This window comes from Triticum dicoccoides, chromosome 6A (assembly GCF_002162155.2).
Source record: "Triticum dicoccoides isolate Atlit2015 ecotype Zavitan chromosome 6A, WEW_v2.0, whole genome shotgun sequence".
Taxonomy (NCBI): Eukaryota; Viridiplantae; Streptophyta; class Magnoliopsida; order Poales; family Poaceae; genus Triticum; species Triticum dicoccoides.
This window is the reverse complement of record NC_041390.1, coordinates 163,100,214-163,172,302: the sequence shown is the minus strand read 5'-3', so window position 1 is coordinate 163,172,302 and position 72,089 is coordinate 163,100,214.

The following is a 72,089-nucleotide window of genomic DNA, read 5'->3' as shown; positions in this document are numbered from 1 at the left end:
TATTCTACGAAGATCTTTATCGGTCAAACCGCATAATAACATATGTTGTTCCCTTTGTCATCGGTATGTTACTTGCCCGAGATTCGATCATCGGTATCATCATACCTAGTTCAATCTCATCACCGGAAAGTCTCTTTACTTGTTCCTTAATGCATCATCCCGTGACTAACTAATTAGTCACATTGCTTGCAAGGTTCATAGTGATGTGCATTACCGAGAGGGCCCAGAGATACCTCTCCGATACACGAAGTGACAAATCCTAATCTCAATCTATGCCAACTCAACAAACACCATCGGAGACCCCTGTAGAGCATCTTTATAATCACCTAGTTACATTGTGATGTTTGATAGCACACAAGGTGTTCCTCCGGTATTCGGGAGTTGCATAATCTCATAGTCTGAGGAACATGTATAAGTCATGAAGGAAGCAATAGCAGAAAAACTAAACGATCATTATGCTAAGCTAACAGATGGGTCTTGTCCATCACATCATTCTCTAATGATGTGATCCCGTTCATCAAATGACAACACATCTCTATGGTTAGGAAACTTAACCATCTTTGATTAACGAGCTAGTCAAGTAGAGGCATACTAGGGACACCCTGTTTGTTTATGTATTCGCACATGTACTAAGTTTCCGGTTAATACAATTATAGCATGAATAATAAACATTTATCATGATATAAGGAAATATAAATAACAACTTTATTATTGCCTCTAGGGCATATTTGTTTCAGTCTCCCACTTGCACTAGAGTCAATAATCTAGATTACATAGTAATGATTCTAACACCCATGGAGTCTTGGTGCTGATCATGTTTTGCTCGTGAGAGAGGCTTAGTCAATGGGTCTGCAACATTCAGATCCGTATGTATCTTGCAAATCTCTATGTTTCCCTCCTTGACTTGATCGTGGATGGAATTGAAGCGTCTCTTGATGTGTTTGGTTCTCTTATGAAATCTGGATTCCTTCGCTAAGGCAATTGCTCCAGTATTGTCACAAAAGATTTTCATTGGACCCGATGCACTAGGTATGACACCTAGATCGAATATGAACTCCTTCATCCAGACTCCTTCATTTGCTGCTTCCGAAGCAGCTATATATTCTGCTTCACACGTAGATCCCACCATGACACTCTGCTTGGAACCGCACCAACTGACAGCTCCACCATTCAGTATAAATACGTATCCGGCTTGTGACTTAGAGTCATCCGGATCAGTGTTAAAGCTTGCATCAATGTAACTGTTTACGAGGAGCTCTTTGTCACCTCCATAAACGAGAAACATATCCTTAGTCCTTTTCAGGTATTTCAGGATGTTCTTGACCGCTGTCCAGTGATCCACTCCAGGATTACTTTGGTACCTCCCTACTAAACTAATAGCAAGGCACACATCAGGTCTGGTACATAGCATTGCAAACATGATAGAACCTATGGCTGAAGCATAGGGAATGACTTTCATTTTTTTCTCTATCTTCTGCAGTGGTCGGGCACTAAGTCTGACTCAACTTCACACCTTGTAACACAGGCAAGAACCCTTTCTTTGACTGATCCATTTTGAACTTCTTCAAAACTTTATCAAGGTATGTGCTTTGTGAAAGTCCAATTAAGCGTCTTGATCTATCTCTATAGATCTTGATGCCTAATATATAAGCAGCTTCACCGAGGTCTTTCATTGAAAAATTCTTATTCAAGTATCCTTTTATGCTATTCAGAAATTCAGTATCATTTCTGATCAACAATATTTCATCCACATATAATATCAAAAATGCTACAGAGCTCCCACTCACTTTCTTGTAAATACAGGCTTCTCCAAAAGTCTGTATAAAACCATATGCTTTGATCACACTATGAAAGCGTATATTCCAACTCCGAGAGTCTTGCACCAGTCCATAAATGGATCGCTGGAGCTTGCACACTTTGTTAGCACCTTTTGGATCGACAAAACCTTCTGGTTGCATCATATACAACTCTTTTTAAGATATCCATTAAGGAATGCAGTTTTGACATCCATTTTCAAAATTTCATAATCATAAAATGCGGCGATTGCTAACATGATTCGGATAGACTTAAGCATCGCTACGTGTGAGAAGGTCTCATCATAGTCAACTCCTTGAACTTGTCAAAAACCTTTCACAACAAGTCGAGCTTTGTAGATAGTAACATTACCGTCAGCGTCAGTCTTATTCTTGAAGATCCATTTATTTTCTATTGCTTGCCGATCATCGGGCAAGTCAACCAAAGTCCACACTTTGTTCTCATACATGGATTCCATCTCAGATTTCATGGCCTCAAGCCATTTTGCGGAATCTGGGATTATCATCGCTTCCTCATAGTTCATAGGTTCATCATGGTCAAGTAACATGACCTCCAGAACAGGATTACCGTACCACTCTAGTGCGGATCTTACTTTGGTTGACCTACGAGGTTCAGTAGTAACTTGATCAGAAGTTTCATGATCGTCATCATTAGCTTCCTCACTAATTGGTGCAGGAATCACTGGAACTGATTTATGTGATGAAATACTTTCCAATAAGGGAGAAGGTACAATTACCTCATCAACTTCTACTTTCCTCCCACTCACTTCTTTCAAGAGAAACTCCTTCTCTAGAAAGGATCCATTCTTAGCAACAAATATCTTGCCTTCAGATCTGTGATAGAAGGTGTACCCAACAGTCTCCTTTGGTTATCCTATGAAGACACATTTCTTCGATTTGGGTTTGAGCTTATCAGGTTGAAGCTTTTTCACATAAGCATCGCAGCCCCAAACTTTAAGAAATGACAACTTGGGTTTCTTGCCAAACCACAGTTCATATGGTGTCGTCTCAACGGATTTAGATGGTGCCCTATTTAACGTGAATGCAACCGTCTCTAAAGCATAACCCCCAAACTATAACGGTAAATCAGTAAGAGACATCATAGATCGCACCATATCTAATAAAGTGCGGTTACGACGTTCGGACACACCATTACGCTGTGGTGTTCCAGGTGGCGTGAGTTGCGAAACTATTCCGCATTGTTTCAAATGAAGACGAAACTCATAACTCAAATATTCACCTCCATGATCCGATCGTAGAAACTTTATTTTCTTGTTACGATGATTTTCCACTTCACTCTGAAATTTTTTGAACTTTTCAAATGTTTCAGACTTATGTTTCATTAAGTAGATATACCCATATCTGCTCAAATTATCTATGAAGGTTAGAAAATAATGATACCCGCCGCGAGCCTCAACACTCATCGGACCGCATACATCAGTATGTATTATTTCCAATAAGTCAGTTGCTCGCTCCATTGTTTCGGAGAACGGAGTCTTAGTCATCTTCCCCATGAGGCATGGTTCGCAAGCATCAAGTGATTCCAAAAGCCCATCAGCATGGAGTTTCTTCATGCGCTTTACACCAATATGACCTAAATGGCAGTGCCACAAATAAGTTGCACTATCATTATTAACTTTGCATCTTTTGGCTTCAATATTATGAATATGTGTATCACTACAATCGAGATTCAAGAAAAATAGACCACTCATCAATGGTGCATGACCATAAAATATATTACTCATATAAATAAAACAACCATTATTCTCTGATTTAAATGAATAACCGTCTCGCATCAAAAAAGATCCAGATATAATGTTCATGCTCAACACTGGCACCAAATAACAATTATTTAGGTCTAAAACTAATACCGGCAGTAGATGTAGAGGTAGCGTGCCGACGACGATCACATCGACTTTGGAACCATTTCCCACACGCATCGTCACCTCATCCTTAGCCAATCTTCGTTTAATCCGTAGCCCATGTTTTCGAGTTATAAATATGAGCAACAGAACCAGTATCAAATACCCAAGCGCTACTACGAGCATTAGTAAGGTAAACATCAATAACATGTATATCAAATATAACTTTCACTTTGCCATCCTTCTTATCCGCCAAATACTTGGGGCATTTCCGCTTCCAGTGACCAGTGTAACGCCCTCGATGCGGCTATATCTCCCACGTGTCGAAGCACGACTTAGAGGCATAACCGCATTGAAAGCAATGTCGCAATGTGGCAATCTTCACACAACCCATGTAATACATAAGGGAAAGAGATACATAGTTGGCTTACAATCGCCACGTCACACAATACATGAATAAAGCATTACATCATCCAGATACAATCAAGGTCCGACTACGGAACCAAAATAAAAGAAGACTACCCCAAATGCTACACAGATCCCTGATCGACCCCAACTGGGCTGCACTACTGATCAACTAGAACGAAACAACACAAAGGACAAGATCTTCATCGAGCTCCTCCTTGAGCTTGGTTGCGTCACCTGCTCGGTAACATCGGCACCTGCAAACTGGTTTTGGAAGTATCTGTGAGCCACGGGGACTCAGCAATCTCACACCCTCGCAATCAAGACTATTTAAGCTTATAGGAAGGGTAAAAGTATGAGGTGGAGCTGCAGCAAGCGACTAGCATATATGGTGGCTAACATATACGCAAATGAGAACGAGAAGAGAAGTCAAAGCACGTTCGAGAAAGTATGATCAAGAAGTGATCCAAATCTACTTACGTCAAGCATAACTCCACACCGTGTTCACTCCCCGGACACCACCGAGAAGAGACCATCATGGCTACACACGCGGTTGATGTATTTTAATTAAGATAAGTTTCAGGTTTTCTACAACCGGACATTAACAAATTCCCATATGCCCATAACCGCAGGCACGACTTTCGAAAGTTCAAATCCATGCAGGGGTGTCCCAACTTAGCCCATCACAAGCTCTCATGGTCAACGAAGGATATTCCTTCTAGCGGGAAGACCCGATCAGATTCGGAATCCCGGTTACAAGACATCCTCGACAATGGTAAAACAAGTCCAGCAAAACCACCCGCTGTGCCGACAAATGCCGATAGGAGCTGCACATATCTCGTTCTCAGGGCACACCGGATAAGCTAAGCGTACGGGAGCCAACGTAACCCAAGTTTCCAAGGGACGGCCCCGCACGGTGCTCTGGGTTGGACCAACACGTAGAGAAGCACTGGCCTGGGGGTTTAAATAAAGATGACCCTTGGGCTGGTCTAACCCAAGGGAAAAAGAGGCTAGGTGGTGAATGGTAAAACCAATGTTGGGCCTTGCTGGAGGAGTTTTATTCAAAGCAAACTGTCAAGGGGTTCCCATTATAACCCAACCGCGTAAGGAACGCAAAATCCGGGAACATAACACCGATATGACGGAAACTAGGGCAGCAAGAGTGGAACAAAACACCAGGCATAAGGCCGAGCCTTCCACCCTTTACCAAGTATATAGATGCATTAATTAAATAAGAGATATTGTGATATCCCAACAAAATATCCATGTTCCAACAAGGAACAAACTCCAATCTTCACCTTCAACTAACAACGCTATAAGAGGGGCTGAGCAAAGCGGTAACATAGCCAAACAACGGTTTGCTAGGACAAGGTGGGTTAGAGGCTTGGTTTAACAATATGGTAGGCATGATAAGCAAGTGGTAGGTATCATAGCATAGGCATAGCAAAAGAGCGAGCAATCTAGCAAGCAAAGATAGAAGTGATTTCGAGGGTATGGTCATCTTGCCTGGAATCCCGCAAGGAAGAGGAACGAGTCCATGAAGAAGACAAACGGACGTAGTCGAACGGGTCCTAACAAACACGACGTTATCGGAACCAACCCGAAGAAGCAACACCGGAAAGAAGCACACAACATAGTAAACAACCAACACATGAACATGGCATGATATGCGGAATGCGGTATGTGATGCATATGCATGATTTGGAAAGTAATGAGTGAACCTGGCCTCAACTTGGAAAACCAAGAGTGCCACTGGAAAGGTGAGTTGATTTCGGTTGAAATCGATATAAAGATCACTGGAATCGGATGCACGGTTTGGAAATGACAAGCAAAACAAATATGGCACCGGTCTGCAATTAACAGCAAGTAGCCATCTAAATGCATCAAGATATATATGCTACATCACTCAAACATGGCAAAAAAAATACATGGCAGGGATCCACTCATGATGCTTGACAAAAGATGAACACTGAGCTACGGCTAATTCATACAATAACAGGTTCAAACAAGCATGGCAAAAGTGCAAATGATAACAGGTTTCAGACTTAGTGAAATTAACACAAGTCTGGAATTTATCATCAGGAGGCAATGTTTAGAGCATGATTACTACATGCTACAGGAACATATCATGGCAAAGCAAGGCATGGCATGAAGCTACTCAAAGCATATAACAAAAGTCCCTTAGTGACCTTGAGCCAAAAGGGATCAGAAAATACAATTGCAAGCATGTGAACATGGCAAAAACATAAACATATTCAGACTTAGTGAAAAACGTGAGCATGGCAAATCAGATAACGAGTAGGCATGTTTACGAGCTCGATGCACTCACTACAGAGCATGGCATGACAAACTTAGCATACACCCATCAAGAAGACATGGCATAGAAGCTATACATGGCAATAACAATATCATAGCATGCACAGATCAATAGCAACATCCTCGGCAAAATCGCTAAACATGTCAATAATTTGCCAGGATCATTTTATAGCAAAAGTAGACCTCGATTGACTCAAGCTAGGGTGCTCCATAATTGCAAACAAAGACATGGATGGAAAAAGCACAACAATATTAACAAAACATCCTTACTGATCATCCTCAAAAGAGGCACGGATCACTAGGAAACAACATGAACATATGACATAACAACAAAAATAGGACAAGGACTTAGTGAAATTCCAAGTCCCTGAAAGCAGCATCAACGAGTAAGCTACTTTGCATGCTTGTGCTAGTCACCACAAAGATCACAAAAATACAGGGCATACACCCCTGTAAAGATGGCATGGCATATAACAAAACACATGTAGAGCTCAGGGTCATAGCATGCACACATTAATCATGGCAAATATGACAAAAGGCCATTTGCTGAAACAGATCTACAACTTTCCTCGCATAGCCCTCTTATAACAGCATTTCGGGCATCAAGATGAGCTCAAATGAAAATGATGCAATGATATGAAATGATGTACTTGTCGAGACGAACATTTTGATATGCTACACGCACGAATCGGAGCTACAGATGCAGAGTTATGGCATGTCAAAGATTGCCCAAAAAATTAGGGTTAGGGTCGAGAAAGTCAACCGATTCCAGATCTGGATCTGGCGGGCGTGGATCCCGAGGTTCATCCTCGAGCTTGCCGGTGATGGGGATGTGGTGGCCGGACTCGAGGAAGCTCACCGGCACGAGGGGGGCTCGCCGGAGTAGAGGGACTGGCCGGAGGAGAGGTCACCGGATCCGGGGAAGAACGGGGCGGCCTCGGGCGTCTCTGGCGATGGGGCGGCGTGGTGGTGGAGGCGCGGCGAACTGGACCGGGGCGGCGCGGTGACCGGATCGGCGGGGCGACTGTCGTCGGCGATGGCCGGAGGTGGCGCCGGGCGCCGGTCGGCGGGAAGAAAGGCGGGCGAGGCCTGAGGCGGCGCGGGCTCTCGGGGGCCCGACATGGGCTGCGGCGGGCCGCGGTGGGAGGCGCTGGCAGTTGCCACGTGGCAGCCTTCGGTTGGTGGCGGCGACGAGCGGACACGTCCGCTGCCCGGATTTTTGTCCGGCGGGTGGAGTTTTTCTAGGGTTAGGGTGGAAGGAGACTCGGGATTTTCGAGGAGGGGTCTATTTATAGAGGTAGGAAGAGCTAGGAAGCTCCAAATGAGGTGCGGGTTGCGGCCACGCGATCGTGATCGAACATTCTAGATGATGGAGGGGCTTTTGGTGGGTTTTGGGCCAAATTGGAAGGGTGTTGGGCCGCAACACACACGAGGCCTTTTCGGTCCCTCGGTTAACCGTTGGAGTATCAAACGAACTCCAAATGGAACGAAACTTGACGGATGGTCTACCGGTAGTAAACCAAGGCCGCATGACAAGTCTCGGTCCAATCCAAAAACGTTTAACACCCGCACACGAAAAGAGGTAGAAAGGGACACCGGGTGACATAGGAGCGCCAGATTGCAAAACGGACAACGGGGAAAAGGCTCGGATGCATGAGACGAACATGTATGCAAATGAAATGCACATGATGACATGATATGAGATGCATGACACGCAAGCAATGACAAGGCAACACAGCGAATAACTGGAAGACAACTGGCACATCAGTCTCGGGGGGTTACAACACTCCACCACTACGAGAGGATCTCGTCCCGAGATCTAGAATGGCACCGGAGGGAAAACGGAAGAAAAAGAGGAGAGGTAAAGCTAAGTTGCTTCTTTGAAAAACGAGTGAAACCACGAGCCTGGAGAGGTTGAACAAATTGCAAGAAAGAAGGCAACAAAGAAGAACAAGGTTGAAAGCACTCCGTTAAGAAAGGGGGAAAGAAAGAACCGATTCGGGTAGCACTTCGATTGAAAAGATATGAAAGACCTGATAAAATGAAAGAGCTTGAGCAAAGGGACATAACACTCCGGTTAAATGGGTGAGCACGAAAAGAATATGATCTTTGATGAAAACGAGATGATGGTTGAAGAAAGCAAAATCATAATGCCTCCCGAATGAGAGAATAGAAGTTGGATCGTCGGAACAAAAGAACGGAGAAGAAAACAACATCTTCTACCTCCGATGAGCTTGAAAAGCATCTTTAGGAGTAGGGTCGAACGGAGTTGTTAGAAAACCAAAAACGAAAAGATAAGCTTGTAGTGGGCTTATGGGAGATATCTCAAAATTATGAGGTGAAATTCTGCCATTAACGAAACAAGATTGGATAGATATCAACAAGGATACGAGAAACTATTTCACCGGGAGGATAAGTGAAGAACTTGGATCATTTATAAGCACCATGATAGCAACAATCCTTAAGGAAGGCTTAAGGTGAAATATAGCCCAAGATAACTCCAATGAAGAGATTAATGGATTGGAAAGGATGTGTTGAGCGAAGAGAAAATGATGGATTTAGATATGTCACTCTTGAAACCCTTGTGATCCATGAAACACGAAGGGAAATTATCAACAATGACATAACACCACCTCAAAAGACATGCGTGAAAGAATTGCACTCCGGGTTGCAAGATGGAGAATGCTTGAACTCCTCTGAAAAGAATCTCAATGAAAACTTTGAGAAGGAATTAAATCCTTTATGAACCCTCATGTAGAGCCTCCATGAAGAACTCCGGTTAAAAGAATGATCACAAAGAAGTGAAGGATGAAAAGAATAAGGTTGAAGCCTTGCAATGATTGAATGAAGCTTTGCGACGAGATAAATGAGAGATCCTGAAACTCCGGGAAAAGAAAAGATAAAGCATCTCGAACTGAGAATGTGATATGATGACGCACTCCGGAAAAATAAATTGAATAAACTCGATGAAACAAGAATAAGAATTACATTATGCTTATCCTTCACCAATTTAATTGATGACGAGCAAACGGATTTGGCATACTACTTATTCTCGTAGAAAGGATTAAGCAAGATATAATGCAAACTTGAGAAGGTCTTCAATGAACCACCGGTAGGATTGGAAATAAGGAGTCAATTGACATTATAACGAAGGAAGAAGAATCTTAGAAGAGGCACCGGTAGAATTCAAAATGAACGAAGAAAATATAAAGAAACACCGGGAATAATTTGCAAATGAACAAAGATGCTTGAGAGAATTTAGATACAAGTGAAACGAATAGATCACGAACCGATTAGAGAACATTTGAATGATGCACCGGTAAGATTTGGAGAACAATAGTTGAAAGCTGAGGATGAATAAACCCAAATTGATGGACTCCGGATAATCAAACTGAGAAGACTCTTGAATTGCTTCGGATGGGTGAAAAGAATTCTGACAATCGAAAACAATTATGAGAGGATGGCCTCAAACTAGAATCACGAATCTCTGAGAGGACGAATAAGATATGGAGCTAAAACTCTTCTTCAGTCTTCAAATGTTTGAGAGAACCACCACCTTGAATCGTTTAGACACTCTGGAAGAATCAAAAGTGAAGAGGTAGAGCCAACGATGACAAAGAATTTGAAAGGTCTTGGAGAAATACATATGACTGATGATAACTCATTCTTACGTCAAACTTCGGAAAGAATTTTGAGGATAGCTCCGGGAAAATAAGAAGAGTCAGGTAAGATCCTGGGAAAAAACCTGTGGGTTAGGTCCCACTCAAAAGAAACATCGTTGAAATGATTGCTTGAAAAAAAGAGATTGCACCAGTTGAATTAAATGACTTGAATGAGATAACGACCTCACAAAAGCTTGAACGAATTGAGAATGGAAACTTGAATCTTCTGAGATATCTTCAACACTCCGGTACAATTGAATAGCGAGAGGTGAATAATTAAGAGGTGCACCGGTATGAGAATGCATTTGAAACGAGAAAAGGATATGATCGACAAATCTTGACTTGAATCCACCGGAGAAGAAAAGAATGAAGAATGATGAACGAGTAGAGCATCTTCAAGAGAACCACCGGGTAAGAACATTGACGAAAAAGAATGGAGAGACTTCTCATCAATCACATGATAATTGATTCAGAAATCCGAATCCTCGAAGAAAATGGGTGGGAGGGTGGGAAAACAAAGTCAACTTGGAACAAATGAAGCAAACACCGTTGAGAAAGTTGAGATTGAAACTTGCGGATGTTGAAATGATCGGATCCACTTGAAGAGAAAGACGCCGGTCGAGAAGGAACTTAGATGACAAACTCGATGATCAAGAAGGATTAGCATTCACGTAGGAGTATAAGAACACCGCTTAGGAAAGGTATGGAATCAACATTTGACTTCAAAGCAACTTGAATACCACAACTCAAAACAAAACAAAGGATTGGCTTGTAGAATAAGCCGGAACAAACATATGATAGATCCCATATCGTATCATGTGTCTGTTGGAAAGAATTCCTACGAGCTACTTGAATTCCCACTTATAAACTCCCGAAACTTTATGGTTATGCAACAGGTGTTGGGGATACAGGGGAAGCATAATATCTCACCCAAAACTAGCAAATCCTACATTCAGCTGTATCCATCCTTCAACACATAACCAAGAAACCTTCGGAAATCGTTTCCCTCAACCTTCGAAAAGCATCCGTTATACGAGTTATGGTAATACTCCCGAACTCCCGCCCCAGTACTGGGTGGTGTCGAGGTTATCTCACCAACAACTGCATAAAAGAGATTTTCGATGTCGGCGAAACTCAGGTATTCCAGAATCTCAACGATAAAATTGTGACGACAACACCTTGGAGCTCAACTCCCCGGTGCACTGCCACAACCCCTAAATGTCAGGAGGCACCAAGAACAATGTTCTCGTCACAAAACCATCGGAACAATTCCAAGATACCCACATGATTCTAAGAATTTTTTAGTGAAATTTGAGAAGAGAAGAGTCAAAACTCTACGTCGGGATGCCTCACCAGAGCGACGAAGGGACTAAGGAGTAAAAGGATTCCTAACTCTCTGATATATAATTCCTAATTGACTCAAAAAAAATTTCTAGACTCAACAACGCCAATGATTTGATCAAGCAGGGGGCTCCTAAGGTCGGGGAAGGCTCTTATTACCAACTTGTAACGCCCTCGATACGGCTATATCTCCCACGTGTCGAAGCATGACTTAGAGGCATAACCGCATTGAAAGCAATGTCGCAAGTGAGGTAATCTTCACACAACCCATGTAATACAAAAGGGAAAGAGATACGTATTTGGCTTACAATCGTCACGTCACACAATACATGAATAAAGCATTACATCATCCAGATACAATCAAGGTCCGACTACGGAACCAAAATAAAAGAAGACTACCCCAAATGCTACACAGATCCCCGATCGACCCCAACTAGGCTCCACTACTGATCAACTAGAACGAAACAACACAAAGGACAAGATCTTCATCAAGCTCCTCCTTGAGCTTGGTTGCGTCACCTACTCGATAACATCGGCACGTGCAAACTGGTTTTGGAAGTATCTGTGAGCCACGGGGACTCAGCAATCTCACACCCTCGCGATCAAGACTATTTAAGCTTATAGGAAGGGTAAAAGTATGAGGTGGAGCTGCAGCAAGCGACTAGCATATCTGGTGGCTAACATATACGCAAATGAGAGCGAGAAGAGAAGGCAAAGCACGTTCAAGAAAGTATGATCAAGAAGTGATCCAAATCTACTTACGTCAAGCATAACTCCAACATCGTGTTCACTTCCCGGACACCGCCGAGAAGAGACCATCACGGCTACACACATGGTTGATGTATTTTAATTAAGATAAGTTTCAAGTTTTCTACAACCGGACATTAACAAATTCCCATCCGCCCATAACCGCGGGCACGGCTTTTGAAAGTTCAAATCCCTGCAGGGGTGTCCCAACTTAGCTCATCACAAGATCTCACGGTCAACGAAGGATAATCCTTCTAGCGGGAAGACCCGATCAGACTCGGAATCCCGGTTACAAGACATCCTTGACAATGGTAAAACAAGTCCAGCAAAACCACCCGCTGTGCCAACAAATCCCAATAGGAGCTGCACATATCTCGTTCTCAGGGCACACCGGATAAGCTAAGCGTACGGGAGCCAACATAACCCAAGTTGCCAAGGGACGGCCCCGCACGGTGCTCTTGGTTGGACCAACACTTAGAGAAGCACTGGCCCGGGGGTTTAAATAAAGATGACCCTTGGGCTGGCCTAACCCAAGGGAAAAAGAGGCTAGGTGGCGAATGGTAAAACCAATGTTGGGCCTTGCTGGAGGAGTTTTATTCAAAGTGAACTGTCAAGGGGTTCCCATTATAACCCAACCACGTAAGGAACGCAAAATCCGGGAACATAACACCGATATGACGGAAACTAGGGCGGCAAAAGTGGAACAAAACACCAGGCATAAGGCCGAGCCTTCCACCCTTTACCAAGTATATAGATGCATTAATTAAATAAGAGATATTGTGATATCCCAACAAAATATCCATGTTCCAACAAGGAACAAACTCCAATCTTCACCTGCAACTAACAACACTATAAGAGGGGCTGAGCAAAGCGGTAACATAGCCAAACAACGGTTTGCTAGGACAAGGTGGGTTAGAGGCTTGATTTAACAATATGGGAGGCATGATAAGCAAGTGGTAGGTATCGTAGCATAGGCATAGCAAAAGAGCGAGCAATCTAGCAAGCAAAGATAGAAGTGATTTCGAGGGTATGGTCATCTTGCCTGGAATCCCGCAAGGAAGAGGAACGAGTCCATGAAGAAGACAAACGGACGTAGTCGAACGGGTCCTCACAAACGCGACGTTATCGGAACCAACCCGAAGAAGCAACACCGGAAAGAAGCACACAACATAGTAAACAACCAACACATGAACATGGCATGATATGCGGAATGCGGTATGTGATGCATATGCATGATTTGGAAAGGAATGAGTGAACGTGGCCTCAACTTGGAAAACCAAGAGTGCCACTGGAAAGGTGAGTTGATTTCGGTTGAAATCGATATAAAGATCACCGAAATCGGATGCACAGTTTGGAAATGACAAGCAAAACAAATATGGCACCGGTCTGCGATTAACAACAAGTAGCCATCTAAATGCATCAAGATAAATATGCTACAGCACTCAGACATGGCAAAAAAATACATGGCAGGGATCCACTCATGATGCTTGACAAAAGATGAACACTGAGCTACGGTTAATTCATCCAATCACAGGTTCAAACAAGCATGGCAAAAGTGCAAATGATAACAGGTTTCAGACTTAGTGAAATTAACACAAGTCTGGAATTTATCATCAGGAGACAATGTTTAGAGTGTGATAACTACATGCTATAGGAAAATATCATGGCAAAGCAAGGCGTGGCATGAAGCTACTCGAAGCATATAACAAAAGTCCCTTCGTGACCTTGAGCCAAAAGGGATCAGAAAATACAATTGCAAGCATGTGAACATGGCAAAAACATAAACAGATTCAGACTAGTGAAAAACTGGAGCATGGCAAATCAGATAACGAGTAGGCATGTTTACGAGCTTGATGCACTCACTACAGAGCATGGCATGACAAACTAAGTATACACCCATCAAGAAGACATGGCATAGAAGCTAGACATGGCAAGAACAATATCGTAGCATGCACGGATCAATAGCAACATCCTCGGCAAAATCGCTAAACATGTCAACAATCTGCCAGGATCATTTTATAGCAAAAGTAGAGCTCGATTGACTCAAGCTAGGGTGCTCCATAATTGCAAACAAAGACATGGATGGAAAGAGCACAACAATATTAACAAAACATCTGTACTGATCATCCTCAAAAGAGGCACGGATCACTAGGAAACAACATGAACATATGACATAACAACAAAAACAGGACAAGGACTTGGTGAAATTCTAAGTCCCTGAAATCGGCATCAATGAGTAAGCTACTTTGCATGCTTGTGCTAGTCACCAAAAAGATCAAAAAAAATACATGGCATACACCCATGTAAAGATGGCATGGCATATAACAAAACACATGTAGATCTCAGAGTCATAGCATGCACACATTAATCATGGCAAAAATGACAAAAGGCCATTTGCTGAAACAGATCTGCAACTTTCCTCACATAGCCCTCTTCCAACAGCATTTCGGGCATCAAGATGAGCTCAAATGAAAATGATCCAATGAGATGAAATGATGTACTCGTTGAGACGAACATTTTGATATGCTACACGCACGAATCGGAGCTACGGATGCAAAGTTATGGCATGTCAAAGATTGCCTAAAAAATTAGGGTTAGGGTCAAGAAAGTCAAGCGATTCCAGATCTGGATCTGGCAGGCGCGGATTCCGAGGTTCGTCCACGAGCTTGCCGGCGATGGGGATGCGGTGGTCGGACTCGAGGAAGCTCGCCGGCGCGAGGGGGGCTCGCTGGAGTAGAGGGACTGGCCGGAGGAGAGGTCACCGGATCCGGGGAAGAACGGGGCGGCCTCGGGCGTCTCTGGCGATGGGGCGGCATGGTGGTGGAGGTGCAGCGAACTGGACCCGGGGCGGTGCGGCGACTGCTGACGGCGATGGCCGGAGGCTGTGCCGGGCACCGGTCGGCGGGAAGAAAGGCGGGCGAGGCCTGAGGCGGCGCGGGCTCTCGGGGGCCCGGCGTGGGCTGCGGCGGGAGGCGCTGGCGGTTGCCACGTGGCAGCCTCCGGTTGGCGGCGGCGGCGAGCGGACACGTCCGCTGCCCGGATTTTGTCCGGCGGCGGCGGGTGGAGTTTTTCTAGGGTTAGGGTGGAAGGAGACCGGGATTTTCGAGGAGGGGTCTATTTATAGAGGTAGGAAGAGCTAGGAAGCTCCAAATGAGGTGCGGTTTGCGGCCACGCGATCGTGATCGAACGCTCTAGACGATGGAGGGGATTTTGGTGAGTTTTGGGCCAAATTGGAAGGGTGTTGGGCTGCAACACACACGAGGCCTTTTCGGTCCCTCGGTTAACCGTTGGAGTATCAAACGAACTCCAAATGGCATGAAACTTGACAGGCGGTCTACCGGTAGTAAACCAAGGCCGCATGACAAGTCTCGGTCCAATCTGAAAACGTTTAACACCCGCACACAAAAAGAGGTAGAAAGGGACACCGGGTGACATAGGAGCGCCGGATTGCAAAACGGACAACGGGGAAAAGGCTCGGATGCATGAGACGAACATGTATGCAAATGAAATGCACATGATGACATGATATGAGATGCATGACACGCAAGAAATGACAAGGCAACACAGCGAATAACTGGAAGACAACCGGCACATCGGTCTCAGGGTGTTACAACCAGTCCCTTTGCAGTAGAAGCACTCAATTTTAGGCTTAGGTCCAGACTTGGGCTTGTTCCCTTGAGCAGCAACTGGCTTGCTGTTCTTCTTGAAGTTCCCCTTCTTCCCTTTGCTCTTTTTCTTGAAACTAGTGGTCTTGTTAACCATCAACACTTGATGCTCCTTCTTGATTTCTACTTCCACAGCCTTTAGCATCGCGAAGAGCTCGAGAATTGTCTTATCCATCCCTTGCATATTATAGTTCATCACGAAGCTTTTGTAACTTGGTGGCAGTGATTGAAGAACTCTATCAATGACACTATCATCAGGAAGATTAACTCCCAATTGAGTCAAGTGGTTGTGGTACCCAGACATTCTGAGTATATGTTCACTGACAGAACTATTCTCCTCCATTTTGCAGCTGTAGAACTTATTGGAGACTTCATATCTGTCAATCCGGGCATTTGGTTGAAATATTAACTTCAACTCCTGGAACATCTCATATGCTCCATGACGTTCAAAACATCGTTGAAGTCCCGATTCTAAGCCGCAAAGCATGGCACACTGAACTATCGAGTAGTCATCAGCTTTGCTCCGCTAGGCGTTCATAACATCTGGAGTTGCTCCCGCAACGGGCTTTGCACCTAGCGGTGCTTCCAGGACGTAATTCTTCTGTGCAGTAATGAGGATAATCCTCAAGTTACGGACCCAGTCCATGTAATTGCTACCATCATCTTTCAACTTAGCTTTCTCTAGGAACGCATTAAAATTCAAAGGAACAGTAGCACGGGCCATTGATCTACAACAACATAGACATGCAAAATACTATCAGGTACTAAGTTCATGATAAATTAAAGTTCAATTAATCATATTACTTCCCACTTAGATAGACATCCCTCTAGTCATCTGAATGATCATGTGATCCATATCAACTAAACCATGTCCGATCATCACGTGAGATGGAGAAGTTTTCAATGGTGAACATCACTATGTTGATCACATCTACTATATGAGTCACGTTCAACCTTTCAGTCTCAGTGTTCCGAGGCCATATCTGCATATGCTAGGCTCCTCAAGTTTAACTCAAGTATTCCGCGTGTGCAAAACTGGCTTGCACCCGTTGTATGTGAACGTAGAGTTTATCACACCCGATCATCAGTTAGTGTCTCGGCATGACGAACTGTAGCAATGGTGCATACTCAGGGAGAACACTTATACCTTGAAATTTAGTGAGAGACCATCTTATAATGCTACCGCCGTACTAAGCAAAATAAGATGCATATAAGATAAACATCACATGCAATCAAAATAAGTGATATGATATGGCCATCAGAATCTTGTGCCTTTGATCTCCATCTCCAAAGCACCGTCATGATCACCATCGTCACTGGCTTAACACCTTGATCTCCATCATAGCACCGTTTTCGTCTCGCCAACTATTGCTTCTACGGCTATCGCTACCGCTTAGTGATAAAGTAAAGCAATTACATGGCAATTGCATTTCATACAATAAAGCGACAACCATAAGGCTCCTGCTAGTTGCCGATAACGGTTACAAAACATGATCATCTCACAAAAATTTATATCTCATCATGTCTTGACACCATCACATCACAACATGCCCTCAAAAACAAGTTAGACGTCCTCTACTTTGTTGTTGCAAGTTTTACGTGGCTGCTACGGGCTTCTAGCAAGAACCGTTCTTACCTACACATCAAAACCACAATGATTTTTCGTCAAGTGTGTTGTTTTAACCTTCAACAAGGACCAGGCGTAGTCAAACTCGATTCAACTAAAGTTGGAGAAACAGACACCCGCTAGCCACCTGTGTGCGAAGCACGTCAGTAGAACCAGTCTCATGAACGTGGTAATGTAATGTTGGTCCGGGCCGCTTCATCCAACAATACCGCCGAATCAAAGTAAGACGTTGCTGGTAATCCAGTAGGAGATTACACACAAGTCACCTAGTACCTGCACAAACAATCAAGAACCTCACAACCAAATCGATAAAGGGGTTGTCACTCCCTTCACGGTCACTTACGAAAGTGAGATCTGATAAAGATAATAAGATAAATATTTTTGGTATTTTGTTGTATAGATTCAAAATAGTAAACGAGATGCGATAATAAAAAGAGATGCAATATAATAAGGAAGAGACCCAGGGGCCATAGGTTTCACTAGTGGCTTCTCTCATGATAACAAGTATTACGATGGGTGAACAAATTACTGCCGAGCAATTGATAGAAGAGCGCATAGTTATGAGAATATCTAGGCAATGATTATGAAATATAGGCATCACGTCTGTGTTAAGTAGACCAAAACGATTCTGCATCTACTACTATTACTCCACACATCGACCGCTATCCAGCATGCATCTAGATTATTAAGTTCATAAGAACAGAGTAACGCATTAGGCAAGATGACATGATGTAGAGGGATAAACTCAAGCAATATGATATAAACCCCATATTTTTATCCTCGATGGCAACAATACAATACGTGCCTTGCTGCCCCTACTGTCACTGGGAAAGGACACCGCAAGATTGAACCCAAACCTAAGCACTTCTCCCATTGCAAGAAAGATCAATCTAGCAGGCCAAACTAAACCGATAATTCGAAGAGACTTGCAAAGATATCAAATCATGCATATAAGAATTCAGAGAAGAACCAAATATTGTTCATAGATAAACTTGATCATAAATCCACAATTCATCGGATCTCAGCAAACACACCGCAAAAAGTATTACGTCGAATAGATCTCCAAGAACATCGAGGAGAACTTTGTATTGAGAACCAAAGAGAGAGAAGAAGCCATCTAGCTAATAACTATGGACCCGAAGGTCTATGGTAAACTACTCACACATCATCGGAGAGGCTATGGTGTTGATGTAGAAGCCCTCTGTGATCGAATCCCCCTCCGACAGATCGCCGGAAAAGGCCCCAGATGGGATCTCATGGGTACATAAGGTTGTGGCGGTGGAAAAGTGGTTTCGTGGCTCTCCTGGATGTTTTGGGGTATAAGAGTATATATAGGCGAAAGAAGTACGTCAGTGGAGCTACGAGGGGCCCACGAGGGTGGGGGCGCGCCTACCCCCTAGGCGCGCCCTCCTGCCTCATGGCCGCCTCGTTGCGTCTCTGGCTTCCACTCCTAGTCTCCTGGATTGCGTTTGTTCCAAGAAAGATCCTCGCGAAGGTTTCGTTCCGTTTGGATTCCGTTTGATATTACTTTTGTGCGGAACATCGAAATAGGCAAAAAACAGAAACTGGCACTGGGCCTTTGGTTAATAGGTTAGTCCGAGAAATAATATAAAAGAGCATATTAAAGCCCGTTAAACATCAAATAGATAATATAATAGCATGGAACAATAAAAAATTATAGATACGTTGGAGAAGTATCAGCATCCCCAAGCTTAATTCCTGCTCATCCTTGAGTAGGTAAATGATAAAAACATAATTTTTGATGTGGAATGCTTCCAAACATAATGTTCAATGTAAGTTTCTTTATTATGGCATGAATATTCAGATCCAAACGATTCAAGACAAAAGTTTAATATTGACATAAAAATAATAATACTTCAAGCATACTAACCAAGCAATTATGTCTTCTCAAAATAACATAGCCAAAGAAAGCTCATCCCTACAAAATCATATAGTTTTTCCATGCTTCATTTTCTTCACACAAAATGCTCCCATCATGCACAACCCCGATGACAAGCCAAGCAATTGTTTCATACTTTAGTATTCTCAAACTTTTTCAACTTTCACGCAATACATGAGCGCGAGCCATGGACATAGCACTATAGGTGGAACAGAATATGATGATGGAGGTTGTGTGGAGAAGACAAAAAAGGAGAGCACATCGACGCGGCTAATCAACGGGCTATGGAGATGCCCATCAATTGTTGTCAATGCGGGGAGTAGGGATTGCCATGCAACGGATGCACTAGAGCTATAAATGTATGAAAGCTCATCAAAAGAAACTAAGTGGGTCTGCATCCAACTTGCTTGCTCACAAAGACCTTGGGCATTTTGAGGAAGCCCATTGTTGGAATATACAAGCCAAGTTATATAATGAAAATTCCCACTAGTATATGGAAATGACAAAATAAGGGACTCTCTATCATGAAGATCATGGTGCTACTTTGAAGCACAAATGTGGAAAAAGGATAGTAACATTGTCCCTTCTCTCTTTTTCTCTCATTTTTTGGGCCTTCTCCTTTTTTTATTTGGCCTTTTTTTATTTCCTCACACGGGACAATGCTCTAATAATGATGATCATCACACTTCTATTTATTTACAACTCGATATTAGAGCAAAATATGACTCTATATGAATGCCTCTGGCGGTGTACCGGGATGTGCAATGATGCAAGAGTGACATGTATAAAAAATTATGAGCGGTGGCTTTGCCACAAATACGATGTCAACTACATGATCATGCAAGGCAATATGACAATGATGAAGTGTGTCATAATAAACGGAACGGTGGAAAGTTGCATGGCAATATATCTCGGAATGGCTGTGGAAATGCCATAATAGGTAGGTATGGTGGCTGTTTTGAGGAGGATATAAGGAGGCTTATGTGTGATAGAGCGTATCATATCACGGGGTTTTGATGCACCGGCGAAGTTTGCACTAACTCTCGAGGTGAGAAAGGGAAATGCACGATACCGAAGAGGCTAGCAATGATGGAAGGGTGAGAGTGCGTATAATCCATGGACTCAACATTAGTCATAAAGAACTCACATACTTATTGCAAAAATCTACAAGTCATCAAACCAAGCATTACGCACATGCTCCTAGGGGGATATATTGGTAGGAAAAGACCATCACTCGTCCCCGACCACCACTCATAAGGAGGACAATCAAAGAAACACCTCATGCTTCAAATTTGTTACACAACGGTTACCATACGTGCATGCTACGGGACTTGCAAACCTCAACACAAGTATTTCTCAAATTCAAAAATACTCAACTAGCATGACTCTAATATCACCGTCTTCATATCTCAAAACAATCATCTAGTATCAAACTTCTCATAGTATTCAATGCACTCTATATGAAAGTTTTTATTATACCCATCTTGGATGCCTATCATATTAGGACTAATTTCATAACCAAAGCAAATTACCATGCTGTTCTAAAAGAATCTCAAAATAATATAAGTGAAGCATGAAAGATCAATAATTTCTATAAAATAAAACCACCGCCGTGCTGTAAAAAGATAAAAGTGAAGCGCTAGAGCAAAATCATCTAGCTCAAAAGATATAAGTGAAGCACATAGAGTATTCTAATAAATTCCAGTTCATGTGTGTCTCTCCCAAAAGGTGTGTACAACAAGGATAATTGTGGTGAAATAAAAATAAAAGACTCAAATCATACAAGACGCTCCAAGAAAAACACATAACATGTGGTGAATAAAAATATTGCCTCAAGTAAAGTTATCGATAGACGAAGACAGAAGAGGGGATGCCTTCCGGGGCGTCCCCAAGCTTAGGCTTTTGGTCGTCCTTAAATTTTACCTTGGGGTGCCTTGGGCATACACAATCTTAGGCTCTTGGCACTCCTTGTTCCAAAATCCATCAAATCTTTACCCAAAAACTTGGAAACTTCACAACACAAAACTCAACAAAAAATCTCATGAGCTCTGTTAGTATAAGAAAACAAACCACCACTTTAATGTACTGTAATGAACTCATTCTCTATTTATATTGGTGTTAAACCTACTGTATTCCAACTTCTCTATGGTTCATACCCCTCGATACTAGCCATAGATTCATCAAAATAAGCAAACAACACAAGAAAAACAGAATCTGTCAAAACAGAATAGTGTGTAGCAATCTGGGGGTTTCGAATACTTATGTAACTCCAAAAATTCTGAAAAATTAGGAAGACCTAAATAATTTGTATATTGATCTACTGCAGTTGGAATTGGTATTTTATCGCTCTCTGGTAAAAAATAAAAATTATTGTCGTGAGCACATACTTTCTGTTTTTTCAGTAAGATCAAACAGCAATCACCCAAGAAGATCCTAAAGGCTTTACTTGGCACAAACACTAACTAAAACATAAAAAACAATCATAACAGAGGCTAGATAGATTATTTATTACTAAACAGGAACAAAAAGTAAAGAAAAAAATAAAATTGGGTTGCCTCCCAGCAAGCGCTATCGTTTAACGCCCCTAGCTAGGCATTGATAATTTCAATGATGCTCACATGAAAGACAAGAATTGAAGCACAAAGAGAGCATCATGAAACACATGAAAAACACATCTAAGTCTAACATACTTACTATGCATAGGCATCTAATAGGCAAACAAATTATCAAGACAAGCAAAAACTAGCATATGCATGGAAGAAAAAAGAAACAATAGCAATCTCAATATGACGAGAGGTAATTTAGTAACATGAAAATTTCTACAACCATATTTTCCTCTCTCATAATAATTACATGTAGGATCATAATCAAATTCAACAATATAGCTATCATATGAAATTTTCTCTTCATGATCCACATGCATGCAAAGTTGACACTCTTCCGAAATAGTGGGATTATCATAAAATAAAGTCATGACCTCTTCGAACCCACTTTCAATATTATTGCAAACATTATTATCAATCTCATACTCATCATGGACCTTAAATAAATTTTCAAGATCATAAGAAAAATCACCCCAATCATGATCATTGCAACAAGTAGTAGACATAGCAAAATTAGCATCCCCAAGCTTAGGGTTTTGCATTTCATTAACACAATTGACATAGAATTTATAATAACATCATTGCAATCATGCTTCTTATTCAAAGATCTATCGCGAATCATTTTATAATTTTCTTCTTTCAACACTTCATCACAATTCTTAGATTCACGAATTTCGAGCAAAATCTCATAAAGATAATCTAGTGCACTCAACTCACTAGCAATTGGTTCATCATAATTGGATCTTTTAAAAAGATTAGTAAGAGCATGGGGATCCATAACAATAGATATTTAGCAAGCAAAGATGCAAGCTAATAGAAGCCACATGGTAACACGGGCAAACAGAAGGACGAACGGAAGAAGGTGAATAAAACGGCAAAGGTGAAGAGGGGGAGAGGCAAACGAGAGGCGAATGACAAATAATGTAATGCGAGGGAGAAGAGTTTATGATGGGTACTTGGTATGTCTTGACTTGAGCGTAGATCTCCCCGGCAACGGCACCAGAAATCCTTCTTGCTATCTCTTGAGCATGCGTTGGTTTTCCCTTGAAGAGGAAAGGGTGATGCAGCAAAGTAGCACAAGTATTTCCCTCGGTTTTGAGAACCAAGGTATCAATCCAGTAGGAGATTACACGCAAGTCACCTAGTACCTGCACAAACAATCAAGAACCTCGCAACCAATGCGATAAAGGGGTTGTCAATCCCTTCACGGTCACTTACGAAAGTGAGATCTGATAAAGATAATAAGATAAATATTTTTGGTATTTTGTTTTATAGATTGCAAAATAGTAAACGAGATGCGATAATAAAAAGAGATGCAATATAATAAGGAAGAGACTTGGGGGCCATAGGTTTCACTAGTGGCTTCTCTCATGATAGCAAGTATTACGATGGGTGAACAAATTACTGCTGAGAAATTGATAGAAGAGCGCATAGTTATGAGAATATCTAGGCAATGATTATGAAATATAGGCATCACGTCCGTGTTAAGTAGATCGAAACGATTCTGCATCTACTACTATTACTCCACACATCGACCGCTATCCAGCATGCATCTAGAGTATTAAGTTCATAAAAACAAAGTAACACATTAGGCAAGATGACATGATATAGAGGGATAAACTCAAGCAATATGATATAAACCCCATCTTTTCGATGTCAACAATACAATACGTGCCTTGCTACCCCCACTGTCATTGGAAAAGGACACCGCAAGATTGAACACAAAGCTAAGCACTTCTCCCATTGCAAGAAAGATCAATCCAGTAGGCCAAACTAAACTGATAATTCAAAGAGACTTGCAAAGATATCATATCATGCATATAAGAATTCAGAGAAGAACCAAATATTGTTCATAGATAAACTTGATCATAAATCCACAATTCATCGGATCTCGGCAAACACACCACAAAAAGTACTACATCAAATAGATCTCCAAGAACATCGAGGAGAACTTTGTATTGAGAACCAAAGAGAGAGAAGAAGCCATCTAGCTAATAACTATGGACCCGAAGGTTTGTGGTAAACTACTCACACATCATCGGAGAGGCTATGGTGTTGATGTAGAAGCCCTCCATGATCGAATCCCCCTCTGGCAGATCGCCGGAAAAGGCCCCAAATGGGATCTCACGGGTACAGAAGGTTGCGGCGGTGGAAAAGTGGTTTCGTGGCTCTCTTAGATGTTTTTAGGGTATAAGAGTATATATTGGCGAAAGAAGTATGTCGGTGGAGCTACGAGGGGCCCACGAGGGTGGGGGGCGCGCCTACCCCCTGGGCGCGCCCTCCTGCCTCGTGGCCGCCTTGTTCAGTCTCTGACTTCCACTCCGAGTCTCCTGGATTGCGTTTGTTCCAAGAAAGATCCTCATGAAGGTTTCTTTCCGTTTGGATTCCGTTTGATATTCCTTTTCTGCGAAACACTGAAATTGGCAAAAAATAGAAACTGGCACTGGGCCTCCGGCTAATAGGTTAGTCCCAAAAATAATATAAAAGAGCATACTAAAGCCCACTAAACATCCAAAACAGATAATATAATAGCATGGAACAATCAAAAATTATAGATACGTTGGAGACATATCAACGACCCTCTCTCCTCCACTAAGGGCCATGTATGGCCCATTAACTTCCGGGGGGGGGGGGTGTCCGGTAACCCCCGTACTCCGAAACTCATCCGATACGACCCGAACCATTCCGGTGTCCGAATGTAACCTTCCAATATATGAATCTTTACCTCTCGACCATTTCGAGGCTCCTTGTCATGTTCGTGATATCATCCAGGACTTCGAACAATCTCTGGTCATCAAATCACATAAATCATAATACAAATCGTCATCGAATGTTAAGCGTGCGGACCCTACGGGTTCGAGAACTATGTAGACATGACCGAGACACATCTTCGGTCAATAACCAATAGTGGAACCCGGATGCTCATATTGGCTCCTACATATTCTGCGAAGATCTTTATCAGTCAAACCGCATAACAACATACGTTGTTCCCTTTGTTATCGGTATGTTACTTGCCCGATATTCGATCATCGATATCATCATACCTAGTTCAATCTCGTTACCGGCAAGTCTCTTTACTCGTTCCGTAATACATCACCCCGTGGCTAACTCATTAGACACATTGCTTGCAAAGCTCATAGTGATGTGCATTACCGAGAGGGCCCAGAGATACCTCTCCGATACACGGAGTGACAAATCCTAATCTCGATCTATGCCAACTCAACAAAAACCATTGGAGACACCTGTAGAGCATCTTTATAATCACCCAGTTACGTTGTGACGTTTGATAGCACACAAGGTGTTCCTCTGGTATTCGGAAGTTGCATAATCTCATAGTTAGAGGAACATGTATAAGTCATGAAGAAAGCAATAGCAATAAAACTAAACGATAATTATGCTAAGCTAACGGATGGGTCTTGTCCATCACATCATTCTCTAATGATGTGATCCCATTCATCAAATGACAACACATGTCTATGGTCAGGAAACTTAACCATCTTTGATTAACGAGCTAGTCTAGTAGAGGCATAATAGGGACACTTTGTTTGTCTATGTATTCACACATGTACCAAGTTTCCGGTTAATACAATTCTAGCATGAATAATAAACATTTATCATTATATAAGGAAATAAATAACAACTTTATTATTGCCTGTAGGGCATATTTCGTTCACCACCCACATATCAGATTATCAAAATAGCGAACACGAATTAAGCCAACATGATGAAAGTGACTAGATGAAAATCCCATGTACCCTCAAGAATGCTTTTCTTATCATAAGAGACCGTTTTGGCCTGTCCTTTGACTCGAAAGGATTGGGCTACCTTGCTGCACTTTTGTTACTACTATCTTTACTTGCTTGTTACAAATTACCTTGCTATCAAACTACTCTGCTACTTATAAATTTCAGCACTTGCAGACATTACCTTACTGAAAACCACTTGTCATTTCCTTCTGCTCCTCGTTGGGTTCGACACTCTTACTTATAGAAAAGAGCTACAATTGATCCCCTATACTTGTGTCATCAAGGCTATTTTATGGCGCCGTTGCCGGGGAGTGAATCACCTTTGGTAAGGAAACATTTATATAGTGTGCTGAAATTTATTATCCCTTGTTACTATGGAAAACAATCCTTTGAGGGGTTTGTTCGGGGTATCTTCACCTCGACCGGAACCACAATTAGCTACCCCTCAACCTAATGCACCTACTGAAAATATTGAATATGAAATTCCTTTGGGTATGATAGAACAACTGCTAGCTAATCCTTATGCAGGAGATGGAACCGAACATCGTGATATGCACTTGATATATGTAGAACAAATCTGTGGATTGTTCAAGCTTGCAGGTTTACCCGGAGATGAAGTTATGAAGAAGGTTTTCCCTTTATCTTTGAAGGGAAAAGCATTGGCCTGGTATAGGCTATGCGATGATATTGGATCTTGGAATTGGAATCGATTGAAATTGGAGTTCCACCAAAAAATTTATCCTATGCATGTAGTTAATCGTGATCGGAATTATATATATAATTTTTGGCCTCGTGAAGGAGAAAGTATCGCTCTAGCTTGGGCGAGGCTTAATTCAATGTTATATTCATGCCCCAATCATGAGCTCTCAAGAGAAATTATTATTCATAATTTTTATGCTAGGCTTTCTCATAATGATCAAACCATGCTTGATACTTCTTGTGCTGGTTCGTTTATGAAGAAGACTATTGAATTCCGGTGGGATATTTTAGAAAGAATTAAACGCAACTCTGAAGATTGGGAACTCGACAAAGGTTAAGAGTCGGGTATTAAACTTAAGTATGGATACCGATGCTTTTCAAAAGTTTAGCACTAAATATTGATTTGACTCTAAGATAGTAGCCTCCTTTTGTGAATCATTTGCTACTCATGTTGACCTCCCTAAAGAGAAGTGGTTTAAGTATCACCCACCTATTAAAGAAGAAATCAAAGAACCGGTACCAGTTAAAGAAGAAACTATACTTTACAATGTTGATCCAGTTGTTCCTACTACTTATATTGAGAAACCACCTTTCCCTGTTAGGATAAAGGAACATGCTAAAGTTTCAACTGTGGTCAACAAAAGCTATATTAGACACCTAAACCTGATGAACAAATTAAAGTAGAACCTAGTATTGCTATGGTTAAAGATCTCTTGGAAGAAGATATAGATGGGCATGTTATTTACTTCTGTGAAGAAGCTGCTAGAATTGCCAAACCTGATAAAAAGGATAAACATAGACCTATTGTTGGCATGCCCGTTATCTCGGTTAAAATAGGAGAACACTGGTATCATGGTTTATGTGACATAGATGCTAGTGTGAGTGCTATTCCTTACACATTATATCAAGAAATTATGAATGACATAGCACCCGCAGAGATAGAAGACATAGATGTTACTATTAAACTTGCTAATAGATACACTATTTCACCAATTGGGATTGTTAGATATGTTGAAGTCTTGTGTGGGAAAATAAAATACCCTACTAATTTTCTTGTTCTTGGTTCCCCACAAGATGATTTTTGTCCCATTATCTTTGGTAGACCTTTCTTGAACACCGTTAATGCTAAGATAGATTGTGAGAAACAAACTATCGGTGTTAGTTTTGGTGATGAGTCTCATTAGTTTAATTCTTCCAAGTTTAGTAGAAAGCTTCATGAAAAATAATTGCCTAGTAATGATGAATTAATTGGTCTTGCTTCTATTGCCGTATCACCTACTGATCCTTTAGAACAATATTTGCTAGACCATGAAAATGATTTTCATATGCATGAAAGAAATGAAATAGATAAGATTTTCTTTGAACAACGTCCTCCACTTAAACACAATTTGCCTATTGAAACTCTAGGAGGACCTCCTCCACCTAAAGGTTATCTTGTGTTTGAATTAAAACAATTGCCAGACACTTTGAAATATGCTTACCTTGATGAAAGAAGATATATCCTATTATTATTAGTGCTAACCTTTCAGAACATGAAGAAGAAAGATTATTGAAAGTTCTAAGGAAGCACCGAGATGCTATTGGATATACTCTCGATGATTTAAAGGGCATTAGTCCCACTCTATGTCTGCATAAAATTAATATGGAACCTGATGCTAAACCCGTTGTTGATCACCAACGTCGGTTAAATCCAAAGATGAAAGAAGTGGTAAGAACAGAGATACCTAAAATTGTGGAAGCAGGTATAATTTATCCTATAGCTGATAGTAGATGGGTATGTCCTGTTCATTGTGTCCCTAAGAAAGGAGGTATAACTGTTGTTCCTAATGATAAGAATGAACTTATTCCACAAAGAATTGTTACATGCTATAGAATGGTAATTGATTTTAGAAAATTAAATAAAGAAACTAGAAAAGATCATTACCCTCTGCCTTTTATTGATCAAATGCTTGAAAGATTATCTAAGCACACACACTTTTGCTTCCTTGATGGATATTCTGGTTTTTCACAAATACCTGTTTCTCAACCTGATCAAGAAAATACCACTTTTACTTGTCCCTTTGGAGCTTATGCTTATAGACATATGCCTTTCGGTTTATGTAATGCACCTGCTACCTTTCAAAGATGTATGACTGCTATATTCTCTTCCTTTTGTGAAAAGATTGTTGAGGTTTTCATGGATGACTTCTCTGTTTATGGGAAGTCTTTTGATGATTGTTTAAGCAATCTTGATCGATTTTTGCAGAGATGTGAACAAACAAATCTTGTCTTAAATTGGAAGAAGTTCCACTTTATGGTTAATGAAGGCATTGTCTTGGGTCATAAAATTTCAGAAAGAGGTATCGAAGTGGACAAAGCTAAGGTTGATGCAATTGAGAAAATGCCATGTCCTAAAGATATAAAAGGTATTCGTAGTTTCTTAGGTCATGCTGGTTTCTATAGGAGATTTATTAAAGACTTCTCTAAAATTTCTAGGCTCTTACGAGCCTTCTGCAAAAGGATATCCCTTTTGTTTTTGATGATGATTGTTTAGAAGCCTTTGAAACACTCAAGAAAGCCTTAATTTCTGCACCTATTGTTCAACCACCTGATTGGAACTTGCCTTTTTAAATTATGTGTGATGCTAGTGATTATGTTGTTGGTGCTGTTCTAGGACAAAGAGTTGATAAAACCGAATGTTATTCATTATGATCGTAAAACTCTCGACAGTGCTCAAAGAAATTATGCTACTACTGAAAAGGAATTCTTAGCAGTGGTGTTTGCTTGTGACAAATTTAGACCTTATATTGTTGATTCCAAAGTAACTATTCACACAGACCATGCTGCTATTAAATATCTTATGGAAAAGAATGATGCTAAACCTAGACTTATTCTATGGGTTCTCTTGTTACAAGAATTTGATTTACATATCATTGATAGAAAAGGTGCTGAGAACCCAGTAGCTGATAATTTATCTAGACTTGAAAATATGCCTGATGACCCACTACCTATTGATGATAGTTTTCATGATGAGCAGTTAGCTGCAATAAATGTTGCTCATAGTACTCCTTGGTATGCCGACTATGCTAATTACATTGTTGCTAAATATTTACCACCTAACTTTACATACCAACAAAACAAAAAATTCTTCTATGATTTAAGACATTACTTTTGGGATGACCCACATCTTTATAAAGAAGGAGTAGATGGTATTATTAGACATTGTGTACTGATACGTCTCCAACGTATCTATAATTTTTGATTGTTCCATGCTATTATATTATCTTTGGATGTTTAATGGGCTTTAATTTACCTTTTTATACTATTTTTGGGACTAACCTACTAACCAAAGGCCCAGTGCAAATTGCTATTTTTTTGCCTATTTCAGTGTGATAACCCACAAGTATAGGGGATCAATTGTAGCCTCTTTCGATAAGTAAGAGTGTTGAACCCAACGAGGAGCTAAAGGTAGAACAAATATTCCCTCAAGTTCTATCGACCACCGATACAACTCTACGCACGCTTAACGTTCGCTTTACCTAGAACAAGTATGAAACTAGAAGTACTTTGTAGGTGTTGTTGGATAAGTTTGCAAGATAATAAAGAGCGCGTAAATAAAAAGTAGGGGCTGTTTAGATAAATACTAGTTTTAGTAAAGAGCTTTTTGTTACGAGAAAGTTATTTGTCCCTAGGCAATCGATAACTAGACCGGTAATCATTATTGCAATTTTAGTTGAGGGAGAGGCATAAGCTAACATACTTTCTCTACTTGGATCATATGCACTTATGATTGGAACTCTAGAAAGCATCCACAACTACTAAAGATCATTAAGGTAAAACCCCACCATAGCATTAAAGTATCAAGTCCTCTTTATCCCATACGCAAACAACCTACTTACTCGGGTCTGTGCTTCTATCACTCACGCCACCCACCATAAGCAAATCATGAACATATTGCAAACCCTACAGCGGGAATCCCTCACGCTCGCGCGACACGGAGAGCACCATAGGATAGCACCAATAATAAAACATGCAACTCAAACCAATCACGATCATCAATTAACCCATAGGACAAAATGGATCTACTCAAACATCATAGGGTAGCCATACATCATTGGGAAATAATATATAGCATTGAGCACCATGTTTAAGTAGAGATTACAGTGGGTAAAAGAGGGGTTACACCGCTGCATAGAGGGGGGAAGAGTTGGTGACGATGGCAGTGAAGTTGTTGGTGAAGATTGTGGTGATGATGATGGCCCCCGGTGGCACTCCGGTGCCACCGGAAGCGAGGGGGAGAGAGCCCCCCTCCTTCTTCTTATTCCTTGACCTCCTCCCTAGATGGGAGAAGGGTTTCCCCTCCGTTCCTTGGTCTCCATGGCATGGGAGGGGCGAGAGCCCTCCCGAGATTAGATCTGTCTCTCTTTGTTTCTGCGTTCCCAGATTCTACCCTTTCACTGTTTCTTATATTCCCGGAGATCCGTAACTCCGATTGGGCTGAAATTTTAACACGATCTCTATCCGAATATTAGCTTTCTTGCGGAGAAAGAAGGGCATCAACCGCCTTACGGGGTGGCCATGATGGTCCAGGGCGCGCCTGACCCCCTGGGGCGCGCCCCCTGCCTCGTGGCCCCCTCAGGCATCGTCTCGCATGGATTTTTCTTCCCAAAAATTACATATATTCCCAAAAAAATCTCCATCAGTTTTTATCCCGTTTGGAGTCCATTTGATATGGATATTCTGTGAAACAAAAAACATGCAACAAACAGGATCTGGCACTGGCATTGGATCAATATGTTAGTCCCAAAAATAGTATACAAAGTTGCCAAAAGTATATGAAAGTTGTAGAATATTGGCATGGAACAATCAAAAATTATAGATATGACGGAGACGTATCAGCATCCCCAAGCTTAATTCCTGCTCGTCCTCAAGTAGGTAAATGATAAAAAAGATAATTTTTGATGTGGAATGCTACCTAGCATAATCTTGATCACATATCTAATCATGGCATGAATATTAAGACACGAATGATTCAAAGCAATAGTCTATCATTTGACATAAAAACAATAATACTTCAAGCCTACTAATAAAGCAATCATGTCTTTTCAAAATAACATGGCCAAAGAAAGTTATCCCTACAAAATCATATAGTCTGGCTATGCTCCATCTTCACCACACAAAATATTCACATCATGCACAACCCCGATGACAAGCCAAACAATTGTTTCATACTTTTGACGGTCTCAAACCTTTTCAACTTTCACGCAATACATGAGCGTGAGCCATGGACATAGCACTATATGTGGAATAGAATGGTGGTTGTGGAGAAGACAAAAAGGAGAAGATAGTCTCACATCAACTAGGCGTATCAACGGGCTATGGAGATGCCCATCAATAGATATCAATGTGAGTGAGTAGGGATTGCCATGCAATGGATGCACTAAGAGCTATAAGTGTATGAAAGCTCAGACTGAAAACTAAGTGGGTGTGCATCCAACTTGCTTGCTCATGAAGACCTCGGGCGTTTGAGGAAGCCCATCATCGGAATATACAAGCCAAGTACTATAATGAAAATTCCCACTAGTATATGAAAGTGATAACTCAAGAGTCTCTCTATATGAAGAACATGGTGCTACTCTGAAGCACAAGTGTATTAAAAGGATAGTAACATTGCCCCTTCTCTCTTTTTCTCTCTATTTTTTCTTTTTTTGGTGGGCTTCTTTGGCCTCCTTTTCTTATTTGGGCTTCTTTGGCCTCCTTTATTTATTTTTAAAGTCCGGAGTCTCATCCCGACTTGTGGGGGAATCATAGTCTCCATCATCCTTTCCTCATTGGGGCAATGCTCTAATAATGATGATCATCACACTTTTATTTACTTACAACTCAATATTACAACTCGATACTAGAACAAAATATGACTCTATATGAATGCCTCTGGCGGTGTACCGGGATGTGCAATGATCTAGCGTAGCAATGACATCAAAAAATGGACAAGCCATGAAAATATCATGCTATCTATCTTACGATCATGCAAAGCAATATGACAGTGAATGCTCAAGTCATGTATATGATGATGATGGAAGTTGCATGGCAATATATCTCGGAATGGCTATGGAAATGCCATGATAGGTAGATATGATGGCTGTTTTGAGGAAGGTATATGGTGGGTTTATGGTACCGGCGAAAGTTGCACGGTACTAGAGAGGCTAGCAATGGTGGAAGGGTGAGAGTGCGTATAATCCATGGACTCCACATTAGTCATAAAGAACTCACATACTTATTGCAAAAGTCTATTGTCTATCGAAACAAAGTAGTACGCGCATGCTCCTAGGGGGATAGATTGGTAGGAAAAGACCATCGCTCATCCCCGACCGCCACTCATAAGGAAGACAATCAATAAATAAATCATGCTCCGACTTCATCACGTAACGGTTCACCATACATGCATGCTACGGGAATCACAAACTTCAACACAAGTATTTCTGCAATCCACAACTACCCACTATCATGACTCTAATATCACCATATTTATATCGCAAAAACTATTGCAAGGAATCAAACATATCATATTCAGTGATCTACAAGTTTTATGTAGGATTTTATGACTAACCATGTGAATGACCAATTCCTGTCATCTCTCTAAATAGATATAAGTGAAGCAAGAGAGTTTAATTCTTTCTACAAAAGACATGCCCACGCTCTAACAAATATAAGTGAAGCAAAAGAGCATTCTAAAAATGGCGGTTTTCTATGTGAAGAGAAACAGGCAATCCAAACTTCAAATGATATAAGTGACGCACATGAAGCATTCTATAAAGCCATACTCAAAAGATATAAGTGAAGTGCACTGAGCATTCTATAAATCAACCAAGTACTATCTCATACCAGCATGGTGCATAAAATAAAAGTGAAAACTAAATGCAAAAGATGCTCCAAGATTGCACATATCGCATTAACGAAACGAATCCGAAAACATACCGATACTTGTTGAAGAAAGAGGGGATGCCTTCCGGGGCATCCCCAAGCTTAGAAGCTTGAGTCTCCTTGAATATTTACTTGGGGTTCCTTGGTCATCCCCAAGCTTGAGCTCTTGCCTCTCCTCCTTTTCCTCATATTGAGATCTTCTCGATCATCGAACACTTCATCCACACAAAACTTCAACAGAAAACTCGGTAAGATCCGTTAGTATAATAAAGCAAATCACTACTCAAAGTACTATTGCAAACCAATTCATATTTTTTTTGGCATTGTAGATATTGTAGTATAACTTTTCCATGGCTTAATCCACTGATATAAATCGATAGTTTCATCAAAACAAGCAAACTATGCATCAAAAACAGAATCTGTCTAAAACAGAACAGTCTGTAATAATCTGAACATTCACCATACCTATGTTACTCCAAAAATTCTACCAAAATTAGGAAAAATGAAAAATTTGTATATAAATACAGTGCAAAAAGAATCAGAACCATTTGATGTCCCAGTAAAAAATATAAAATCACGCACTACAGCCAAAGTTTCTGTCTTGCACCGTACAAACCAACAAGCATCTAAAACATCCTAAAGGCAAACCTTGGCACATTATTTTTATTTTTAAACTTTATAAAAGAACACAACATAAATAAATGACTCTCTAAAATTTCCGGGTTGTCTCCCTGGCAGCGCTTTCTTTAAAGCCATTAAGCTAGGCATATAGTGCTCAAGTAATGGGTCCACCCGGATCCCAAGGTATATCAAAGCCAATTTTAATTAACAATGATTTGTAATTTAATAGTGAGCACAAAGTAACATATATCATGCAATGACGAAGTCTAACTCTCTTCTTATGCATCGGCATGTCATAAAAGAATAATTCATGCACACACAGTAAAGGCCAATGCATAGTATAAACAATTTCTTGCAACTTTACCATGTTGGAAACATAGAGAGGTGGAGATATAGTTCCTCTCTCATAATAATTGCAAGTAGGAGCAGCAAGCACATGCATATTATATCTATCAAAATCATCATGTGTAACGGTAAAAGGCAACCCATTAATATAATCCTTAATAAGTGCAAACTTCTCCGATATAGTGTAGTTGGGAGAATTCAAAAACATAATAGGACTATCATGTGTGGGTGCAATAACAACAATTTCATGTTTAACATAAGGAACTATAGCAAGTTCATCTCCATAAGCATAATTCATATTGGCATCTTGGCCACAAGCATAGCAAGCATAATCAAAAAGGGATATTTCAAGAGAATCAACGGGATCATGACAATCATCATAGTAATCATCCTTCGATAAGCACGAAGGGAAATTAAACAATGTATGAGTTGAATAGTTACTCTCATTAGAAGGTGGGCATGGGTAGCTAATCCGCTCTTCCTCCTTTTGTTCTTCGCTCTCCTCATTATCTTTTTCATTCAATGAGCTCACAGTTTCATCAATTTCTTCTTCCATAGACTCCTGCAAAATATTAGTCTCTTCCTGGACAGCGGAGGAGTCCTCAATATATGGTTTAACATAGGCATTAGAAGCATAATTATCATAACAATATTCAAGTATGCCAATATTTTCAGACTTGTAAAGAGTAGGATCATACTTTTCAATCAAAGAAGCAATTTCATAAGCACCCTTAAAAGCAACAAATTCTTCAATTTGTTGAACATCATAGTAATTATAAACACCCTTAGCATAAGAAGATACGATTCCATTATCACTAAACAAACATTGGTAGGGAAGGTGTTTCTTAGGGTCTTTAGAACAACAATTAAAATCATATATTTCACATAAATTCCAAGCATAGCATTGCAAACGATGAATTTGATCCAGTAAGCGTTTCCCTTTTTCAGATATGCGGTGTCGCACATAACAAGCATGCTCATCTAAAGATTTTCCCTCAACTAAGCTAGTTGGGGTTTCAGCACGAACACATAGGGATCAAAGATGATCCAAGTAATAAGCTTCAGGAGTGTGATAGATTTTGAGTGGTTCTTCAACCATTGGTTCAGTAGGTACAACTAATTTTTTTTGGTATTTTGCGTTTCCTACCCACAACTAAAGATAGAAAACAACTAAGAACATCAAATAAAAATTACTTAGTGATAAAGCAAACAAGCACACACGAGAATATTCACCCCACGCTATGACTCCCCGGCAATGGCGCCAGAAAAAGGTCTTGATAACCCACAAGTATAGGGGGTCAATTGTAGCCTCTTTCGATAAGTAAGAGTGTCGAACCCAATGAGGAGCTAAAGGTAGAACAAATATTCCCTCAAGTTCTATCGACCACCGATACAACTCTGCGCACGCTTAACGTTGGCTTTACCTAGAACAGGTATGAAACTAGAAGTACTTTGTAGGTGTTGTTGGATAAGTTTGCAAGATAATAAAGAGCACGTAAATAAAAAGTAGGGCCTGTTTAGATAAAGACACAACTAAGTTAGTTTTAGTAAAGAGCTTTTTGTTACGAGAAAGTTATTTGTCCCTAGGCAATCGATAACTAGACCGGTAATCATTATTGCAATTTTATTTGAGGGAGAGGCATAAGCTAACATACTTTCTCTACTTGGATCATATGCACTTATGATTGGAACTCTAGCAAGCATCCGCAACTACTAAAGATCATTAAGGTAAAACCCAACCATAGCATTAAAGTATCAAGTCCTCTTTATCCCATATGCAAACAACCTACTTACTCGGGTTTGTGCTTCTGTCACTCACGCCACCCACCATAAGCAAATCATGAACATATTGCAAACCCTACAGCAGGAATCCCTCACGCTTGCGCGACACAGAGAGCACCATAGGATAGCACCAATAATAAAACATGCAACTCAAACCAATCACGATCATCAATTAACCCATAGGACAAAACAGATCTACTCAAACATCATAGGATAGCCATACATCATGGGTAAATAATATATAGCGTTGAGCACCATGTTTAAGTAGAGATTACAGTGGGTAAAAGAGGGGTTACACCGCTGCATAGAGGGGGGAAGAGTTGGTGATGATGGCGGTGAAGTTGTTGGTGAAGATTGCGGTGATGATGATGGCCCCCGGTGGCATTCCGGTGCCACCGGAAGTGAGGGGGAGAGAGCTCCCCTCCTTATTATTCTTCCTTGACCTCCTCCCTAGATGGGAGAAGGGTTTCCCCTCTGGTCCTTGGTCTCCATGGCATGGGAGGGGCGAGAGCCCCTCTGAGATTGGATCTGTCTCTCTCTATTTCTGCGTTCCCAGATTCTACCCTTTCACCGTTTCTTATATTCCCGGAGATCCGTAACTCCGATTGGGCTGAAACTTTAACACGATCTCTATCCGGATATTAGCTTTCCTGTGGTTAAAGAAGGGCATCAACCGCCTTACGGGGTGGACACAAGGGTCCAGGGCGCGCCTGACCCCCTGGGGCGCGCCCTTGCCTCATGGCCCCCTCGGGCATCATCTCGCGTGGATTTTTCTTCCCAAAAATCACATATATTTTAAAAAAAAATCTCCGTCAGTTTTTGTCCCATTTGGACTCCGTTTGATATGGATATTTTGCGAAACAAAAAACAAGCAACAAACAGGAACTGGCTCTGGGCACTGGATCAATATGTTAGTCCCAAAAATAGTATAAAAAGTTGCCAAAAGTATATGAAAGTTGTAGAATATTGGCATGGAACAATAAAAAATTATAGATACAACGGAGACGTATCACAGTGTTTCGCGGAAAAGGAATATCAAACGGAATCCAAACGGAATGAAACCTTCAGGAGAGTTATTTTTGGAACAAACGAGATCTAGTAGACTTGGAATGGCCGTCAAGAAAGAAGCGAGGAGGCCACGAGGCAGGGGGGCGCGCCCAGGGGGGCAGGCGCGCCCCCACCCTCGTGGGCCCCTCGCAGCTCCACCGACGTACTTCTTCCTCCTATATATACCCATATACCCCGAAAGCATCCAGGAGCACCACGAAACCCTATTTCCACCGCCGCAACCTTCTGTACCCGTGAGATCCCATCTTGGGGCCTTTTTTGGCGCTCCACCGGAGGGGGAATCGATCACGGAGGGCTTCTACATCAACACCATAGCCTCTCCGATGATGTGTGAGTAGTTTACCACAGACCTTCGGGTCCATAGTTATTATCTAGATGACTTCTTCTCTCTCTTTGGATCTCAATACAAAGTTCTCCTTGATTCACTTGGAGATCTATTCGATGTAATTCTTTTTGCGGTGTGTTTGTCGAGATCCGATGAATTATGGGTTTATGATCAAGATTATCTATGAACAATATTTGATTCTTCTCTCAAATCTTTTATGCATGATTTAAATATCTTTGCAAGTCTCTTCGAATTATCAGTTTGGTTTGGCCTACTAGATTGATCATTCTTGCAATGGGAGAAGTGCTTAGCTTTGGGTTCAATCTTGCAGTGTCCTTTCCCAGTGATAGCAGGGGCAGCAAGGCACATATTGTATTGTTGCCATCGAGGATAAAAAGATGGGGTTTATATCATATTGCTTGAGTTTATCCCTCTACATCATCTCATCTTGCCTATTGTGTTACTATATATGTTCTTATGAACTTAATACTCTAGATGCATGCTGGATAGCGGTCGATGTGTGGAGTAATATTAGTAGACGCAGAATCGTTTCGGTCTAATTGTCGTGGACGTGATGCCTATATACATGATCATGCCTAGATATTCTCATAACTATTCACTTTTCGATCAATTGCTCGACAGTAATTTGTTCACCCACCGTAGAAATTGCTATCTTGAGAGAAGCTACTAGTGAAACCTATGGCCCCGGGGTCTACCTTCCATCATATTGTTTTCCTATCAATTTGCTATTTATATTTTGCAATATTTATTTTCCAATCTATACAACAAAAATACCAAAAATATTTACCTTATTATCTCTATCAGATCTCACTCTCGTAAGTGAACGTGAAGGGATTGACAACCCCTTTATCGTGTTGGTTGCGAGGTTCTTGTTTGTTTGTTTGTGCAGGTTCTAGGTGACTTGTGTGCTATCTCCTACTAGATTGATACCTTGATTCTCAAAACTGAGGGAAATACTTACGCTAATGTGCTACATCATCCTTTCCTCTTCAAGGGAAAACCAACGCATGCTCAAGAGGTAGCAAGAAGGATTTCTGGCGTCGTTGCCGGGGAGGTTGCATCAAGTCAAGGCATACCAAGTACCCATCACAAACTCTTATCCCTCACATTGCATTATTTGCCATTTGCCTCTCGTTTTCCTCTCCCCCACTTCACCCTTGCCATTTTATTCGCCCTCTTTTCCGCTCGCCTCTTTTTCGTTCGCCTCTTTTTGCTTGCCTCTTGCTTGCTTGTGTGTTGGATTGTTTGTCACAATGGCTCAAGATAATACTAAATTGTGTGAATTTTCCAATAACAACAATAATGACTTTATTAGCACTCCGATTGCTCCTCTTACCGATGCTGAATCTTGTGAAATTAATACTGCTTTGCTAAATCTTGTCATGAAATATCCGTTTTTGGCCTTCCTAGTGAAGATGCCACTACCCATCTAAACAACTTTGTTGATTTGTGTGATATGCAAAAGTAGAAAGATGTGGATAATGATATTGTTAAACTGAAGCTATTTTCATTTTCGCTTAGAGATCATGCTAAAACTTGGTTTTCGTCTTTGCCTAAAAATAGTATTGATTCATGGAATAAGTGCAAAGATGCTTTTATCCCTAAGTATTTTCCTCCCGCTAAAAACATCTCTCTTAGAAATGATATCATGAATTTTAACCAACTTGATCATGAGCATGTTGCATAAGCTTGGGAGAGGATGAAATTAATGATACGTAATTGCCCTACACATGGTTTGAATTTGTGGATGATCATACAAATTTTTTATGCTGGATTGAATTTTGCTTCTAGAAATCTTTTAGATTCAGCCGCAGGAGGCACTTTTATGGAAATCACTTTAGGAGAAGCTACTAAACTCATAGATAATATTATGGTTAATTATTCTCAATGGCACACTGAAAGATCTACTAGTAAAAAGGTTCATGTTATATAAGAAATTAATGTTTTGAGTGGAAAGATGGATGAACTTATGAAATTGTTTGCTAATAAGAGTGTTTCTTCTGATCCTAATGATATGCCTTTGTCTACCTTGATTGAGAATAATAATGAATCTATGGGTGTGAATTTTGTTGGTAGGAACAATTTTGGTAACAACACGTATAGAGGAAACTTTAATCCTAGGCCGTTTCCTAGTAATTCCTCTAATAATTATGGTAATTCCTACAACAACTCTTATGGAAATTTTAATAATATTCCCTCTGATTTTGAGACTAGTGTTAAATAATTTATGATTTCGCAAAAGAATTTCAATGCTTTGCTTGAAGAAAAATTGCCTAAGATTTATGAGTTGGATAGGAACGTGGATAGAATTTTTCTTGATGTTGATTCTTTGAAACTTAGATCTATTCCACCTAAGCATGATATCCATGAGTCTCTCAAAGCCATGAGAATTTCCATAGATGAGTGCAAAGAAAGAACCGCTAGGATGCGTGCTAAAAAGATTGCTTTATAAAAGCATGCTCTTCTAGTTTCCATGATAGTAAGGATGAAGATCTAAAAGTGATTGATGCGTCTCCTATTAAATCTTTGTTTTGCAATATGAATCTTGATAATGATGAGACTGGAGATGAGTCAACTTCAGCTAAAAGGCGTCCCAATGATTCGGAGTTTTTAGATCTTGATGCAAAAATTGGTAAAAGTGGGATTGAAGAGGTCAAAGCTTTGCATATAAATGAACCCACTATTTTGGATTTTAAGGAATTTACTTATGATAATTTCTCTTTGATAGATTGTATTTCCTTGTTGCAATCCGTGCTAAATTCTCATCATGCTTATAGTCAAAATAAAGCTTTTACCAAACATATCATTGATGCTTTAATGAAATCTTATGAAGAAAAGCTTGAATTAGAAGTTTCTATACCTAGAAAACTTTATGATGAGTGGGAAGCTACTATTAAAATTAAAATTAAAGATCATGAATGCTTTGATTTATTTGATTTGGGTTCTAGTGTTTCCACGATTCCAAAAACTTTGTGTGATGTGTTAGGTTTCCGTGAATTTGATGATTGTTCTTTAAATTTGCATCTCGTGGATTCCACTATTAAGAAACCTATGGGAAGGATTAATGATGTTCTTATTGTTGCAAATAGGAATTATGTGCCCGTAGATTTCATTGTTCTTGATATAGATTGCAATCCTACATGTCCTATTATTCTTGGTAGACCTTTCCTTAGAACGATTTGGTGCAATTTTTGATATGAAAGAAGGGAATATTAGATTCCAATATCCGCTAAGGAAAGGCATGGAACACTTTCCTAGAAATAAAATTAAATTACCTTATGAATCTATTATGAGAGCCACTTATGGATTGCATACCAAAGATGACAATACCTAGATCTATTCTTGTTTTTATGCCTAGCTAGGGGCGTTAAACGATAGCGCTTGTTGGGAGGCAACCCAATTTTATTTTTGTTTCTTGGTTTTTATTTCTGTTTAGTAATAAATAATTCATCTAGCTTCTATTTATATGTGGTTTTATGCTTTTAATTAGTGTTTGTGCCAAGTAGAACCCTTGGGAATACTTGGGGGGAGTTTATGTGATCTTGTTGTAAAAAACAGAAACTTTAGTGCTCACGAGATTTGATGCCATTTTTTACTGGAGAGTGAGATTAGGTTGATTCTTTTTGCAGATGATTAATATACAAATTACTCACTTCCACCAATTTATTTCAGAATTTTTGGGGTTACAGAAGTATTCGAAACCTATAGATTACTACAGACTGTTCTGTTTTTCACAGATTCTGTTTTTCGTGTGTTGTTTGCTTATTTTGATGAATCTATGGCTAGTATCGGGGGGTATGAACCATAGAATACAGTAGGTTTAACACAAATACAAATAAATAATGAGTTCATTACAGTAACTTGAAGTGGTGGTTTGTTTTCTTATACTAACGGAGCTCATGAGATTTTCTGTTGAAGTTTTGTGTTGTGAAGTTTTCAAGTTTTGGGTAAAGATTTGATGGATTTTGGAACAAGGAGTGGAAAGAGCCTAAGCTTGGGGATTCCCAAGGAACACCAAGGTAAAATTAAAGGACAACCAAAATCCTAAGCTTGGGGATGCCCCGGAAGGTATCCCCTCTTTCGTCTTCGTCCATCGGTAACTTTACTTGAGGCTATATTTTTATTCACCACATGATATGCATTTTGCTTGGAGCATCTTGTATGATTTGAGTCTTTGATTTTTAGTTTACCACAATCATAATTTCTGTACACACCTTTTTGGAGATACACACATGAATCGAAATTTATTAGAATACTCTATGTGCTTCACTTATATCTTTTGAGCTAGATAATTTTGCTCTAGTACTTCACTTATATCTTTTTAGAGCACGGTGGTGGTTTTATTTTATAGAAATTATTGATCTCTCATGCTTCACTTATATTATTTTGAGAGTCCTTTAGAATAGCATGATAATTTGCTTTGGTTATAAAATTAGTCCTAATATGATAGGCATCCAGGATGGGTATAATAAAAACTATCATAAAAAGTGCATTGAATACTATGAGAAGTTTTATACTTGATGATTGTTTTGAGATATGAAGATGGTGATATTAGAGTCATGCTAGTTGAGTAGTTGTTAATTTGGGAAATACTTGTGTTGAAGTGTGTGATTCCCGTAGCATGCACGTATGGTGAACCGTTATGTGATGAAGTCGGAGCATGATTTATTTATTGACTGTCTTCCTTATGAGTGGCGGTCGGGGACGAGCGGTGGTATTTTCCTACCAATCTATCCCCCTAGGAGCATGTGCGTAGTACTTTGTTTTGATAACTAATAGATTTTTGCAATAAGTATGTGAGTTCTTTATGACTAATGTTGAGTCCATGGATTATACGCCCTCTCACCCTTCCACCATTGCTAGCCTCTCTAGTACCATGCAACTTTCGCCAGTACCATAAACCCACCATATACCTTCCTCAAAACAGCCACCATACCTACCTATTATGGCATTTCCATAGCCATTCGGAGATATATTGCCATGCAACTTACCACCGTTCCGTTTGTTATGACACGTTACATCATTGTCATATTGCTTTGCATGATCATGTAGTTGACATCGTATTTGTGGCAAAGACACCTTTATAATTCTTTCATACATGTCACTCATGAGTCATTGCACATCTCGGTACACCGCCAGAGGCATTCACATATAGTCATATTTTGTTCTAAGTATCGAGTTGTAATTCTTGAGTTCTAAGTAAATAAAAGTGTGATGATCATCATTATTAGAGCATTGTCCCAAGTGAGGAAAGGATGATGGAGACTATGATTCCCACACAAGTCGGGACGAGACCCCGGAGGAAAATAAAAAAAAATAAAAAAGAGGCCATAAAAAAGAGAAAAAGTCCCAAATAAAAAAATGAGAGAAAAAGAGAGAATGGACAATGTTACTACCCTTTTACCACACTTGTGCTTCAAAGTAGCACCATGATCTTCATGATAGAGAGTCTCCTATGTTGTCACTTTCATATACTAGTGGGAATTTCACATTATAGAACTTGGCTTGTATATTCCAATGATGGGCTTCCTCAAAATGCCCTAGGTCTTCGTGAGCAAGCGAGTTGGATGCACACCCACTTAGTTTCTTTTGTTGAGATTTCATACACTTATAGCTCTAGTGCATATATTGCATGGCAATCCCTACTCACTCACATTGATATCTATTGATGGGCATCTCCATAGACCGTTGATACGCCAAGTTGATGTGAGACTATCTTCTGCCTTTTGTCTTTTCCACAACCACCATTCTATTCCACCTATAGTGCTATATCCATGTCTCACGCTCATATATTGCGTGAAGATTGAAAAAGTTTGAGAACATCAAAAGTATGAAACAATTGCTTGGCTTGTCATCGAGGTTGTGCATGATTTAAATATTTTGTGTGGTGAAGATGGAGCATAGCCAGACTATATGATTTTGTAGGGATAACTTTCTTTGGCCATGTTATTTTGAGAAGACATGATTGCTTTATTAGTATGTTTGAAGTATTATTATTTTTATGTCAATATTAAAATTTTGTCTTGAATCTTTTGGATCTGAACATTCATGCCACAATAAAGAAAATTACATTGAGAATTATGCTATGTAGCATTCCACATCAAACATTCTGTTTTTTATCATTTACCTACTCGAGGACGAGAAGGAATTAAGCTTGGGGATGCTTGATACGTCTCCAACGTATCTATAATTTTTGATTGTTCCATGCTATTATATTATCTATTTTGGATGTTTAATGGGCTTTAATTTACCCTTTTATATTATTTTTGGGACTAACCTACTAACCAAAGGCCCAGTGCAAATTGCTGTTTTTTTTGCCTATTTCAGTGTTTCGTAGAAAAGGAATATCAAACAAAATCCAAACGGAATGAAACCTTCGGGAGAGTTATTTTTGGAACAATCGTGATCTAGGAGACTTGGAATGGTCATCAAGAAAGAAGCAAGGAGGCCACGAGGTAGGGGGGTGCGCCCCCACCCTCGTGGGCCCCTCGTAGCTCCACCGACGTACTTCTTCCTCCTATATATACCCATATACCCCGAAAACATCCAGGAGCACCACGAAACCCTATTTCCACCGCCGCAACCTTCTGTACCCGTGAGATCCCATCTTGGGGCCTTTTCTGGTGCTCCACCGGAGGGGGAATCGATCACGGAGGGCTTCTACATCAACACCATAGCCTCTCCGATGATGTGTGTGTAGTTTACCACAGACCTTCGGGTCCATAGTTATTAGCTAGATGGCTTCTTCTCTCTCTTTGGATCTCAATACAAAGTTCTCCTCGATTCTCTTGGAGATCTATTCGATGTAGTTCTTTTTGCGGTGTGTTTGTTGAGATCCGATGAATTGTGGGTTTATGATCAAGATTATCTATGAACAATATTTGATTCTTCTCTAAAATCTTTTATGCATGATTTAAATATCTTTGCAAGTCTCTTCAAATTATAAATTTGGTTTGGCCTACTAGATTGATCGTTCTTGCAATGGGAGAAGTGCTTAGCGTTGGGTTCAATCTTGCGGTGTCCTTTCCCAGTGACAGCAGGGGCAGCAAGGCATGTATTGTATTGTTGCCATCGGGGATAAAAAGATGGGGTTTATATCATATTGCTTGAGTTTATCCCTCTACATCATGTCATCTTGCCTAATGCGTTACTCTGTTCTTATGAACTTAATACTCTAGATGCATGATGGATAGTGGTCGATGTGTGGAGTAATAGTAGTAGATGCAGAATCCTTTCGGTCTACTTGTCGCGGACGTGATGCCTATATACATGATCATGCCTAGAAATTCTCATAAATATTCGCTTTTCTATGAATTGCTCGACAATAATTTGTTTACCCACCGTAGAAATTGCTATCTTGAGAAAAGCCACTAGTGAAACCTATGGCCCCCGGGTCTACCTTCCATCATATTATTTTCCTATCAATTTGCTATTTCTATTCTGCAATCTTTATTTTCCAATCTATACAACACAATACCAAAAATATTTATCTTATTATCTCTATCAGATCTCACTCTCGTAAGTGACCGTGAAGGGATTGACAACCCCTTTATCGCATTGGTTGCGAGGTTCTTGTTTGTTTGTGCAGGTACTAGGTGACTTGTGTGCTATCTCCTACTAGATTGATACCTTGGTTCTCAAAACTGGGGGAAATACTTACGCTACTGTGTTGCATCACCCTTCCCTCTTCAAGGGAAAACCAACGCATGCTTAAGAGGTAGCATGTACCTGAGCATGAACAGGGACAAATCCTACGGAAATGTCACTCCGAAGCTTATGGAGGGCATCATGCTGGAGATAGAACTGCTCACAAGGTATTGCAATCTGGATTTTATTGGCCTACTCTCTTCAAGGATGCCTGTAAGTTCGTCTTATCTTGTTATGAATATCAAAGAATAGGTAATATCGGTAAGCATCAAGAAATGCCTATGAATTATTCACTTGCTGTTGAATTACGTCTACTACACAACCTTCTTCTTGTAGACGTTGTTGGGCCTCCAAGTGCAGAGGTTTGTAGGACAGTAGCAAATTTTCCTCAAGTGGATGACCTAAGGTTTATCAACCCGTGGGAGGTGTAGGACAGTAGCAAATTTCCCTCAAGTGGATGACCTAAGGTTTATCAACCCGTGGGAGGCGTAGGATGAAGATGGTCTCTCTCAAACAACCCTGCAACCAAATAACAAAGAGTCTCTTGTGTCCCCAACACACCCAATACAATGGTAAATTGTATAGGTGCACTAGTTCGGCGAAGAGATGGTGATACAAGTGCAATATGGATAGTAGATAATGGTTTTTGTAATCTGAAAATATAAAAACAGCAAGGTAACTAATGATAAAAGTGAGCATAAAAGGTATTGCAATGCTAGGAAACAAGGCCTAGGGTTCATACTTTCACTAGTGCAAGTTCTCTCAACAATAATAACATAATTGGATCATATAACTATCCCTCAACATGCAACAAAGAGTCACTCCAAAGCCACTAATAGCGGAGAACAAACGAAGAGATTATGGTAGGGTACGAAACCACCTCAAAGTTATCCTTTCTGATCGATCTATTCAAGAGTCCGTAGTAAAATAACATGAAGCTATTCTTTCTGTTCGATCTATCATAGAGTTCTTACTAGAATAACACCTTAAGACACAAATCAACCAAAACCCTAATGTCACCTAGATACTCCAATGTCACCTCAAGTATCCGTGGGTATGATTATACGATATGCATCACACAATCTCAGATTCATCTATTCAACCGACACAAAGAAATTCAAAGAGTGCCCCAAAGTTTCTACCGGAGAGTCAAGACGAAAACGTGTGCCAACCCCTATGCATAAGTTCACGAGGTCACGGAACTCGCAAGTTGATCACCAAAACATACATCAAGTGGATCTCGTGATATCCCATTGTCACCACAGATAAGCACATGCAAGACATACATCAAGTGTTCTCAAATCCTTAAAGACTCAATCCGATAAGATAACTTCAAAGGGAAAACTCAATTCATCACAAGATAGTAGAGGGGGATAAACATCATAAGATCCAAATATAATAGCAAAGCTCGCGATACATCAAGATCGTATCACCTCAGGAACACGAGAGAGAGAGAGAGATCAAACACATAGCTACTGGTACATACCCTCAGCCCCGAGGGAGAACTACTCCCTCCTCATCATGGAGAGCACCGAGATGATGAAGATGGCCACCGGAGAGGGATTCCCCCCTCCAGCAGGGTGCCGGAACGGGTCTAGATTGGTTTTCGGCGACTACGGAGGCTTCTGGCGGCGTACTCCCGATCTATTCTACTCCCTGATGTTTTTAGGGTATATGGACATATATAGGCAAAAGAAGTCGGTCGGGGGAGCCACGAGGGGCCCATGAGGGTGGGGGCACGCCCAGGGGGGCAGGCGTGCCTCCCTGCCTCGTGGCCACCTCAAAGCTTCCCTGACGTAAACTCAAGTCTCCTGGATTGCTTCCGTTCCAAAAATAACTCTCCCGAAGGTTTCATTCCGTTTGGACTCCGTTTGATATTCCTTTTCTGCGAAACACTGAAACAAGGGAAAAACAGAAAGTGGCACTGGGGCTTTGGGTTAATAGTTTAGTCCCAACAATAATATAAAAGTGCATAATAAAGCCCATAAACATCCAAAATAGATAATATAATAGCATGGAACAATCAAAAATTATAGATACGTTGGAGACGTATCATTGAACCATTTGATGTTTGGGGATTTGATTACATGGGACCTTTTCCTTCCTCTAATGGGTATACGCATATTTTGGTTGCAGTTGATTATGTTACTAAATGGGTAGAAGCTATTCCAACCAGTAGTGCTGATCACAACACCTCTATTAAAATGCTGAAGGAAGTTATTTTCCCAAGGTTTGGAGTCCCTAGAGATTTAATGACTGATGGTGGTTCACATTTTATTCATGGTGCTTTCCGTAAAATGCTTGCCAAGTATGATGTTAACCATAGAATTGCATCACCTTATCATCCTCAGTCTAGTGGTCAAGTTGAACTTAGCAATAGAGAAATAAAATTAATTTTGCAAAAGACTGTCAATAGGTCCAGCAAGAATTGGTCTAAGAAATCAGATGATGCACTTTGGGCTTATAGAATAGCATATAAAAATCCTATGGGTATGTCTCCATATAAAATGGTTTATGGAAAAGCTTGTCATTTGCCTCTTGAGTTAGAACATAAAGCATATTGGGCCATCAAAGAGCTCAATTATGATTTCAAACTTGCTGGTGAAAAGAGGTTATTTGATATTAGATCTTTAGATGAATGGAGAACCCAAGCTTATGAAAATGCAAAATTATTCAAAGAAAAAGTTAAAAGATCACATGACAAAATAATCCAAAAGCGTGAGTTTAAAGTCGGAGAATATGTTCTTTTGTACAACTCTCTTTCAGATTCTTTGCAGGAAAACTTCTCTCAAAATAGGAAGGCCCTTATGTTATCAAGGAGGTTTATTGGTCTGGAGCCATCAAAATAAATAATTCCGAAGGTACTAACCCGAAGGTTGTCAATGGACAATGAATAAAACATTATATCTCAGGTACACCCATTAATGTTGAAAGTAATATTATCCAAACTTTGACACCAGAAGAACACATAAAAGAGTCCTTTCGGAACACTTCAGAATCGTGAAAAGGAGGACGTATGTGATACGGTAAGTAAACGGACTCCGAAAAATCCGCAAAAATACTTTTTGTCTGTTTTGGAATATTTAGAAAATTAGGAAATAAAGGAACTTCCAGGAAGTGTACCCTGGTGGGCACAAGACACCAGGGCGCGCCAGGCTTTCCTGGCGTGCCCAGGTGGGTTGTGCCCACCTGGGACACCTTTCGGACTCCATTTTTCTTCCGTTTACTTGTCCCCCAAGATAAAAAAATCTATATATACTTCCCGAACCTGTTAACCACCGTATCGCAGAGAAATCTTCTTCTTTCTTTTCCTTGTTGTTTTCTGTCAGATTCCATCTACCATGGATGCTTCAAGCTCCTCCAAGGACAAGTTCTTCAAGAACGTCATCAACCCATACCTTCAGGAGGTGGTGCAGCACCCTCAGGTCATCCAGATGCATGGGGGGTGCTTCACCTCCGCGATGTGCCATGCCCTAAGGGGACAGGAACCATGGAGGCCAGACTTGAAGCTATGGAGCAAGACGTCTTCCGGTGCAAGGGGATGGTGGAGCGTGGACTCAACGCCAATCACCTGATGATCACGGACCTCTCTCGTGATCTCAAGGTGGATGGAAAGCCCTTGAAGGACATCGTCTTCACCCTCAACAAGCAAATCAACTTCCTCCAAAGCTAGATCTATGACCTCAAAAACCAAGTCTTTGAATATGAGGCGAGGACAAGATCTCTTGTTCATCACATCATCTTCTTCACCACCAAAAGAGAATTGAGTATCGGGTGTGGGCACTCCCCTTGGCTTCCGCCAAGCTTGGGGGAGGTGCCCCGGTATCGTATCATCCCACTATCTTCTTGCCTTTATTTATTTTAGTTCGATCTTTTGCTTTAGATGAATAAATTTTAGTTCGATCCTTTCTATGAGAGTTTGCTTAGTGATCTATCCTTGCAATCGTGTGTAAGTTATATAATAAAGTTTAGTTTGAGTTTTTGCTTTCTTTACTTCTATGTTGCAAATAAAAGAAAAGAAATAAGGAAGAAAAAGAGAAAAGAAATAAATAAAAGAAAGGAAATAAATGAAGAAAAGATCATATACTAATCTTATGGTAGGTGATGACACCACATAAGGAAAAGTATAAGTAGAAAAATTTATTAGAGATTGACAAACATAACATTAGTTAATGATGCAACTCATGAAATAATTAATAAGGGATGAGAAGATTCACATATAAATATACTATCCTAGAAATCTTTTGTGATTGTGATCCCTCATCAAAATATCATATGCCAAAATTGTTGACGTTGGACAAGGAAGACAACTTAATGGTTTATGTTTGTTTATATTCACATCGAAGTCATATTGTCATGGATCCTTTAACATGTGGTGCTTGCCCCTATCTTTGCTAGCCAAAAATTCCGCACTAAGTAGAGATACTACCTGTGCATCCAAAAACCCTTAAACCCAAATCTTATTTTCAAGTGTCCACCATACCTACCTAGGGCTTGAGCAAGATCCCTCAAGTAAGTTGTCATCGGTGCAAAAAGGCAATAAAAATTGGTGCTAAATGTGTGAGATCATTCAGCGTAAGAGAAAATTGAGCGTTGCACAAACTTGTGATGGTGAAGAATAAAAGTGACAGACTTCATAATAAAGGTCTCTATCACAAGGGGCAATGCAACGTGACGTTCTTTTGAACTAAGGGGTTGAACATACAAACAAATAAGCACATGGCAACCTCTGCTTCCCTCTGTGAAGGGCCTATCTTTTACTTTTATGTATTTACTTTTATGCAAAGAGTCAAAGTTTTTCTTCTATTCCTTTTTATTTTTCTCCTTTGGCAAGCATCATGTGGTGAGGAAAGATCTAGGCACATATGTCCAGTTGAATATAGATATCATGAGTTATTATTGTTGACATGACCCTTGAGGTGAATATGTTGGGAGGCGAAACTATAAGCCCCTATCTTTCTATGTGTCCGGTTGAAACATTTTGCTCATGTGTGCGCGGTGAGTGTTAGAAATCATAGAAGACTATATGATGGTTGAGTGTGTGTAATTTCCTAAAGGCTCCGATACATGACCCTTCCTGAAAAGATGATGAATTGTAGTTGCAAAGTTGAATGAGAACATAGTTTGTTAGTTTCTAATAGAGTTTTTTCTTTATACTTTGATTGTGTGATGAATTGTTACTTATTCATGAGAAGTATATGATAAAAGTTCTATGATAAAAGTCTTATGTTCAATTTTGTTGCTGTTATAATAATCTACATGATGCTTCTATGTCCGTATTTTGTTTTTATCGACACCTCTCTCTCTCAAAGCATGTGGACATGTTTTTAGATTTCGGTTTTCGCTTGAGGACAAGCGAGGTCTAAGCTTGGGGGAGTTGATACGTCCATTTTGGATCATGTTTTCGTACTATTATTTATAATGTTTTTATCCATAATAATGCTTTTTGGAGTAATTCTAATGCCCTTTCTCTCATAATATGCAAGGTATACACAAAGAGGGAGAATTCCGGCAGCTGGAAATCTGGACCTGGAAAAGCTACGTCAGGCCACCTATTCTGCACAACTCCAAACAAGCTGAAACTTCACGGAGACTTTTATGGATTATTTCAGGAATATTGGAGCAAATAACTACCAGAGGGGGGCCACCAGGTGGGCACAACCCACCTGGGCATGCCAGGGAGCCCAGGCACGCCCTGGTGGGTTGTGCTCACCCAGGCCCACCTCTGGTGCCCATCTTCTGGTATATAGGTCATTTTGACCTAGAAAAAAAGAGGGAGGACTTCTGGGATGGAGTGGCGCCGTCTCGAGGTAGAACTTGGGCAGGAGCACTTTTGCCCTCCGGCGGAGCGATTCCGTTGGGGGAACTTCCCTCCTGGAGGTGGAAATCATCGTCATCATCATCACCAACAACTCTCCCATCTTGGGGAGGGCAATCTCCATCAACGTCTTCAACATCACCATCTCGTATCAAACCCTAGTTCATCTCTTGTGTTCAATGATACGTCTCCGTCGTATCTACTTTTCCAAACACTTTTGCCCTTGTTTTGGACTCTAACTTGCATGATTTGAATGGAACTAACCCGGACTGACGTTATTTTCAGCAGAATTTCCATGGTGTTATTTTTGTGCAGAAATAAAAGGTCTCGGAATGACCTGAAAATCAACGAAGATTATTTTTGGAATATATAAAAAATACTGGAAGAAGAATCCATGTCAGGGAGCCACACCCTGTCCACGAGGGTGGGGGCGCGCCTTCCATCTAGGCGCGCCCCCTGCCTCGTGGGCCCCTGATGGTCCACCGACCTCAACTCCAACTCCATATATTCGTGTTCGGGGAGAAAAAAATCAGAGAGAAGGATTCATCGTGTTTTGCGATACGGAGCCGCCGCCAATCCCTAAACTATCTCAGGAGGGCTGATCTGGAGTCCGTTCTGGGCTCCGGAGAGGGGAATCCCTCGCCATCGTCATCATCAACCTTCCTCCATCACCAATTTCATGATGCTCACCGCCGTGCATGAGTAATTCCATCGTAGGCTTTCTGGACGGTGATGGGTTGGATGAGATTTATCATGTAATCGAGTTAGTTTTGTTAGGGTTTGATCCCTAGTATCCACTATGTTCTGAAATTGATGTTGCTATGACTTTGCTATGCTTAATGCTTGTCACTAGGGCCCGAGTGCCATGATTTCGGATCTGAACCTATTATGTTTTCATGAATATATGTGAGTTCTTGATCCTATCTTGCAAGTCTATAGTCACCTATTATGTGTTATGACCCGTTAACCCCGAAGTGAGAATAATCGGGATACTTACTGGTGACGACCGTAGTTTGAGGAGTTTATGTATTCACTATGTGTTAATGATTTGGTTCGGTACTCTATTAAAAGGAGGCCTTAATATCCCTTAGTTTCCAATAGGACCCCGCTGCCACGGGAGGGTGCTACCTCTTGAGCATGTGTTGGTTTTCCCTTGAAGAGGAAAGGGTGATGCAGCAAAGCAGCGTAAGTATTTCCTCAGTTTTTGAGAACCAAGGTATCAATCCAGTAGGAGACCACGCGCGAGTCACCTCGTACCTACACAAACAAATAAGAACCTCGCAACCAACGCGATAAAGGGGTTGCGAATCCCTTCTCGGCCACTTGCAAGAGTGAGATCTGATAGAGATAATAATAATAAGATAAATATTTTTGGTATTTTTATGATATAGATTGAAAGTAAAGATTGCAAAATAAAATAGATTGGAAACTTATATGATAGAGAATAGTTTCGGGGGGCATAGGTTTCACTAGTGGCTTCTCTTAAGATAGCATAATTATTACGGTGGGTGAAAAAATTACTGTCGAGCAATTGATAGAAAAGTGAATAATTATGAGAATATCTAGGTATGATCATGTATATAGGCATCACGTCCGGGACAAGTAGACCGACTCCTGCCTGCATCTATTACTATTACTCCACACATCGACCGCTATCCAGCATGCATCTAGAGTATTAAGTTCAAGAGAAGAGAGTAACGCTTTAAGGAAGATGGCATGATGTAGAGGGATAAACTCATGCAATATGATATAAACGCCATCTTTTTATCCTCGATGGCAACAATACAATACATATCGGTTCCCTTTTTGTCACTGGGATCAAACACCGCAAGATTGAACCCGAAGCTAAGCACTTCTCCCATTGCAAGAAAGATAATTCTTGTAGGCCAAACCAAACTGATAATTCAAAGAGACTTGCAAAGATAAACCAATCATACATAAAAGAATTCAGAGGAGAATCAAATATTGTTCATAGATAATCTGAATCATAAACCCACAATTTATCGGATCTCGACAAACACACCGTAAAAGAAGATTACATCAAATAGATCTCCAAGAAAATTGAGGAGAACTTTGTATTGAGATCCAAAGAGAGAGAAGAATCCATCTAGCTAATAACTATGGACCCGTAGGTCTGAAGTAAACTACTAACACATCACCAGAGAGGCCATGGAGTTTGTGTAGAGGCCCTCCGTGATCAATGCCCCCTCCGGTGGAGCTCCAAAAAAGGCCCCGAGATGGGAGCTCTCGAGTACAGAAGGTTTTGGCGGTGGAATTAGGTTTTTGTGGTGCTCCTGGATGTTTGGGGGGTACGTGAATATATATAGGAGGAAGAAGTACGTCGGTGGAGCACGGAGAGCCCACGAGGGTGGAGGGCGCGCCCAGGGGGGTAGGCGCGCCTCCCTGCCTCGTGCCTTCCTCCCTTGTTTCTTGACGACCACTCCAAGTCTCCTGGATCACGTTTGTTGAGAAAATCACGTTCCCAAAGGTTTCATTCCGTTTGATATTCCTTTTCTTCGAAACCCTAAAATAGGCAAAAAACAGCAATTTGGGCTGGGCCTCTGATTAGGAGGTTAGTCCCAAAATGATATAAAAGTGTAAAATAAAGCCCATTAACATCCAAAATAGATAATATAATCGCATGGAGCAATCCAAAATTATAGATATGTTGGAGACGTATCAAGCATCCCCAAGCTTAATTCCTGCTCGTCCTCGAGTAGGTAAATGATAAAAGAAGAATTTTTGATGTGGAATGCTTTCTAACATATTTCTCAATGTAATTTTTATTTATTGTGGCATGAATGTTCAGATCCATAAGATTCAAGATAAAAGTTTAATATTGACTTAAAAATAATAATACTTCAAGCATACTAACTAAGAAATTATGTCTTCTCAAAATAACATGGCCAAAGAAAGTTATCCCTTACAAAATAATATAGTCTGGCTATGCTCTATCTTCACCACACAAAATATTTAAATCATGCACAACCCCTATGACAAGCCAAGCAATTGTTTCATACTTTTGATGTTCTCAAACTTTTTCAATCTTCACGCAATATATGAGCGTGAGCCATGGATATAGCACTATATGTGGAATAGAATGGTGGTTGTGGAGGAGACAAAAAGGAGAAGATAGTCTCACATCGACTAGGCGTATCAACGGGCTATGGAGATTCCCATTAATAGATATCAATGTGAGTGAGTAGGGATTGCCATGCAACGAATGCACTAGAGCTATAAGTGTATGAAAGCTCAACAAAAGAAACTAAGTGTGTGTGCATCCAACTTGCTTGCTCATGAAGACCTAAGGCAATTTTTAGGAAGCCCATCATTGGAATATAAAAGCCAAGTTCTATAATGAAAAATTCCCACTAGTATATGAAAGTGATATCATAGGAGACTCTCTATATGAAGAACATGGTGCTACTTTGAAGCACAAGTGTGGAAAAAGGATAGTAACATTGTCCCTTCTCTCTTTTTCTATCATTTTTTTATATTTGGGCCTTCTTTCTTTTTTTGCCTCTTTTTTTTGTCCAGAGTCTCATCCCGACTTGTGGGGGAATCATAGTCTCCATCATCCTTTCCTCACTTGGAACAATGCTCTAATAATGATGATCATCACACTTTATTTACTTACAACTCAAGAATTACAACTCAATACTTAGAACAAAATATGACTCTATGTGAATGCCTCCAGCGGTGTACCGGGATGTGCAATGATGCATGAGTGACATGTATGAAAGAATTATGAACGGTGGCTTTGCCACAAATACGATGTCAACTACATGATCATGCAAGCAATATGACAATGATGAAGCATGTCATAATAACGGAACGATGCAAAGTTGCATGGCAATATATCTCGGAATGGCTATGGAAATGCCATAATAGGTAGGTATGATGTCTGTTTTGAAGAAGGTATATGGTGGGTTTATGGTACCGGCGAAAGTTGCGCGATACTAGAGAGGCTAGCAATGGTGGAAGGGTGAGAGTGCGTATAATCCATGGACTCAACATTAGTCATAAAGAACTCACATACTTATTGCAAAAATCTACAAGTTATCAAAGCAAAGTATTACGCGCATGCTCCTAGGGGGATAGATTGGTAGGAAAAGACCATCGCTCATCCCCGACCGCCACTCATAAGGAAGACAATCAATAAATAAATCATGCTCCGACTTCATCACATAACGATTCACCATACGTGCATGCTACGGGAATCACAAACTTCAACACAATTATTTCTCAAATTCACAACTACTCAACTAGCATCACTCTAATATCACCATCTTCATATCTCAAAACAATTATCAAGTATCAAACTTATCATAGTATTAAATGTACTTATATGAAAGTTTTTATTATTGCCATGTTGTTCTAAAGGACTCTCAAAATAATATAAGTGAAGCATGAGAGAACAATAGTTTCTATAAAACAAATCCACCACCGTGCTCCAAAAGATATAAGTGAAGCACTAGAGCAAAAACTATATAGCGCAAAAGATATAAGTGAAGCACATAGAGTATTCTAATAAATTTCAATTCATGCGAGTATCTCTCAAAAGGTGTGTACAGAAAGGATGATTGTGGTAAAATAAAAGGCAAAGACTCAAATCATACAGGACGTTCCAAGCAAAACACATATCATGTGGTGAATAAAAATATAGCTCCAAGTAAAGTTACCGATAGACGAAGACGAAAGAGGGGATGCCTTCCGGGGCATCCCCAAGCTTAGGCTTTTTGGCGTCCTTTAATTTTACCTTGGGGTGCCATGGACATCCCCAAGCTTAGGCTCTTTCCATTCTCTGTTCCATAATCCATCAAATCTTTACCCAAAACTTGAAAACTTCACAACACAAAACTCAAAATAGAAAATGTCGTGAGCTCCGTTAGCGAAAGAAAACAAAACACCACTTCAAGGTACTGTAATGAACTCATTATGTATTTATATTGGTGTTAAACCTACTGTATTCCAACTTCTCTATGGTTTATAAACTCTTTTACTAGCCATAGATTCATCAAAATAAGCAAACAACACGAGAAAAACAGAATCTGTCAAAAATAGAACAGTCTGTAGTAACATGTAGCTAACGCAAGTTCTGGAACCCCAAAAATTCTAAAATAAATTTCTGGACATGAGGAATTTATCTGTTAATCATATGCAAAAAGAATTAACTAAATAGCACCTTCCAAATAAAAATTGCAGCAATTCTCATGAGCGCTAAAGTTTCTGTTTTCTACAACAAGATCAAAAAGACTTTCCCCAAGTCTTCCCAACGGTTCTACTTGGCACAAACACTAATTAGACACTAAAAAACACAACCAAAACAGAGTCTAGGTAAATTATTTATTACTAAACAGGAGCAAAAATCAAGTAATAAAAAAATTGGGTTGCCTCCCAACAAGCGCTATCGTTTAACGCCCCTAGCTAGGCATAAAAGCGAAGATAGATCTAGGTGTTGCCATAATAATAGGATAAATCACGAAAACTCATTTCATATTCTCTACTTCAGCAGCAAGCTTTCTTTGAGGCAAGCAAAAGTAATCAAAAGGGCTAAATTTAATGGGACAAAAGTCCCCAAGATCAATTTTGGGATGTATAGGTTCCTCCTTTGGCCCTTCATATTCCACAACCAATTCATCATTATAAGCATTCTTTTGACAAAACTTTGTGAGCCTATACTCGAGAGAATATCCTAGCTCATTATTTCGAATAGAAAAAATCATCATTAAGTTCGGAAATTCTATCAACTAGAACATTGCTAGGGACCTTTTTTCTAAGGTTCTCATTAAAAGCAACATAGTCTAAAGATTGGAAACACATTATTTCCTCTTGATCAAAGATGATTGCCTCTATGGGAGGACGGCCAGCATCCACCCTATAGTGTGCAAAGATTTCTTTGGCCTCTTTTATTATAAATTTGAACTCATGAGCCAAAAAGATAGTAGCGGCACGCTTAACAGAAGAATGCTCAATATTAGAAAATTCTAGGAAAATCCTTTGTATGCAAGGATGCATGTGCATAAATTTCCTTTCAAGTTCAACTACAAGCATGGCAATAGCATCCGCAAGAGTACTGGTTCTATGAAGGATAGAACTACCCATAGAAGGCAAAGCACTGGCACAAGTAAAGAAATCTTGGATAACTCCCTTCCCAATGATATTACCGCTACCAATCCAAAACTTTTTAGTATGTAAAATAGTAGAGTTTTCAGGAGGATCATCAAAAGCATCAAAATTTTCCATATTATTATCCTTATCAGCGATAACCTCCCCACGATGGCAACAGGTCGCAAGAAGAACAAGCACACAGAAGGCAGGAAGGAAAAAGAAGCGGATGGAAAGAGAGGGAGAAAGGAAAAGAGGGCGAATAAAACGACAAGGGTGAAGTGAGGGAGAGGAAAATGAGAGGCAAATGGCAAATAATGTAATGGGAGGGATAAGAGTTTGTATGGGTACTTGGTATATTTTGACTTGGTAATGGCGCTAGAAATGACTTGTTGTGGGAGTCAAATCTTGACTTGACTTGGCGCGAATCTCCCCGGCAACGGCGCCAGAAATCCTTCTTGCTACCTCTTGAGCACTGCGTTGGTTTTCCCTTGAAGAGGAAAGGGTGATGCAGTAAAGCAGCATAAGTATTTTCCTCAGTTTTTGAGAACCAAGGTATCAATCCAGTAGGAGATCATGCTCAAGTCCCACGCACCTACACAAACAAACAAGAACCTCGCAACCAATGCGATAAAGGGGTTGTCAAGCCCTTCTCGGTCACTTACGAGAGTGAGATCTGATAGATATGATAAGATAATATTTTTGGTACTTTTATGATAAAGATGCAAATTAAAATAAAAGGCAGAAAAAATAACTAAGTATTGGAAGATTAATATGATGGAAGATAGACCCGGGGGCCATAGGTTTCACTAGTGGCTTCTCTCAAGAGCCTAAGTATTACGGTGGGTAAACGAATTACCGTCGAGAAATTGATAGAATTGAGCATAGTTATGAGAATATCTAGGTATGATCATGTATATAGGCATCACGTCCGAGACAAGTAGACCGACTCCTGCCTGCATCTACTACTATTACTACACACATCGACCGCTATCCAGCATGCATCTAGAGTATTAAGTTCAAGAGAAGAGAGTAACGCTTTAAGGAAGATGACATGATGTAGAGGGATAAACTCATGCAATATGATATAAACCCCATCTTTTTATCCTCGATGGCAACAATACAATACGTATCGGTTCCCTTTCTGTCACTGGGATCGAACACCCCAAGATTGAACCCAAAGCTAAGCACTTCTCCCATTACAAGAAAGATCAATCTAGTAGGCCAAACCAAACTGATAATTCGAAGAGACTTGCAAAGATAAACCAATCATACATAAAAGAATTCAGAGGATAATCAAATACTTTTCATAGATAATCTGGATCATAAACCCATAATTCATCGGATCTCGACAAACACACCGTAAAAGAAGATTACATCGAATAGATCTCAAAGAAAATCGAGGAGAACTTTGTATTGAGATCCAAAGAGAGATAAGAAGCCATCTAGCTAATAACTATGGACCCGTAGGACTGAAGTAAACTACTCACACATCACTGGAGAGGCCATGGAGTTGGTGTAGAGGCCCTCTATGATCAATGCCCCCTCCGGTGGAGCTCCGGAAAAGTCCCCGAGATGGGATCTCTCGAGTACAGAAGGTTGCGGCGGTGGAATTAGGTTTTCGTGGTGCTCCTGGATGTTTGGGGGTACGTGGATATATATAGGAGGAAGAAGTACGTCGGTGGAGCAACGGAGGTCCCACGAGGGTGGAGGGCGCGCCCAGGGGGGTTGGCGTGCCCCCTGCCTCGTGCCTTCCTCCCTTGTTTCTTGACGGCCACTCCAAGTCTCCTGGATCACGTTTGTTGAGAAAATCACATTCCCGAATGTTTCATTCCGTTTGGACTCCGTTTGATATTACTTTTCTTCGAAACCCTAAAATAGGAAAAAAATAACAATTTGGGCTGGGCCTCCGATTAGTAGGTTAGTCCCAAAAATGATATAAAAGTGTAAAATAAAGCCCATTAACATCATAATATAATAGCATGGAGCAATAAAAAATTATAGATACATTGGAGACGTATCACCTGCATCTACTACTATTACCCCACACATCGACTGCTATCCAGCATGCATCTAGAGTATTAAGTTCATAAGAAGGGAGTAAAGCTTTAAGCAAGATGACATGATATAGAGGGATAAACTCATGTAATATGATATAAATCCCATCTTTTTATCCTCGATGGCAACAGTACAATACGTGTCGTTTCCCTTTATGTCACTGGGATCGAGCACCGCAAGATTGAACCCAAAGCTAATCACTTCTCCCATTGCAAGAAAGATCAATCTAGTAGGCCAAACCAAACTGATAATTCGAAGAGACTTGCAAAGATAACCAATCGTATATAAAAGAATTCAGAGAAGATACAAATATTGTTCATAGATAATCTTGATCATAAACCCACAATTCATCGGATCTCGACAAACACATCGCAAAAGAAGATTACATCGAATAGATCTCCAAGAGAATCGAGGAGATCTTTGTATTGAGATCCAAAGAGAGAGAAGAAGCCATCTAGCTAATAACTATGGACCCGAAGATCTGAGGTAAACTACTCACACATCATCGGAGGGGCCATGGAGTTGATGTAGAGGCCCTCCGTGATCAATGCCCCCTTCGACGGAACTCCGGAAAAGGACCCAAGATGGGATCTCTTGGGTATAGAAGGTTGCAGTGGTGGAAATAGGGTTTCGTGGTGCTCCTGGATGTTTGCGGGGTATATGAATATATATATATATATAGGAGGAAGAAGTAGGTCAGTGGAGCAACGAGGGGCCCACGAGGGTGGAAGGCGCGCCCAAGGGGGTAGGCGTGCCCCCTGCCTTGTGGCCTCCTCGATTGTTTCTTGACATCCACTCCAAGTCCCCTGGATCACGTTTGTTCCAAAAATAACGCTCCTGAAGGTTTCATTCCGTTTGGACTCCGTTTGATATTCCTTTTCTGCGAAACACTAAAATAGGGGAAAACAACAATTTGGGCTGGGCCTCCGGTTAATAGGTCAATCCCAAAAATAATATAAAAGTGTATAAATAAGCCCATTAACATCCAAAACAGATAATATAATAGCATGGAACAATCAAAAATTATAGATACGTTGGAGACGTATCAAGCATCCCCAAGCTTAATTCCTGCTCGTCCTCGAGTAGGTAAATGATAAAAACAGAATTTTTGATGTGGAATGCTTCCTAACATATTTCTCAGTGTATTTTTTCTTTATTGTGGCATGAATGTTCAGATCTGAAAGATTCAAGATAAAGTTTAATATTGACATAAAAATAATAATACTTCAAGCATACTAACTAAGTAATCATGTCTTCTCAAAATAACATGGCCAAAGAAAGTTATCCGTACAAAATCATATAGTCTGGCTATGCTCTATCTTCATCACACAAAATATTAAATCATGCACAACCCCGATGACAAGCCAAGCAATTGTTTCATACTTTTGATGTTCTCAAACTTTTTCAACTTTCACGCAATACATGAGCGTGAGCCATGGACATAGCACTATAGGTGAAATATAATGGAGGTTGTGGAGAAGACAAAAAAGGAGAAGCTAGTCTCACATCAACTAGGCGTATCAACGGGCTATGGAGATGCCCATCAATAGATATCAATGTGAGTGAATAGGGATTGCCATGCAACGGATGCACTAGAGTTATAAGTGTATGAAAGCTCAACAAAAGAAACTAAGTGGGTGTGCATCCAACTTGCTTGCTCACGAAGACCTAGGGCAATTTTGAGGAAGCCCATCATTGGAATATACAAGCCAAGTTCTATAATGTGAAATTCCCACTAGTTTATGAAAGTGACAACATAGGTGACACTCTATCATGAAGATCATGGTACTACTTGGGTTCTTCGTATTCTTCTACTGGTGTGGGGTCTCCCATGAATATTCCGATCTTCTTAATCAGGTTGTTATTCTTCTCCACTAGTACGACGATTTCCTCCTCATAATCTTCACGTGTAGCCTTGATTTCTTCCTCCAGCTCTGTGATTCTTGTCATCGCCTTCTTCAGATCTAACATGCCTGCGCACATCTGGTTCTCCTGACGTCGAATGTGCTGGTTTAACTCCTGGATAAAAGCTGCGATTGATCTATCCTTCTTGGTGCTGATCATTTCCCAATGCTCATCTCGGCGCCCACAAATCTGGTAGATAGTATCCTTGAGATCATTGCAGTAAACTTCTCCAATACGTCCCATGGTGATGTGGGCTGCCATGCTCTTTCCTAGACTCCAGGTTAGTGCATCAAAGGAAAACTCTATGGGCTCGGTGACTGGCGCGAACGTCCTTCCTGGGACTTGAACTTGAATCATCCAGCGCTCCTCCTCGGTTAAAGTGGAGTTGTAGGTCCCGGTGAAGCTTGGTACTCCGATGTTCAGGTACTTAGTGACTTCCTTCAGGTGGCGTCCAAAGGGTGTATCTTCATCCGGTTGCGTGAACTTGTTCCTTGCATCCGCCATCCTAAAAGAGTAGAAAAGATGAGGAGTCAGAAATGAGAAGAGTGAGTAGTGATCTAGGGCTTTAGCTTAGTGGTCGTGTCCTACAGTCAGCGTGTGCTCTGATACCATCTTGTAGCGACCAGACCTCAAATAGTCTGATCTCTGTGCTTCAGTGTCATCCCTGGATCAGTAATGCTGACACGCACAGTACTTGAAGGATTTATAACATACTAGCAATCACACACTTATTACAACGAGTGTCTCAAAAGAGAACTTATTACAAATAATATGGCTTAAGGCCATCTATTAATGATAACAGCGGAAGGCTTGGAAGATAAGTGAGTCCATCAACTCCAACGGCATCACTGAGTATAGAACCACGACCTAAAGGCACCTTACTCGTTGTCTGAAAAGTCTGCAACATGAATGTTGCAGCCCGAAAATGGGTCAGCACATGAAATATGCTGGCAATGTAACACATAGAGAGCAATGAACAGAAATAAGCTATACTACATGCTTATATGGCTGGTGGAAAGCTCTATGGTTACAGTTTTGCGTAAAGCCAATTTTTCCCTACTGCAAAGGAATAAATTTTATTTAACTATCATGGTGGTTGTTAAACATTGAGAGTGTAGACACCCTCTCAATCCCAATTAAACATCATCATTAAAACCCAACAAAATTAATTAAGTCACATGATGAGATTCACATGATAATCCAAGTACTAGATACTCAAGACGTCCATAACCCGGGACACAGCTAATCATGATTAGTTTATACACTCTGCAGAGGTTTGCACACTTTTCCCCACAAGACTCGATCTCCTTCGTTGGGATTCTCGCACTACATGGTGTTTGAGAAACGGATGACCAAGACATAGTCTTTCAGAAGCGCTAGCACCTTACAACCGGGTAGACCGTTACACCTAGTCTACCACTGTAAGAGTTCGCACGACTTAATCAACTATGCTAGAGCCCATAGTAGCTTGTGGCTGCACACGGAAGTTTCTAGCATGAATAATCTCATGATACATTTGAGTCTGGGTGGCGGTCCATAAAGAAAACAGGCAATCGCTGGAATACTCAGGTGCCTCAATCCACCCAGATGTGTATTAAAGTTGCCACCTTAAGTTGAACCATTAATTAACATTCTCACATCTGTCATGGATACACTCAAACCCAATCCACGTCTACAAGCATAGCATGGCATAAGCAAACGTAGAAGTAACTCCCAGGGTTTGATAATAAAACAGATAATAGGTGCTACCTCATCTACTTCCCAACCCACAATTTATTCAGATCCTAACCATGCAATTGTTTAAGGATTGATCTAATGCAATAAAACTGGGTAGTAAGAGGTATGATCAAAGTGTTACTTGCCTTGCTGATGATCCGCGAAACCTAGAGATTCGAAGTAGCAAGCGGCGCACTCCGAGTACTCTAACGCAAACAAACAAACAAGCAAACAATAAGTACTCATCTAATGCATAGGTAAAACTCAAATAAGAGATCTAACCAGAAAGTTCAACTTAAGAACTCCGGTTTGCAAAAAGAATCAAAATTGACTGAAACAACGAAAGTCAAACGGCGAAAGAAACAAGCTTCGTTTATTAATCTAGATCTAAGTCAAATTTTACAGAAGCAAAAACTTGTTTGAGTTGGTTAAACGGAAAGAGGGTTTCGAGACGAAACTCTAGGCGCTTGAATCGCCTGATTCCGATGAACGAGCGAAAAGTAAAACTAAAACGAAAATCAGATCAGAAATCGCGATCAGAAATAATCATGGAAAATCTGAGAAAAAGAAAAAACGACGAACAGGCTAACGAACGAACATTCGCTATCTACGGCTAAACAACGAAAACCGTTCGTTAAAACGAACGTACGGACGAACGTCTCCTAAATAAACTAAATCGGTAAAAAAAACCGATCTAAATAAAGAAAACGACCGTGGTTTTTATAAAAAAAACGGGCGGTTGACCGGTGAAGATCGGCGGTGGCGGCGAACTCCGACGGGGCGGCGGTAGCGGGCAGCGGCGGCGGCGGCTCAGGGCGGCGGCGTCTAGGGTTAGGGCGGGGCTGGGTGGCTCGGGGCTGGGCTCCCCCGGCTTATAAAGGCCGGCCGGGCTAGAGTCCGGGTCGGGTACGCCCCGGCTAGGACGGTTCGTTTTTTTTAAAATAGTTCCGCGCAGAAAAAACAAATAAAAGAAATACTAAATGGACTCCAAAAATCCTGAAATAAAATTTCCCCAACTTCTAAAATCAAGCCGGAGAAGGTGAACATTTATTTGGGGCCTAAATGCAATTTTGAAAAACGTGTATTTTTTCCTAAATTCAAATAAAACAGCGAAAAACTCCAAAATAAAAATCTTATTTGATTTTTTTATTAAATCCTGAATATTCCTTTAATTGGGAAAGTCATTTTATTCCCTCTCACTTATTTTTATAATTGGAATTATTGAAGATAAAATAATTAAATCAAATTATCCTATTTTCAAAATTTGAGAAAACCCCAAATATGAAAATAACGAAATCCCCAACTCTCTCCATGGGTCCTTGAGTTGCGTAGGATTTCTAGGATCAAGCCAAAATGCAAATAAAATGTGATATGCAATGATGATCTATGTACAACATTCCAAATTGAAAATTTGGGATGTTACAAACCTACCCCCCTTAAGATGAATCTCGTCCTCGAGATTCGGGGTGGCTAGAAAATAGGTGAGGGTGGTCCTTCAGCAGATCTTCCTCTCACTCCCACGTGGCTTCATCCTCGGTGTGGTGAATCAATTGAACTTTACAAAACCTGATAACCTTGCTGCGGGTGACTCGGCTGGCATATTCGAGAATCTTGACTGGTTTCTCCTCGTAGGTCAAATCACTATCCAACTGAATCGCTTCCAGCGGCACTGTATCTCTTAGTGGTGTATCAGCCATCTCTGCGTGGCACTTTTTCAACTGGGAAACATGGAACACATCATGAACTCCTGACAATCCTTCGGGCAACTCCAACTTGTAAGCAACTTCTCCCATGCGTTCCAAAACTTTGTATGGTCCCACAAAACGTGGTGCTAACTTTCCCTTAACTCCAAAGCGCTTAACTCCTTGAAGTGGAGATACACGAAGATAAACTCTATCTTCAGCTTCGTAAACTATATCCTTGCATTTAGAATCTGCATAGCTCTTCTGCCTGTACTGGGCTACCTTGAGCCTATCGCGAATCAACTTCACTTTCTGTTCAGACTCCTTAATCACATCTGGTCCAAATAACTGGTGATACGTCTCCAACGTAACTATAATTTTTGATTGCTCCATGCTATATTATCTACTGTTTTGGACTATATTGGGCATTATTTTCCACTTTTATATTATTTTGGGACTAACCTATTAACCGGAGGCCCAGCCCAGAATTGCCGTTTTTTTGCATGTTTTAGGGTTTCAAAGAAAAGGAATATCAAACGGAGTCCAAACGGAATGAAACCTTCGGGAACGTGATTTTCTCATCAGATAAGACCCAGGAGACTTGGACCCTCCATCAAGAAAGCCACGAGGCGGTCACGAGGGTGGAGGGCGCCCCCCTAGGGCGCGCCCCTGCCTCGTGGGCCCCTCGAAGCTCCACCGACGTACTTTTTCCTCCTATATATATCCACGTACCCCCAAACGATCAGAACAGGAGCCAAAAACCTAATTCCACCGCCGCAACTTACTGTATTCACGAGATCCCATCTTGGGTCCTGTTCCGGAGCTCCGCCGGAGGAGGCATCGATCATGGAGGGCTTCTATATCATCATCCAAGCTTCTCCGATGAAGTGTGAGTAGTTTACTTTAGACCTACAGGTCCATAGTTAGTAGCTAGATGGCTTCTTCTCTCTTTTTGGATCTCAATACAATGTTCTCCCCCTCTCTTGTGGAGATCTATTCGATGTAATCTTCTTTTTACGGTGTGTTTGTTGAGACCGATGAATTGTGGGTTTATGATCAAGTCTATCTATGAATAATATTTGAATCTTCTCTGAATTCTTTTATGTATGATTGGTTATCTTTGCAAGTCTCTTCGAATTATCAGTTTGGTTTGGCCTACTAGATTGGTTATTCTTGCCATGGGAGAAGTGCTTAGCTTTGGGTTCGATCTTGCGGTGTCCTTTCCCAGTGACAGAAGGGGCAGCAAGGCACGTATTGTATCGTTGCCATCGAGGATAACAAGATGGGGTTTTTATCATATTGCATGAAACTATCCCTCTACATCATGTCATCTTGCTTAAGGCGTTACTCTGTTTTTAACTTAATACTCTAGATGCATGCTGGATAGCGGTCGATGAGTGGAGTAATAGTAGTAGATGCAGAATTGTTTCGGTCTACTTGTCTCGGACGTGATGCCTATATGCATGATCATACCTAGATATTCTCATAACTATGCTCAATTCCGTCAATTGCTCAACAGTAATTTGTTCACCCATCATAGAATACTTATGCTCTTAAGAGAAGCCACTAGTGAAACCTATGGCCCCCGGGTCTCTTTCTCATTATATCAATCTCCATCACTTTATTATTGCTTTGCTTTTAATTTTTACTTTGCATCTCTATACCAAAAATATTATTTATCATCTCTATCAGATCTCACTTTCGTAAGTGACCGTGAAGGGACTGACAACCCCTAAGCGCGTTGGTTGCGTTGAGCTATTGTTTTTGTGTAGGTATGAGGGACTCGAGCATAGCCTCCTACTGGATTGGTACCTTGGTTGTCAAAAACTGAGGGAAATACTTACGCTACTTTGCTGCATCATCCCTTCCTCTTCGGGAAAATCCAACGCAGTGCTCAAGAGGTAGCAACTAGCGGTCTCCAACTTCATCCCACGACAATGGTGTTCTGCACCTTCTTCCGTACAAGGCTTCAAAAGGGGCCATCTTCAAACTGGATTGATAACTATTGTTGTAAGAGAACTCCGCATATGGCAAGTTGTCATCCCAACTAGATCCATAATCTAGCGCACAAGCTCTCAGCATATCCTCCAAAATCTGATTGACTCTCTCGGTGTGTCCATCGGTCTGCGGATGAAAAGCTGTACTGAACTCTAGCCTGGTACCCAAAGTTTCGTGCAACTGATTCCAGAACTTTGAGGTAAACTGGGTTCCTCTATCTGATACAATGCTCCTTGGAACTCCATGCAGACATACGATCCTGGTCATGTATATCTTTGCCAACTTAGCACTGGTGTAAGTGGTCTTTACTGGGATGAAATGAGCTACCTTCGTCAAGCGATCGACTACAACCCATATCGAGTCATAGCCTGAGCGGGTCCTGGGTAATCCCGTGATAAAATCCATGCCTAGCTTATCCCACTTCCATTCGGGTATCGGCAATGGCTGTAGCAATCCTGCTGGCTTCTGATGCTCTGCCTTTACTCTCTGACATACATCACAAAAGCCTACATACTCCACAATATCCTTCTTCATTCCGGTCCACCAAAAAGTGTCTTTCAAATCCAAATACATCTTGGTATTTCCTGGGTGAATCGAGTACTGCGAATCATGGGCCTCTTGCAGAATTAGCTTCCTGATCTCTGGGTCATTAGGCACATAAATACGGTCCTCAAACCATAAGGTATCGTGTTCATCCTCACGATATCCTTTAGCTTTTCCCTTGCTCATTTTCTCCTTTATGGTGGCAATATCCTTGTCAGTCTTCTGAGCTTCTCTGATCTTATCCATCAGAGTAGACTGAATCTCCAATGCTGCTACATAGCCTCTCGGAACTATCTCCAAACATAGCTCACGAAGATCCTCGGCTAACTCCTTTGGTAACTCTCCGGTCATTAGTGTGTTGACATGGCTCTTGCGGCTGAATGCGTCAGCTACTACGTTAGCCTTTCCGGGATGATAATGTAATCTCATATCATAATCCTTGATGAGCTCCAACCATCTTCTTTGCCTGAGATTCAACTCCTTCTGCGTGAAGATGTACTTCAAACTCTTGTGATCCGTGTACACCTCACAATGGTTTCCAATGAGAAAATGTCTCCAAGTCTTCAATGCGTGCACTACGGCTGCTAACTCCAAATCACGTGTAGCATAATTCAACTCATGGGGCTTAAGCTGTCGTGAAGCATACGAAACAACTCTTCCCTCCTGCATAAGCACTGCTCCAAGTCCTCGACGTGAAGCGTCACAATACACCTCATAATCCTTGCGGTGATCTGGCAGAATCAACACTGGCGAGGTAACCAAACGTTTCTTCAACTCTTGGAAACTGGCCTCACATTCCTTAGTCCATTTGAACTTGGTATCCTTCTTCAACAACTCCGTCATAGGTTTTGCAATCTTCGAGAAATTTTTAATGAATCTCCGGTAGTATCCTGCGAGTCCAAGAAAACTCCGGATCCCTCCAACTGTTGTTAGAGCTTCCCAATTTGTCACAGTGACAACTTTGGTGGGATCTACTGCTATTCCTTCTCCGAATATAACATGTCCGAGGAATCCAACTTCCTTCAACCAAAACTCACATTTGCTGAACTTGGCGCATAATTGATGTTCTCTGAGCTTACCAAGTACCAAACACAAATGTTCTTTATGTTCTTCCTCATTCTTCGAGTAAACCAGAATATCATCAATGAATACTATGACGAACTTATCCAAAAACTCCATAAACACTTTGTTCATCATGTTCATAAAATAAGCAGGTGCGTTAGTCAGACCAAATGACATAACGGTATACTCATACAGCCCATACCTTGTGGTAAAAGCTGTCTTAGGTATGTCCCGCTCTTGAATCTTCAACTGGTGGTATCCTGATCGCAAATCGATCTTGGAAAATACCTTAGCTCCTTGCAATTGGTCAAACAAATCATTGATCATCGGCAGTGGGTACTTATTCTTGATCGTCACTTCATTCAATCCTCGATAATCAACAACCATCCTTAACGATCCATCCTTCTTTTCCACTAGAAGTACCGGTGATCCCCAAGGTGACGAACTTGGGCGAATATATCCCTTATCCAGTAACTCCTTAATCTGCTTCTCAATCTCCTCCAAATGCTTTGCATGCATTCTATACGGTCTCTTAGATACTGGTCCTGTGCCTCGCAAAAGCTCAATCAAAAACTCAATGTCTCTATCTGGTGGCATGCCAGGCAATTCTTCTGGAAATACATCCAGAAAATCATTTACCACCGGTACTTCCTCCTGTACAACTCCTGATAGGGAATTTACTTGTGTCCTCTTCGGCTCATGCCGTGACACATACTTGATCCTTCTTCCTTCTGGGGTGGTAAGCAAAATTGACTTACTGGCGCAATCGATGTTTCCTCCATACATCGATAGCCAATCCATACCCATGATTACATCCAAACCTTGCAATTCCGAAATGATTAAATCCGAGGGAAACACATGCCTACCTATACTCAATGGCACTTGAAAACATCCTTTACTGTCCATATACTCCGCTCCTGGTGAGCTTACTAACATAGGTGTTCTAAGAACCTTGGTGGGCAGTTTATACTTATCCACGAATCCCCTTGATATGTATGAATGCGATGCACCAGTATCGAAAAGAACGATTGCAGTAAAAGACTTAACCAAAAACTTACCGATTACTGCATCTGTCTGGGCTTCAACCTCCTTCACTTTAACGTGGTTCACCTGTCCCCTGTTGAAAGGATTCAGCTTCTTCCCAGAGCTTCCATTGCCATTTCCATTCTGGGCTTCAGGACATTCATTGGCATAATGTCCGGTCTTCTGACAGTTATAACAAGTGACTTGGCTCAGGTCTCTCTTGGCTGGGGTTGATGGGTTGGTACGGTTCTGACCGTTGCTTCCCCCATTCCCATTACCGTTCTTGGGGCCATTATGATTATGCGAACTTCCTCCTCCATGGGTATGCTGAAAATGTCCTCCCAATTTCGGGGTAAAACATGGCTTCTGCTGAGCTCCTGAATTGTACTTCCCTTGTCCATACTTCCTCTTGCGGTTCTCAATCTGCTGCTGTTTCCTTCAATCATAAGAGCACGATCTACCAGTTCCTGGTAGTTGTTGAAAGTTGCTACCATCAACTGCATGCTCAACTTATCATTCAGTCCTTCCAGAAACTTCTCCTGCTTAGCTGCATCCGTAGCAACGTCATCCGGGGCATAACGTGCTAACTTACTAAAGTCATCCACGTATTGGCCAACTGTCCGTCCTCCTTGGTGCAAGTTGTGAAACTCATGCTTCTTCATGGCCATAGCTCCTGCTGAAACATGGGCTGTACGGAAAGCCTGCTGAAATTGGTCCCATGTCACTGTGGCTATAGGGTAGGTGACAGTGTAATTCTCCCACCATGATGCTGCTGGTCCATCCAACTGATGTGTGGCAAAACGCACCTTCTCAGCGTCAGTACATCCTGTAGTGGTTAACTCCCTTCCAATCTTGCGGAGCGAATCATCTGCTACTATAGGCTCGGTGCTACTGGAGAACACCGGCGGATTCAGTCTAAGGAAACGGGTTAAGTGATCAACAGGTGGTGGTGGTGGGTTGTTGTTGTTGTTATTGTTGTTCCCCTGATTCTGATTCTGGACTAGCAACTGCATCAACGCATTCTGCTGCTGGATCAACTGAGTGAGCTCCGGTGGGAAGGCAAATCCATTGTCACGTCTTGGAGGCATCTGATGGGTTTAGAGGGGAGAGATTAGAATAGAATGAGGTCTAATGAGAAAGCACTACCCATATGCACATGAGACAAACACAAACATTTCACTCAATCAATCAAACAAGGGCATACAATCGGTCTAACTATTGTGAAAGTTCTTGGACTACTCCATTTACATGGTGGAATACTACTACTGATGTGTGACGCCCCCGATTCAATCGTACACTAAGCAAATGTGTACGATCAAGATCAGGGACTCACGGGAAGATATCACAACACAACTCTACAAATAAAATAAGTCATACAAGCATCATAATACAAGCCAGGGGCCTCGAGGGCTCGAATACAAGTGCTCGATCATAGACGAGTCAGCGGAAACAACAATATCTGAGTACAGACATAAGTTAAACAAGTTTGCCTTAAGAAGGCTAGCACAAACTGGGATACAGATCGAAAGAGGTGCAGGCCTCCTGCCTGGGATCCTCCTAACTACTCCTGGACGTCGTCAGCGGGCTGCACGTAGTAGGGGCACCTCCGGTGTAGTAGGGGTCGTCGTCGATGGTGGCGTCTGGCTCCTGAACTCTAGCATCTGGTTGTGATAACCAGAAAGAAAGGAAAAGGGGAAAAAGGGGGGAGAAAGCAACCGTGAGTACTCATCCAAAGTACTCGCAAGCAAGGAACTACACTACATATGCATGGGTATATGTGTAAGGAGGCCATATCAGTGGACTGAACTGCAGAATGCCAGAATAAGAGGGGGATAGCTAATCCTGTCGAAGACTACGCTTCTGGCAGCCTCCGTCTTGCAGCATGTAGGAGAGAGTAGATTGAAGTCCTCCAAGTAGCATCTTCAAGTAGCATCTCCAAGCAGCATCTCCAAGTAGCATCGCATAGCATAACCCTACCCGGCGATCCTCCTCTCGTCGCCCTGTAGAAAAGCGATCACCGGGTTGTCTGTGGAACTTGGAAGGGTGTGTTTTATTAAGTATCCGGTTCTAGTTGTCATAAGGTCAAGGTACAACTCCAAGTCGTCCTGTTACCGAAGATCACGACTATTCGAATAGATTAACTTCCCTGCAGGGGTGCACCACATAACCCAACACGCTCGATCCCATTTGGCCGGACACACTTTCCTGGGTCATGCCCGGCCGCGGAAGATCAACACGTCGCAGCCCCACCTAGGCTCAACGGAGAGGCCAGCACGCCGGTCTAAACCTAAGCGCGCAGGGGTCTGGGCCCATCGCCCTGAGCACACCTGCACGTTGCGTACGCGGCCGGTGAGCAGACCTAGCAACCTCCATTACAAAGGAAGTTGCGTTAACGCAGTCCAACCCGGCGCGCGCCGCTCAGTCGCTGACGTCACGAAGTGCTTCAGCTGATACCACGACGTCGGGATACCCATAACTACTCCCGCGTAGATGGTTAGTGCGTATAGGCTCGTAGCCAGACTCAGATCAAATACCAAGATCTCGTTAAGCGTGTTAAGTATCCGCGAATGCCGAACAAGGCCAGGCCCACCTGTCTCCTAGGTGGTCTCAACCTGCCCTGTCGCTCCGCCACAAAGTAACAGTCGGGGGCCGTCGGGAACCCAGGCCCACCTCTACCGGGATGGAGCCACCTGTGTGACGCCCCCGATTTAATCGTACACTAATCATGCACGCAAATGTGTACGATCAAGATCAGGGACTCACGGGAAGATATCACAACACAACTCTAAAACATAAATAAGTCATACAAGCATCATAATACAAGCCAGGGGCCTCGAGGGCTCGAATACAAGTGCTCGATCATAGACGAGTCAGCGGAAGCAACAATATCTGAGTACAGACATAAGTTAAACAAGTTTGCCTTAAGAAGGCTAGCACAAACTGGGATACAGATCGAAAGAGGCGCAGGCCTCCTGCCTGGGATCCTCCTAACTACTCCTGGACATCGTCAGCGGGCTGCACGTAGTAGTAGGCACCTCCGGTGTAGTAGGGGTCGTCGTCGACGATGGCGTCTGGCT